A 52,302-nucleotide genomic window follows, 5' to 3' on the forward strand; every position below is an offset into this window, starting at 1 on the left:
CCTCTCCACCGACTGGGCCTGGCCCAGGGACCGGCCTCCCTCGGCCTCTCCTCCAGCTGGGCCGAAGCCCATGGTGAGCTTCAGATCCAGCGCACCCCTGTGCACTGTTGGGCCAGCAGTTTCGGCCCGTGATGTTTTTTCCCTGCCAGGACGATTTTACCTATTTTTCCAGGAATTAATGTTTTACAGAAAACCCCCTAGACTTCATGCATTTAATATCTCTCAAACTGTGCATCGGATTAAAATAATTTATATATGTAAAATGCTCAGAAAGTTGTGTAGATTAATAATATGCCACTTTCATCTATGTTAAAAATGTTTAACATGCTGTTTGTGTTTATTTTGCATAATGCCATGCTAAAATGATTTATTTCATAACTAAATAACCGTAGCTCAGTTTTAATTAAACTTTATATGTAAATGGGGTGGAAAAATGCCTAGATTAACATGGTGCACTTTATTTTGCTGTTTAACAACATTAAAATTGTGTTTAGGGAAGAACAGTACCGAATCTAAAATATGCATATGGGGATTTTCCAGAATTGTTGTTTGTTACTTCCGGCCTCATTTAAACTTGCCTAGATAGGTAATTTTCATATGCTTCACCCCTTGCCATGTTTAACAACATTTAATATTGATGTGTACATAACCGAGAGAGAACTAAATAAGTCATGTGGTGTTTTGTCAATATGCAACTCGTTGCATATTGAGCTCCACTTAATTTGTAGTATTGTTTGTTGCACTTTGCCATGCCATGCCTCTTTAAACCGGACATGCATCATACTTGTGCATCATGCCATGTTTATGCTTGTGCATTTACCATGTTGTTTATTTCTTTCCGGTGTTGCTTCTTAGTTCCGGTAACGTTGCGATTGTGAGGATTCGTTCGACTACTCCCGTTTGTCTTCTTCATGGACTCGTTCTTCTTCCTAGCGGGATTTCAGGCAAGATGACCGCTACCCTGGATCTCACTACTATCATTGCTATGCTAGTTGCTTCGTTCTATCGCTATGCTGCGTTACCTATCTTTTGCTCATCAAGCCATCCCAAATTGCCATGAACCTCTAACCTTTGACACCTTTCCTATGCAAACCGTTGCTTGGCTATGTTACCGCTTTGCTCAGCCCTCTTATAGTGTTGCTAGTTGCAGGTGAAGTTGAAGATTGCTCCATGGTGGACAGGATTTTGTTTGGGATATCACAATATCTCTTATATTATTAATGCATCTATATACTTGGTAAAGGGTGGAAGACTCGGCCTTATGCCTGGTGTTTTGTTCCACTCTTGCCGCCCTAGTTTCCGTCATACCAGTGTTATGTTCCTGGATTTTGCGTTCCTTACGCGGTCGGGTGATTTATGGGACCCCCTCGACAGTTCACTTTGAATAAAACTCCTCCAGCAAGGCCCAACATTGGTTTTACCATTTGCCTCACCACCATCTATATTTCCCTTGGGAGTAATTAACCCAAGGGTCATCTTTATTTTAGCCCCCCCCCCCGGGCCAGTGCTTCTCTAAGTGTTGGTCCGAACCGGGCAGACTGCGGGGCCACCTCGGGGCAACTCGAGGGCTGGTTTTACTCGTAGGCTGACCTATCTGGTGTTGCCCTGAGAACGAGATATGCGCAGCTCCTATCGGGATTGTCGGCGCATCGGGCGGCTTTGCTGGTCTTGTTTTACCATTGTCGAAATGTCTTGTAAACCGGGATTCCGAGTCTGATCCGGTCTTCCTGGGAGAAGGTCTATTCCTTCGTTGATCGCGAGAGCTTGTCATGGGCTAAGTTGGGACACCCCTGCAGGGTATAATCTTTTGAAAGTCGTGCCTGCGGTTATAGGCAGATGGGAATTTGTTAATGTCCGGTTGTATATAACTTGACACCAGATCCGAATTAAAACGCATCAACCGCGTGTGTAGCCGTGATGGTCTCTTCTCGGCGGAGTCCGGGAAGTGAACACGGTCTTTGGGTTATGTTTGACGTAAGTAGGAGTTCAGGATCACTTCTTAATCATTATTAGTTGACGAGCGTTCTGCTTGCTCTCTTCTCGCTCTTATTTGCGTATGTTAGCCACCATATATGCTTAGTCGCTGCTGTAGCCTCACCACTTTACCCCTTCCTTTCCCTTTAAGCTTTGCTAGTCTTGATACCCATGGTAATGGGATTGCTGAGTCCTCGTGGCTCATAGATTACTACAACAGCAGTTGCAGGTACAGGTTTCGTGATGATCATGACGCGAGAGCGATGTTTACTTGTTTGGAGTTCTTCTTCTGCTTCTTCGATCAGGGGATAGGTTCCAGGTCGGTAGCCTGGGCTAGCAGGGTGGATGTCGTTTGAGTTTCTGTTTGTGTTTCATCCGTAGTCGGATGATGCTCTTATGTATTGTGATGTTGTATTCTTGTGGCATTGTATGCCTTATGTATGTATCCCCATCTATTATGTAATATTGATGTAATGATATCCACCTTGCAAAAGCGTTTCAATATGCAGGTCTATCCTTGGTGGGACCTTCGAGTTCCTTTTGGATAGGGTCGCATATTGGGCGTGACAGCCGTGCTCCCTGAAGCTTCTCAGCAAGCCCTCCAAGGCCCTCGGGTAGGGAGATGGAAGGCCATAAAGCCTGAACGATGCCACTCATCGCCTGCCGAACACGTTCGAGCAGTTGCACCAGCTCGGGAAGTTGGTCACCCATTGAACCAGGCATTTCCTCTGCAGGGCGACCTGTGAGCACACCTAAAGACACATTTCTGTCAATCGACTTCCTCGCCGAATTCTTCTTTTCAAAGGAATTTGCTCAAGCACTTACTATAAATGCCGCGACGAAGCCGCTGGTTCTCCTTCACGGAGCCAGACAGCTGGGCCCGAACACCTTTCAGCTCTTCTCCTAGCTGGGTGTGGGCATCTTGGAGCTTGTTTCTCTCCTGCTGCACCTTCATAAGCACCCTCTCGCCGGCCTTTAGCTGACGCCGTAGTTGTTGCTTGTCCGGATCTAGTCCGGCGCCCTCTGCAATATTATTGTCAGATTTACGCAGAGGCCGCGCTTTGTTAACTACTTATCTTTTCAAAGTACGTATTACCAGCGGGGGTCTCTGTGGCTCCCGCTGTGGTGGCTAGTGCGGCCTCAAGTTGGGCCTTGCACTCTTGGAGCTCCTGGGACAGGTGGGTATTCTTCTCCGTAAGATCCTGCATAATAAATGATCCTTAAATCAGTTATTTTAACTATTTTAAGTCTCGGGGGCAACTAGCATATATAACTATTAAAATTACTTACCCGTATGTCCTTCACATACTGCTCTGTGGCTCTGGTTAAACCATCTTGAGTAGCACGGAGGTGCGCGTTTCCCGCATCAAAGGCATTCAATGCCTCCGGGGAGAAACACGCGTCACGAAGAACTATCCGGCGACGCCTGTGATTCATGGCGCTCTCCACCTCAGACCGGGTGGCGGACAGCCTGTTGGCATCCTCGGTCGGAGGAGCATCCGACTCTTGCCTTGTGTTCGCCTCCACTTCCGGACCACGGGATGGAGCATGGCTGGCGGAGGCTTGATTGGCAACCTCTCCGGACACTGTCCGGCGAGCGCTCTTTCTCCTGGAAAAAGTTATGAGCATTAATATACCTCCTAGGGATCCTTCCCTTAAAAACAATGGTGCGCCGTACCATTGCGGCGACGTTTCGATTCGCGTCGCACTTCTTTTCCTCCTGCTGGGCCGAACTGACCCTTGCTGGTCAGCCGCCGCAGGTTCGGCTTCCCGCCTTAAAGGCACCTCCTGCGATGCACCATCAGTATAGGATGGTCAGAATTGAGCACGGATCAAATGATGGTGTCAAGACCTCGGTCGTAGTCACCTGGGAGGCCGGAAACGAACCGGGGTAGTCAGCCGTAATGGTGACTAGGGCATTGTCCATGCTAAGTTGGTGGAACACCCGGTCAATCAGATCCACCATTATGTCTGGATCCTCTTCGGAGGTCGGATCAAGGGATCGTTCCGGATCCTCGGGCTGTGGAGTTAGGCTTCGTATGCCCTCCACGTCCCGGCGCAGCTCCTGCATCAAAATCACAAAGTAAATACTTGACTTTGGAAGTATGGATCGGGTAGATAAACGTCCGCTTACCCAGCTCCGAGGGTTATTCATGGAGAAGCCATTCAATGGATTCGTGCGGAGAAAGTCCTCCTCCCCCCCCTTGTACAAGCCGGACAGGATCTTTGCCAGATCGGCTGCCGAGCTCGGCCCTCTGCGGCCATGATGGGTGGCGTCGTCTTCCTCGTTGAAATCCCACATAGGGTGGCCCCTATATTGGAGTGGCTGCACCCCTCGCATAATGCACGTGGCCATGATTCCAATCATGGTCAATCCGGAGTGGGCCAGTAACCTAATCCGGCCCATCAGATAATGGATGCTCCCATCATCCTCCCGTTGAGGGCTCCGCGGGCGCCAACTAAGGCGTTTCTTCAAGGGAGCATTGCTGAACTCTGGGAGGCCGATCCGAACTGGATCCGCCAGAGGGGCGTCCTCCATGTAGAACCATTCCGAAGGCCAGTCTTCGGACGCCTTCTTTGGGGTGCCGGATAGATATCCGGTCCCAGCGATGCGCCATATTTCGGCTCCGCCCACTTGATATATCGACCCCTCATAAGAACGGGGTACGAGGCAAAACAATCTCTTCCACAGCGCAAAATGGGGCTCGATGCCCAGGAACAGCTCGCAAAGAGCTACAAAGCTCGCGATGTGCAAAATGGAGGCAGGTGTGAGGTGGTGAAGCTGGAGTCCGTAGAACTCCAGGAGCCCCCGGAGAAACGGATGTATGGGAAATCTGAGTCCCCTTATTAGATAAGGGACGAAGCATACCCTCTCTCCTTTGGAAGGGTTGGGGACGCTCTCTGCCTGCTTTCCACCCTTGAAGGTGGTCAGTCCGGCTCGAACCGGAACCATGAAAGCTGGGGGAAGATATCCCTCGGTTTGGAGCGCCACTAGCTCGCTGTGTGGAACTGAGCATCTCCCCCAATCTCCTGGCTTAGGGCTGGGAGCGCGAGAGGAGGAGCCGCGTCGACTATCCATGATGGAATGGATTTTTGTCAGAGGCGCTTCGATGAGAACTTGCGAATGGAGGATGGTGTGAGCTGGATCTAGATCCTCGCCTCTCTTATAGGCGGCTCGTTCGCATGGCTAGGGGGTAAAATGTAAGAATACCCTAGCTTTTTGCATTTCATACGACACGTGGAAGAAGGACATTATTGGGCGTAGAAGCCAAGGAGCGCAACATTTATAAGGAAGCCGGACACTATTCGACAGGAACATGAAGTTTGAAGGAGAACCCGCCTTGCAACGCGGAAGACAATATACACGCCGGACTCGTCATCTCTGAAGCCCGGTTCGGGGGCTACTGAGGGAGTCCTGGACTAGGGGGTGTCCGGATAGCCACACTATCATGGTCGGCCGGACTCCAAGATTATGAAGATACAAGATTGAAGACTTCGTCCCGTGTCTGGATGGGACTTTCCTTGGCGTGGAAGGCAAGCTTGGCGATACGGATATGTAGATTTCCTACCATTGTAACCGACTCTGTGTAACCCTAGCCCTCTCCGGTGTCTATATAAACCGGATGGCTTTAGTCCATAGGACGAACAACAATCATACCATAGGCTAGCTTCTAGGGTTTAGCCTCCTTGATCTCGTGGTAGATCCACTCTTGTAACACACATCATCAATTTTAATCAAGCAGGACGTAGGGTTTTACCTCCATCAAGAGGGCCCGAACCTGGGTAAAACATCGTGTCCCTTGTCTCCTGTTACCATCCGCCTAGACGCACAGTTCGGGACCCCCTACCCGAGATTCGCCGGTTTTGACACCGACAGACTCCTTGGCACGTCTTGTCAAAGCAGAGATCGTGTCCCCTTATTCCAGGATTCTCATCAATACGGGCATGGGTAACCCATCCGCGCCATTAACCGCGGTTCTTGGGAGATAAGCGAGTTTTATTAGGCCGGTGGGGGCTCGTAGTTTAGGCCGCCCATATAAGGGGATAAGAATCCACCCTTTCCATTTACGCCTTCTTCCTCCTTTGCTTATTCATCCCTGCGCACTCGAGCTCCAGTGCCCAAGTCCGCACTTCCCACCTCAACCTTCTCCAATCATGTCCGGAGCGGGAGGTAGATGGATGGCCTCCTCCGTTACGGAGGGGCAAATCAAAAAGTTGAGGAAGGCCGGATACTTGTCTGACGACATCGCGCACCGGCTTCCATATGTGGGGCAACTCATCCCCAGCCCCAGGTCCCATGAGAGGGTTGTTTTTCTTCCCCATTTCCTATGCGGACTGGGTTTTCCTTTTCACCCATTCGTCTATGGACTGGACTTCCACGATCTGGCCCCGAACTTCATCCTCAACATCTCGGCATTTATCGTCGTGTGCGAGGCCTTCCTCTGCATCCAGCCCCACTTCGGCTTATGGCTAAAGACTTTTAATATCAAGCCGAAAGTAGTGGGCGGCCGCCAAGCGGAGTGCGGAGTCGCCATGGTGGGTCGGATGGTCAACATCCTATGGCTCGAGGGCTCCTTTGTGGAGAAAATAAAAGGGTGGCAATCAGGGTGGTTCTACATCACCGAGCCGCGCGACCCCAAATGGGAGGCGGCCCCTGAATTCCGATCTGGCTTTCCCATAAGGCTCACCTCCTGGAAAGAGACGTGCCTAACACGGGGAGATTCGGAAGAGCTGACCGGACTCCAAACCTGCGTCAAAAAGCTGGTGAACAAAAATCTCAAGCTCGTCAACGTAGTCCAGGTCATGCTTATCCACCGGGTCCTCCCGTGCCAACAACGGGCCTTCAAATTGTGGGAGTTTGACCCGGCACAGCACCAAACCTTGAGCGGGCTCTTCGACACCACGTACGAAGATGCCTGGAAGGTGCTGTTCAAGGGCGCCGAGGCCCCGGCATCCGCTAACGAAGATCACGGATTCAGCTCGTGGCGCCAGGCCAACGAGGTACGCTATTCTACCCTTTACGGGACTCTTGTCTTTCATAGTCGGACTCTATGCGAGATCTAAACTCCCCTACCTTTGACAGGACTGGTTGAAGAAGTCCGGGCAGGTTATCTGTCCGGCTCCCCTACCAGAAGACCCAGTGGACGCCCGATTGACGGGGCTGCTGGTTCCGGCACCTCACGTGGTGCCGGAGAAGAAGGCCAAGAAGAAGGCCACGGAGACTCGAAAGAGCTCCCGGCGCCTGGTGGTGTCGGATTCATCGCCCGACAACCCCGAAGCACCCTCCGCCTCTGAAGACGAGGAGGAGGAAGAAGAAGAAGCCTCTCCCCCTCCAACTGGGGAGGCCGGAGGGTCCAAGAAGGGGAAGACCCTTCTGCCGTACTACGCCTCCGATGCCGAAGACGGCGGGGAAGAATGGCCATCCAGGGTCAAGCCCCTGGCAAAATCGTAAGTGTCCGGTTACCTGGATGACTTATGGTGTTCCTCTATTATTTGGTAACTTCTGACGCCGAATTTAATCATGCAGTCCGCCCAGAGCTCAGCTCGGCGATTCGTCGAGCGGCTCCCTGAATTCGTCGGATGTGAACAGCGCTTCACTTCCGACGGCCTCCTCCCCTCTCCATACGGACGCTGCCGAGGTGGAGTCTCGAAAGGGACTGAACCAGGAGGAGGTGGTACTAGAGGCGCCTCAAGGCGACCTCCCAGACTCCATGCCCAAAGGGGGTAAAGCCCCTGAGGGATCTAAGTCCGGCTCTGGGCCGAACACTGCTCCGGAACCATCAACGGTTCCAGAGTCCGACAGGCAGCGCCTTTGCAAGAAGGGCAAGCCTACTACGCCGGTGGTCTCTGTCCATCCGGAGGCGCCGGACAATTTGCTGGAGGTGCTTAACGGCGCCTCCATCGACGAGGAGCACCGTACTATTATGAGTGCGGTGATTTAGAAGGTTCAGGCTGCCAAGAGCGGGCTGACCGAAGCTTGTACGAGCCTTCTAACAGGCTTTGAGGTACGTGTTCAAAAACATATAAAATATTACCGCATAGACAGTAGCCCCTGATGCTCAGTTCGGTGTTCGGAAAGAAAAGCCGAGCTAAGGATCTAAAAAGATATACGCAGGAGTCTAACAAAAATATGTCAATATGGGAATGCGCTGCTGACCTCTGCCGCACTGACTGCGGAGGTCAATGTATTGAAGGAGAGCCTCGAGCGGTCCGAGAGCGAGCTCGGCCGTGCCAAAAAGCAGCTCGAGGACAAGGAGGGTATGTAGTACTGCATGTAAGTGTATATAGAAATACTTGGTTGCAAATAACGACAGGACCAACGTAAATGTTGCAGGGGCCACGACCGAGGTGGCAACCCTGAAGGAGGCGGTCTACAAGGCCGAAAACAGTGCAGCCTTGGAGTGCACTTAGCGAGAGAAGCTGGTGGCGCGGGTGGCGGAGGTGCGGCAAGAGCTCCAGGCTCTCGTGGAAAAACACGAGAGTTTGGAGCGTGACTCGAAGACTCGAGAGTCCGAGCTCGCCTTGGCTCTTGAGAGTGCCAAGACCGCTAAGGCCGAATCCCAGAAGGCCCTCCAGGAGATCGAGGCGATGAAGAAGATAGCGGTGGGTAAGGAATTCTTTATGCGAAGTAAGAATATAAAAGTAAATTATCTGTTACTTACCCGAATCCGGAGCTCTCCAGGAGCGTTCGCCGATCTGCCCCGTAGTGTGTCTGATGCTTCCATGTTCTACCGAGCCGAGGAGGGGAGCTCGACGGAAAAGGTGTTCTGGTCTCAGTATGCTGAGGCCGAACATCCGGTGCCCCTGAGCGACCAGCTGAAGCAGCTGGTCGAGCTCCACAAGGTGGCCGATTAGGCCATGAAGGGCCTCATAGTTCAGTTGTGGCCTAGGGAAGCCATGCCTGGGAGCTACTTCGGTCTGGTACGGCGGCTGGTGGACGCGTGTCCGTGGATTGAGATCATCAAGCGCTCCATCTATATTGAAGGTGCCCGTCGGGCCCTCGCCCGTGCTAAAGTGCACTGGGGCAAGCTGGATGCGGAGAAGCTTTTGACGAACGCGCCACCGCCGGGCAAGGAGCATCGCACGCCGGAGATGTATTATAAGGGCGTCCTGAGGGGTGCCCGCCTTATAGCGGGTGAATGCTCCAAATATGTAATTTTTTAGTAGACTCGCATCTGTTATCCTGTACGCTGAAAACTTTGTTCATATGCGTTAAGCAACACTTGTTAATTTAAAATATTACCTTCTGTGCGGCCGTTTATCAAATCTAAGAGATGCAAGTCGTCGGCTTCTACCCCCATGCCACGAGTGCTGGGGTGCTCGGGATAAACCTGAGCGCTCTTGTTCCCATTCTTGGGTCCATCTAGGGAGGCGCTCAGCACAACGAACAAGGCCGTCGGACTTATAATGCTTTATCACTCTCACTTAGCCATAGAATTCTATAATTTTAAATTTCAGCGAAGCCCCTAGTATTCGGAAGACCGAGTTCGGGGCGCTATCCACGCCTAGGCCGGATAAGTCCGGCTCCTCGCTCTAACTGGCGTAAGTCTTTAAGGACTCGAAAAACCTCGCGAACAGCGGCCGGTCTCTCACACTATCATGACGGTCAGTTTTAGCTTTCTCTACTGAGGTGTTAACCCAGCTCAACTGGGACACAATCGCAGTAGTTCTCCCAGCGGTACCTTAGCCAACATTGCGGAACATAAGGTACCAAAACATGGGAGCCAGGCAAACCGGACTATTGACCCAAGACATGATTCGGAGCCGATGCATATAGTGCTATAAGTTCGGGGTGCCGCACTCGTGAGAGTGTTCGTCTTCTCACACCATGTTATGAGGTGCTTAAGCCCCTGGTGTATTGGCCGTACCAAAGTGTACGGTTGCATAATGTCGATGACTGAACATATTTGTATAAAAAATAGATGAGTACAATAATAGATAAGAGTTATGTATTGTGTCACATCCCCAGTTCAGGCCTTGCTTGTCTTTGCTTTATCATCCATGCATCATGTCTAAATTTATTTGAAACTTGAAATGGGGGGTGTTGAACCCTAGCACCAAATGAATTCAACTAGGGTAAAAATTAAATCTTTTCAATGAACCCAAAATGCCTTCATAAATGTCCATCATTTTTGAATTGGTCTAGAACCTCTGCCAAAAATGATGCACATATTTTTAGGCCATTCTGGATTTTTGAATTAACCCATATTGTATTTGAATTGGGGTATTTAAATACTATAAATATTTTTTAAATGCTCCAACAATCTTGGAATTAGTTGAGGGCCTCTGGAATAATTCATTTAGTGCCCATAACTATTTCCAGAATTTTTAATAGTGGTTTGGTTTGAAAACCAAATTAAAACAAATTTGCATAAATAGAAAACAATAAATAAAAGCAGAGAGCAGAAACTTACCTGAGCTTACCTGGCAGCCCACCCGCAGCCCAACACTGTGCAGCCCAGCAGCGGCCCAGCCCACCAGGCGCCCCTCCCCTGTCGCCTTCCTCCTCGTGCCAGTAGGCAGAGGAGGGACACCGCGACGCCGCCGAGCTCGCCACGCCACCTCCCTCCTTGCCTCCCTCACCGAGGCGCCTCGAAGCCCTCCTCGGCATCGCTCTGGACCCCTGACCCCCCTCACTCTCCCGTGCACCTCTCCCCTCTCTCCCTCGCCATTCCCCATCTCACCGAGCGTAGCTGTCGCCGCCGACTAGAACCACCGCGGCCACAGGACCTCCCTCGCCTCGTCGACGTGTCCATGGCCTCCGCCTCGACCTACTCTTCCTCCTCACCATGCTAAGCGACGCCGGGAGCCCAGCAGTGGCGCCGACACCGTCGTCTTCAACCTTCGGCTCCGAGATTGCCGGAGATGCTTTGACGCCGTCCATGCCTCCCCGAGCTCAACGACCGCACCAGAAGACTCGCCGTGAGCCCCGCCATCTTCCTCCCCTCTCCCGCGTTCATTTGCATGCTCTAGCCATGCTAGCCACCGGACCCGAGAGCTCACCGCCGCTGCGCTCGTCGTCACCGGCGAATAGGCTAGCCACCGTCGCGTACGAGCGTTGCTACGTGCTTTCCCAAAAACCCAACACCACCATCCTCTAGTCCTCCCGCGCACCGCAGCATCGTTGCCGAGCTTGTTCGAGCTCCGGCCGCCGCACTTGCCATCGCCGCCGTCGCTACGGTCCACTCCAGCGCGAGCTGATGGCTCCGCTGGATGCGGACGAGCACCAGCTTCTCGCCAAGCCAAACCGCCGCTCGTTTCGTCGCCCGTGCTGCGTTCCCGAACCGCGCCGCCGTCTCGGGCCTTGTCGGCGTCATGTCGCCGGTGGGTTTGACCCCCGCTGACCGTTGACCGGTGGTCCCAGTTTGACCCTTAGGTCCATGACAGGTGGGGCCCGCCCTGCTAACTAACCCAGGATTAGCGCTAACTAAATTTAGTTAGTTTAACTAACTACTGACAGACGGGACCCACTGGCCAGTTTGACCCGGACCGTGCCTCGTTGACCTGCTGAGTCATGATGATGTCAGGCTGATGCAGTAAGTCATTTTCTGGATTTAAGTTAATTCAGGAAATTCCAGAAAATAGTATAAACTTCTAAAATTCATAGAAATTCAACCGTAACTCCAAATTAAATAATTTATATATGAAAAATGATCAGAAAAATCCAATCTATCCATCTGCACTAGTTTCATGCATGTTTAAACAACTTAACCTTGCTGTTTAGTGCAAAACATGATAAGGCACCATTTGAATTCATAGTTTGAATTTGGGGTTGAATCTTTGGCTCAATATGACCCAAATCCATCTGGTTGTAGTTGCATTAGGCCAACACACTCATATTGCCATGTCATGAGCATGCATCATATTGTGCATTGCATTGATTGTATTTCTTCTCTGTTGCAGGTATCTGTCCCCTCTCGGTAGACGATGTTCCGACGTTGTGATCGTTGACACTGATGAAGACTCAATGCTATCTTCAGAAGTGCCAGGCAAGCAAAACCCCCTTGTCCATTCCGATACAATCCCACTCTCTCGCTCCTGCTCTCTTTTACTGCATTAGGACAACAACAACTCATCTGTTACTTGCTACGGTAGCTGAACCCCTTTATCCTCTGCATGACCTGTTATTGCCACAGTAAATAGATGAAACCCACTAGCATGAGTAGGAATTGTTTGAGCCCTGTTGTGCCTACTCATTCATGCTTGTTTGTCATGCCTGCTACTGCTTAGAGTTGAGTCAGGTCTGATTCATCGGGGATGAATCAGAGATGTATGAACATGTCCTACTGTGTGTGAGCTAAGTGTGTGAATACGATTTGGTAAAGGTAGCGGTGAGAGGCCATGTAGGAGTACATGGTGGGTTGTCTCATTGCAGCCGTCCTTAGGAACTGAGTTCTATGTTCGTGATCCATGAAACAGATACTACCACCCATTGGGCCCAAAACCAATGGACCCTCTCTGCTTCTTAATCACCCTTGTCCTCTGTCCAGGAGTTGCAAGTAGTTTCTGGTGTTTGTAGTTTGCTGGAGGCCGTGGGCAGCGCTGACCGGAGGGGTGGGCTGTGATGCGGTAGGCACGTGGCCGGGTATACCGGGCGCCCGTTTGCTGTCACGGAACCCTGTACACATCGTTTGGGGCTGTGAGCGAAACCCCGGCCGGATCTCCTCATGGATGGAACCCGAATAGGCGATAAACCTGGACTAGAGACTTGAGTGTTTAGGTAGGCCGTGGCTGACACCCACGTTGGGCTTCCGCTTGAAGGTTGCCAAGTACATGTCGTGTAAACGACGGTAAGTGGTGAGAGCGTGTGTGAAGAAGTACACCCCTGCAGGGTTAACATCATCTATTCGAATAGCCGTGTCCGCGGTAAAGGACTTCTGGGTTGCCTGTACAGTTCATAGACAAGTGAAAGTGGATACTCTAAATACACAAGTTAAGCGTGAGTGCTATGGATGGCGTTCTTGTAGGGAGACGGGAGTGGATCCATAGTGGTGTATGGGTTGGTGAATATGTGGACTCGTGTGCGCCACCTCAAAAGAGTTACTTGCAGTCCTAGTTCGGGTTAGCCACCGAGTCAAAGCTGGCTTGCTGCAGTTAAACCCCACCACCCCTTTGTTGATACTGATGCATGTGTAGATAGATCTGATGTAAGTCTTGCTGGGTACATTTGTACTCACGTTTCTTAATTTATGTTTTTGCAGAGAGACTTCAGTCTCGCTAGTAGTACCGCATGGACTTCGACGTTTAGCTTGTTACCTCAGCTACGATCTTGTGCCCTCGGCAGGATCTGGTAGATAGACAGGCTTCTCAGCCTTTTTCATTTGTAGATGTCTGTACTTAGACATGTTAAGCTTGCGCTTGTGCTTGATTTGTTTGCCCTGAATGTTGGGTCATGAGACCCATGATTGTAATATCTTGCTCCTCGGAGCCTATTGAATAAAATACTTGAGTTGTAGAGTCATGTTGTGATTCCATGTTGTATTTGCACATATCGAGCATATTGTGTGTATGTTATTGAAATGCTTGGTATGTGTGGGATCTGACTATCTAGTTGTTTATCCTTGGTAGCCTCTCTTACCGGGAAATGTCTCCTAGTGCTTCCACTAAGCCATGGTAGCTTGCTACTGCTCCGGAACACTTAGGCTGGCCGACATGTGTCCTTCTTCGTTCCTGTGTCTGTCCCTTCGGGGAAATGCCACGCGATGTCTACCGGAGTCCTGTTAGCCTGCTACAGCCCGGTTTACCGGAGTCCTGCTAGCCCAGTTGCTACAGCCCGGATTCACTCGCTGATGACCGACATGTTCGTTGCTGCGCCATGTATGCATGTCCTTGTAAGTTAGTGCCACTTTGGGTTCACGACTAGCCATGTCAGCCCGGGTTCTTTGTCATATGGATGCTAGCGGCACTATCATATATGTGAGCCAAAAGGTGCAAACGGTCCCGAGCCAGGTAAGGTGGCACCCGTGGGAATACCGTGCGTGAGGCCGCAAAGTGATATGATGTGTTACATGCTAGATCGGTGTGACTTAGGATCGGGGACCTGACAGCTTTGGTATCAGAGCCTGACTGCCTGTAGGATTACCAAGCCAAACTGGTCGAAGTTGAGTCTAGAAATTCTTTAGTTATATAAGGGAATTGATTGTGGGATGGAACGTAAGGCTCTTTTTACTCCTTATACCTTATGCCTTATGATCCGAGTCATCATATCTTTCCGACGGGGTTATGGAACTAGGCTATCTCTTCTTTCTATTAGGATCACGTGTTCCTAATCCGTAGACTTATAGAATTGATGGATTTAAGCCCAGTTCAGTTTCTACTACTTCTGAGTGTTGACTATTGATCTTGAAACCTTGATATTGTGCTTCTAAGTGGCTATGCCACCATTTTTGTAGCATGTCTCCAATCTTTCGAGCATTTACAGCCGTTATGCTGTCCGAGTCATCCCAGGTTTCTAAATAGTCTGATGCATTTGCAAATCCCTTCCTCCTGTTTCCGATGTGCCTTTGGTCAGATTAATCACACAAATCAGTGAGTTGAGGTACTTTATTGCCTTGACATATATGTTGGAGCTAGTATTATGACCCTAGGTGTCTCAGGGGATCATTTAGTAGTCTAGCCATCTTTTGTGTTCCTAGTGTGATGATTCTGGCCATCATTCTCGAAAGCATCCCGTGATGCTACTTAGTAGTAGGTATTCTATTCCTGGGTTTTGAACCCGAGATTCACCGTACTTACTTCATGTTGACAGTGTTTGCTCGTTCCTTTAGGTTATTAGTAACCTTGCGATAGTCCTCGAGGTCTGTGGTATTTCCTTCTTCCAAATACCATGAACCATTCAGGCAGAAGTTATTTGAACCAAAAGATCACAATCAGATTACTCTTGAGGAGTTCTCTATTCATAAATCGTGACTCTGCCAGTCCTACCTCTCTGCATGGGTTATCCGGAAGAAACATGTTGAACTTGGTTCGACATACTAATCTGTGCATCCACAACTCAGAAATTCGTATGTTCTTCTGGGTTGTCCCTCTTTAGTTGTATTCTGACCCCCGTCTATCATTTGATAGTCAAGAGTATGCGTGCATTCGTTCATCGATGCTTATTACTCTTGTGGTCCATCAAGCCATTCTATTCTGGAATGACTAGGAGAAACAAACTCCAGTACCTTGTCCATTTCTAGGATTGGGTCAAAGCAGTCGTACTCCGCAGATCAAATTGCTAATCTTGCTTTTGCTCTGTTCTACCTTGGAGTATTACCATCTTTATATCAAGAATGTCATGGGAATTGCACACCATCCTATGAACTCTTGACACAGTGATACTTCTCTCCATCATTATTCATTTCTCGGTTCCCGTGTTGTTGCAACCGGAATGTCGACAAGTGAATCGTGATGTGTGAACTCAATACTCCTAGCAACCTTGTTGCTTGGTAGTTAAAGGACAATAATTTCATTCTTAGCGTGTTGGTTCTTGAATCATCATTCTAAGACTGTTCGTGCTACCTAGTCCTTATTTCTGGTGTACTCTTCGATCAATGAGTTAGGGTTTCAATCCCTTGCTTAATTGATCCCATCATCTTGCCTCGGAAACAAGATTGTTCTCGAGCTTAATAACATATTGGTGGTTCGTAATTTTCCAAATATCTTCTCGGAAGTATTACCAGGTTGTCACCTGACCGCTATGTTGGGTTCGTGATCAAGTTGGTTTTTCATAAACCACCCCCATCTCCAAATATCTGTGTTGGATACCCCTGAGCTAGTTGGTTGAGCTAGACAACAACTTGGAGAGTTGGAAGATGAAAGCTTGTCCCTCTTAGTTCATTTCCGTAGGGATATCCTTGCATTTGTGTGTTTGTTGAAGAAAGATGATATCTTCATCGATTGATCCTCGTGATCAGTTGTCGGTGCTATGTCTTATCCAATCCTTAATTTGATTATGGGCTATCGTCAAATCAAATCAGAACCAACGATGTTCTTAATGTTGTCTTACTCGTGGTTGATCCCTCGAGCATACACCATTATATCTTTTGGGTCTGACCAATGCTATCACTTGTTCACATAATTATGGAATTCCATCTTCATGGAAACCTGAATGAATTGTTGTTGAGCCCATCAGCAACATTGTTATCTTCTCCATGATTTATGTTGAACATCCATCTAGTATTGGAAACTTTATAAGCATTATCTTCATGTTCCGTTCATGAAGAATATGCTTGGACGGAAGAAGTGAGTCCCTCTAATTCATGTGCACTTGATGCAAGTTGCCGCCATGAATTTGAGAAGGCTTGTTTTACCTCCTCTAGAATCATCCCAAGTCAGTCATGCATGTGCGGAGTATTCTATGGTCTGATAGATTGATCATCTTCGTTCCATATGAACTCCGTATCACACTAAGCCACTGATTGACTTGTTCAAGGAAAAGAAGTCTAGCGCGCGTAAAGACTTCGAAATCCTTGATGATGGTTCCCCACCTAAACTCGGTAGTGTTTTATTATAAGACTACTACATGGTCATGCTTGTCTCGGACAACGTGTTCATATGTTTGTAGTAGAACCAGCTCATGTTTTGGAGCTTACTACCGTAGTCCATTTCCCGAGAATCTTGCAACGCCGTCTCGTCGATTTGTGTTGCAAACTTTCATTTTTCTTTCGAGACTTGATAAGTCTGGAATATTTTGACACCAACCAGATCTGAATCTCAGGCAGATGTGATGGTTGGAACATTTCCCAAGAACTATAATATTGGTCTCGCGATAACCGGTAAAGTGGTTGTCGTCGCCAACACACCCCGCCAGAAGACCTATTATTGTAGTATCTTGATTGAAGAAGTTGGCCACCTCCCCATAAGGACTTCGTAGGATTTACTCCCTAGCTATGCCTTATGATTTTTGTGTTTCCGAAGTATGACCCTTACTTGATGTTCTAGATACCAGACCATTTCAAGGAATGGGATACGCTAGTACATCAAGGAGAACCTTAGAAGTGGTGTGCTAAATGTCTCTCGGTCGATCATCCAGATTTCGTCCCCTTGGCCTCGCTAAGGTGAAATCTGAGAAAGTGTTATCCTCCTTTGCATCTGCATCGTCCATCGCTATTCATCATGGTAGTATGTTGTTTTGTCAGCACCCTTGACATGGATGTTGGTAAAACCTTGATGATTATGGAAATGCTCAAGTTCTTGAGAGCACGCACAAGCGCTAGGTGTTACCATCGGCACTAACTGGGATTGCTCTCAGTTCCCTCGGTTATGCTATAACTTTTCAAACAGTGGACTCACTCTCTACTGTTGAGCTTCTCCCCGGTTACTAAAAACACCCCTTGTGTTGTTTTCAACAAGGTAATCCACATCATCCATTCTAGTCCGAGTATGTCATTCGACCGAACCCCTCTAAACGATCGCTCGAGAATTGCCCTAAGTTGGTATAAAGAGTCTCAATGATCTTTGAATCAAAGGTAATTCTTTTTGCCACTTAAGTGGTGATCCTATGAGTCACCTCCTCTAAGATGTCTCATTATGGTATCATGGCAACTTAACTCCTCGCTGCGCTGACAACCGTTCACCACCTTCTTAAGTGTGGAATTGTAGTCTACCTGGTAAACCTCCGTCATCTGTTCCACTCCATTCCTCTAGAGGTGTGCTTCGTCTCTCAGTTCGAGAGATGTTGCTATGTCCCATTCCGTGAGTTAATCCTTAGTTGTTTGACCTTCGAGAAGAACGATTCTTTTAGAGTTTTTCCTTTCCTCTCGTTGTTATGTTAGTTGGAGTTCTCAGAGCAAGACTTCGAGACAATGATGGTGAATGAATCAATGTTCATTTGAAGTGCAACCTGGATCGTGAAGATTGTGTTAGTTTGCGCTTCCCTTTCATCTTGCCCTACGCTTGAATCTCGGGACGAGATTCTTGTTTAGTGGGGGTGAGTTGTCACATCCCCAGTTCAGGCCTTGCTTGTCTTTGCTTTATCATCCATGCATCATGTCTAAATTTATTTGAAACTTGAAATGGGGGGTGTTGAACCCTAGCACCAAATGAATTCAACTAGGGTAAAAATTAAATCTTTTCAATGAACCCAAAATGCCTTCATAAACGTCCATCATTTTTGAATTGGTCTAGAACCTCTGCCAAAAATGATGCACATATTTTTAGGCCATTCTGGATTTTTGAATTAACCCATATTGTATTTGAATTGGGGCATTTAAATACTATAAATATTTTTTAAATGCTCCAACAATCTTGGAATTAGTTGAGGGCCTCTGGAATAATTCATTTAGTGCCCATAACTATTTCCAAAATTTTTAATAGTGGTTTGGTTTGAAAACCAAATTAAAACAAATTTGCATAAATAGAAAACAATAAATAAAAGCAAAGAGCAGAAACTTACCTGAGCTTACCTGGCAGCCCACCCGCAGCCCAACACTGTGCAGCCCAGCAGCGGCCCAGCCCACCAGGCGCCCCTCCCCTGTCGCCTTCCTCCTCGTGCCAGTAGGTAGAGGAGGGACACCGCGACGCCGCCGAGCTCGCCACGCCACCTCCCTCCTTGCCTGCCTCACCGAGGCGCCTTGAAGCCCTCCTCGGCATCGCTCTGGACCCCTGACCCCCCTCACTCTCCCGTGCACCTCTCCCCTCTCTCCCTGCCTCTCTCCCTCGCCATTCCCCATCTCACCGAGCGCAGCCGTCACCTCCGACTAGAACCACCACGGCCACAGGCCCTCCCTCGCCTCGCCGACGTGTCCATGGCCTCCGCCTCAACCTACTCTTCCTCCTCACCGCGCCAAGCGACACCGGGAGCCCTGCAGTGGCACCGACACCGTCGTCTTCAACCTTCGGCTCCGAGATTGCCGGAGATGCTTTGACGCCGTCCGTGCCTCCCCGAGCTCAACGACCGCACCAGAAGACTCACCGTGAGCCCCGCCATCTTCCCCCCCTCTCCCGCGTTCATTTGCATGCTCTAGCCGTGCTAGCCACCGGACCTGAGAGCTCACTGCCGCTGCGCTCGTCGTCACCGGCGAATAGGCTAGCCACCGTCGCGTACGAGCACTGCTACGTGCTCAGCACGTTCCCAAAAACCCAACACCACCATCCTCTAGTCCTCCGCGCACCGCAGCGTCGTTGCCGAGCTTGTCCGAGCTCCGGCCGTCGCACTTGCCATCGCCGCCGTCGCTACGGTCCACTCCAGCGCGAGCTGATGGCTCCGCTGGATGCGGACGAGCACCAGCTTCTCGCCAAGCCAAACCGCCGCTTGTTTCGTCGCCCGTGCTGCGTTCCCGAACCGCGCCGCCGTCTCGGGCCTTGCCGGCGTCATGTCGCCGGTGGGTTTGACCCCCGCTGACCGTTGACCGGTGGGCCCAGTTTGACCCTTGGGTCCATGACAGGTGGGGCCCGCCCTGCTAACTAACCCAGGATTAGCGCTAACTAAATTTAGTTAGTTTAACTAACTACTGACAGACGGGACCCACTGGCCAGTTTGACCCGGACCGTGCCTCGTTGACCTGTTGAGTCATGATGATGTCAGGCTGACGTAGTAAGTCATTTTCTGGATTTAAGTTAATTAAGGAAATTCCAGAAAATAGTATAAACTTCTAAAATTCATAGAAATTCAACCGTAACTCCAAATTGAATAATTTATATATGAAAAATGATCAAAAAAATCCAATCTATCCATCTGCACTAGTTTCATGCATGTTTAAACAACTTAACCTTGCTGTTTAGTGCAAAACATGATAAGGCACCATTTGAATTCATAGTTTGAATTTGGGGTTAAACCTTTGGCTCAATATGACCCAAATCCATCTGGTTGTAGTTGCATTAGGCCAACACACTCATATAGCCATGTCATGAGCATGCATCATATTGTGCATTGCATTGATTGTATTTCTTCTCTGTTGCCGGTATCTGTCCCCTCTCGGTAGACGATGTTCCGACATTGTGATCGTTGACACTGATGAAGACTCAATGCTATCTTCAAAAGTGCCAGGCAAGCAAAACCCCCTTGTCCATTCCAATACAATCCCACTCTCTGGCTCCTTCTCTCTTTTACTGCATTAGGACAACAACGACTCATCTGTTACTTGCTACGGTAGTTGAACCCCTTTATCCTCTGCATGACCTCTCATTGCCACAGTAAATAGATGAAACCCACTAGCATGAGTAGGAATTGTTTGAGCCCTGTTGTGCCTACTCATTCATGCTTGTTTGTCATGCCTGCTACTGCTTAGAGTTGAGTCAGGTCTGATTCATCGAGGATGAATCAGAGATGTATGAACATGTCCTACTATGTGTGAGCTAAGTGTGTGAATACGATTTGGTAAAGGTAGCGGTGAGTGGCCATGTAGGAGTACATGGTGGGTTGTCTCATTGCAGCCGTCCTCAGGAACTGAGTTCTGTGTTTGTGATCCATGAAACAGATACTACCACGCATTGGGCCCGAAACCAATGGACCCTCTCGGCTTCTTAATAACCCTTGTCCTCTGTCCAGGAGTTGCAAGTAGTTTCTGGTGTTTGTAGTTTGCTGGAGGCCGTGGGCAGCGCTGACCGGAGGGGTGGGCTGTGATGCGGTAGGCACATGGCCGGGTATACCGGGCGCCCGTTTGGTGTCACGGAACCCTGTACACATCGTTTGGGGCTGTGAGCGAAACCCCGGTCGGATCTCCTCATGGATGGAACCCGAATAGGCGATAAACCTGGACTAGAGACTTGAGTGTTTAGGTAGGCCGTGGCCGACACCCACGTTGGGCTTCCGCTTGAAGGTTGCCGAGTACATGTCGTGTAAACGACGGTAAGTGGTGAGAGCGTGTGTGAAGAAGTACACCCCTGCAGGGTTAACATCATCTATTCGAATAGCCGTGTCCGCGGTAAAGGACTTCTGGGTTGCCTGTACAGTTCATAGACAAGTGAAAGTGGATACTCTAAAATACGCAAGATAAGCGTGAGTGCTATGGATGGCGTTCTCGTAGGGAGACGGGAGTGGATCCATAGTGGTGTATTGGTTGGTGAATATGTGGACTCGTGTGCGCCACCTCAAAAGAGTTACTTGCAGTCGTAGTTCGGGTTAGCCACCGAGTCAAAGCTGGCTTGCTGCAGTTAAACCCCACCACCCCTTTGTTGATACTGATGCATGTGTAGATAGATCTGATGTATGTCTTGCTGGGTACATTTGTACTCACGTTGCTTAATTTATGTTTTTGCAGAGAGACTTCAGTCTCGCTAGTAGTACCGCGTGGACTTCGACGTTTAGCTTGTTACCTCAGCTACGATCTTGTGCCCTCGGCAGGATCTGGTAGATAGACAGGCTTCTCAGCCTTTTTCATTTGTAGATGTCTGTACTCAGACATGTTAAGCTTCCGCTTGTGCTTGATTTGTTTGCTCTGAATGTTGGGTCATGAGACCCATGATTGTAATATCTTGCTCCTTGGAGCCTATTGAATAAAATACTTGAGTTGTAGAGTCATGTTGTGATGCCATGTTGTATTTGCACATATCGAGCATATTGTGTGTATGTTATTGAAATGCTTGGTATGTGTGGGATCTGACTATCTAGTTGTTTATCCTTGGTAGCCTCTCTTACCGGGAAATGTCTCCTAGTGCTTCCACTGAGCCATGGTAGCTTGCTACTGCTCCGGAACACTTAGGCTGGCCGGCATGTGTCCTTCTTCGTTCCTGTGTCTGTCCCTTCGGGGAAATGCCACGCGATGTCTACCGGAGTCCTGTTAGCCCGCTACAGCCCGGTTTACCGGAGTCCTGTTAGCCCAGTTGCTACAGCCCGAATTCACTCGTTGATGACCAACACGTTCGTTGCTGGGTCATGTATGCCTGTCCCTGTAAGTTAGTGCCACTTTGGGTTCACGACTAGCCATGTCAGCCCGGGTTCTTTGTCATATGGATGCTAGCGGCACTATCATATATGTGAGCCGAAAGGTGCAAATAGTCCCGGGCCAGGTAAGGTGGCACCCGTGGGAATACCGTGCGTGAGGCCGCAAAGTGATATGATGTGTTACATGCTAGATCGGTGTGACTTAGGATCGAGGACCTGACATATTGTTTATTAAAAAAGGGCTGTTATGTAAGCAGAATGATACAAATAGTGCGGTAAGCAAGAGATGGGATTATTTGACATGTCCCCCTCCAGGGGAAAGCTGCGGGACTTTAAGTAAAACAGGTATTAAGCTTGTTATAGAGACCACCTGGACATTTGACGCGGCTTGTTTTCTACCTGGCTGTTGCATCGTGTGTTTGGCGGGTGTATTGCCGGACAAGCCTTCCGAATAGTTGGGTCCTGAAAGTTTATAAAAGAGAAACGACGGAATAGGGAGCCCCTTAGTGCGGTTGAGCCGCATTCTGGGCGTGCCGTAGTTGTGCCCCTCCCCTTATGCCCATGGTATTTCTAAAGCGTAATTATGTACGTGTGGTATCGATAGCACCATCTGGCGAGGGTTGGGGTTGGGGCCGCACTGCTATGCTTGCTCTGAATGTGCCAGCCGGCTTTTTTGTAGGTTACTTCGGGCTCGCTTGATGTTATCCGAACGTTTAACACCTGGATTGGAGAATTGCCTTGAGAGGCTACTCTGTACTTCCGCCGCCAGGGCCGCCGTGTGCTCCTCGGTTCGGAGAGAGCGTTTGGTGTTTCCATTTACCGTGATGACTCCACGAGGTCCTGTCATCTTGAGCTTGAGATATGCGTAGTGCGGCACCGCATTGAATTTTGCAAATGCGGTTCGTCCGAGCAGGGCGTGATAATGGGACTATGTCGAAGATTAACTCTTTGCTTCGGAAATTATCCGGAGATCCAAAGATCACTTCGAGTGTAACCGAGCCTGTACAGCAGGCTTCTACACCTGGTATGACGCCTTTAAAGGTCGTCTTTGTGGGTTTAATTCTTGAGGGATCGATACCCATTTTTCGCACTGTATCCTGATAAAGCAGGTTCAGGCTGTTACCGCCGTCCATGAGGACTCGGGTGAGGTGAAATCCGTCGATAATTGGGTCTAGGACCAATGCGGCGAATCCGCCATGACGGATGCTAGTGGGGTGGTCCCTTCGATCAAAAGTGATCTGGCAGGAGGACCATGGGTTGAACTTTGGGGCGACTGGCTCTAACGCATAGACGTCCTTGAGAGTACGCTTCCGCTCCCTTTTGGGGATGTGGGTTGCGTATATCATGTTCACCGTCCGCACTTGCGGGGGGAATCCCTTCTGTCCTCTGTTGTTCGGCGGCTGGGGCTCCTCCTTGTCATCTCTACGCAGCCCCTTGTCTCTGGTTTCGACACTTAACTTGCCTGCCTTCTTGAACACCCAACAATCCCTGTTGGTGTGGTTGGCTGGTTGTTCGGGGGTGTCATGTATCTAGCACGAGCGATCAAGTATCCGGTCTAAACTGGATGGGCCCGGAGGGTTTCTTTTGAATGTCTTCTTCCGCTGACCGGGTTTAGAGCCTCTGAATCCGGCATTGACTGCCGTATCCTTAGTATTGTCGCCGTTAATGCGGCGCTTGTGCTTGTTGCCACGTGACCTGCCATTGTTGTCCTTGGTATCCGAATTGCCAGGGCTCTTGGTTATGTTATTGCTACAAGCTAGCCAGCTGTCTTCTCCCGCACAAAAGCGGGTCATGAGTGTCGTGAGGGCTGCCATAGATTTCGGCTTTTCCTGTCCCAGGTGCCGGGCAAGCCATTCGTCTCGGATGTTGTGCCTGAAGGCTGCAAGGGCCTTGGCGTCCGGAAAATCGACTATTTGATTTTTCTTGGTTAGGAACCGTGTCCAGAATTGTCTGGCCGATTCTTCTGGCTGTTGGATTATATGGCTTAGGTCATCGGCGTCTGGTGGTCGCACATAAGTGCCCTGGAAGTTGTCAAGGAATGCAGATTCCAGGTCCTCCCAGCAACTAATTGACTCTGCTGGCAGGCTATTAAGTCAATGTCGAGCTGGTCCTTTAAGCTTGAGCGGGAGGTATTTGATGGCGTCTAGATCATCACCATGGACCATGTGGATATGAAGGAGATAATCCTCGATCCATACCGCGGGATCAGTTGTGCCATCGTATGATTCGATGTTTACGGGTTTAAAACCCTCGGGGATTTGATGATCCATTACTTCGTCTGTGAAGCATAGTGGGTGTGCGGCGCCCCTGTACTGGGCTATATCGCGATGCAGCTTGAATGAGCTTGGTCTGTTGTATTCGGCCTGGCCGTATTTATCATATCCGGTGTGACGGTTGTCGTCACGTGATGTGGGGCAACCGCGCGATCCAAAGATCAATCTTGTTTGTCTTGCCTTATCCTCCAATATGTCTTGCAGGTCTGTTGCGTTTCCCCGTGCTCTGGTATTCTTAGAGCAGCGCCGGGGTGCGGCTTGGATTGAGGGCCGAAGGGCCTCTCTGTCGCGGCCACGGGGTGGCCGATCGGGCGCATCGTACGCTGGTGATGTAGGTTTAGTTGCTTCCTCCTCTAGTTGGGGTAGCAGCCTGCGCTTTGGGTAACTCTTGGAGGGGCGTTTGAGTTTATACTCTTCGACCGCCAGGACTTCAGTCCATCTGTCGGCTAGCAGGTCTTGGTCAGCTCTAAGCTGCTGCTGTTTTTTCTTGAGGCTCCTTGCCGTGGCCATAAGCCTGCGTTTGAAACGCTCTTGTTCGACGGGATCCTCTGGCACGACAGAATTCGTCGTCGTCGAGGCTTGCCTCATCTTCGGAGGAAGGCATATAATTGTCGTCCTCGACCTCTCTGTTGGCCGCTCTCTCATGAGGGCTGGCTCCTTCGTCCTCCTGTGTTGAATCCTGCTGGAGGGGGATGTCTTCGGCACTGTCCGGGGTGTTGACGTCTTCGGAGCCGGATTCGCCATTCTTGCTTTGGCGGGATTTAGAGCGGCGCCGCTGACATCGGCGCTTGGGTTGCTTCTTGGAGGGGTCGTCCTCTGCTTTTTCTTCGCCATCCCCTGCCTTGGGGGTGTCCACCATGTATATGTCATATGACGAGGTGGCCTTCCAGTGCCCTATAGGTGCTGGTTCTTGGTCGTCTCCTTCATCGGCGTCCATACCATCGATGTCTTCGGAGTCGAAGTCGAGCATGTCGGTTAGATCGTCGACAGTGGCTACAAAGTGGTTGGTGGGTGGGTTTCGAATTTCTTCGTCGTCCGCATCCCAACCCTGCTGACCATAGTCCGGCCAGGGCTCTAATGACAGAGAGAGAGACTTTAGGGAGTTCAGGATATTGCCAAAGGGCGAGTGCTGAAAGATGTCCGCGGCGGTGAACTCCATGATCGAGGCCCAATCGGGTTCGATCGGAAGGGGTGCAGGAGATTCGGAGTCCGGAACGGAGTCCGGCACCTTGGAGTCACGGGCCTTGCAAAGGACTAGGTTGGTATTCGGCTCTATCACCGTAGAGATTGCGGCTTCCGGGGCGGCGTCCAACCGTCCATCCCCGACTAGCGCAGTCGGCTCCGAGCTAATGATCGGAGCGGACACCTGAGCGGCACTCGGGGTGCTGTCCGGCGGCAGAGTTAGATCATGCCCATCGGGACAGTGCGGCACGCTCGGCCGTGGCTCGAATCCGTCGAACATCAAGTCCCCGCGGATGTCGGCCGTGTAATTTAAGCTTCCAAACCTGACCTGAGGGCCAGGGGCGTAGCTTTCGATCTGCTCCAGGTGGCCAAACGAGTTGGCCCGCAGTGCGAAGCCGCCGAATACGAAGATTTGTCCAGGGAGAAAAGTCTCACCCTGGACCGTGTCGTGGTTGACGATCGAAAAAGCCATCGGGCCTAAAGGTGACAACACAGAGGAACTCTGAATGAAAGCACCAATGTCAGTGTCAAAACCGGCGGATCTCGGGTAGGCGGTCCCGAACTGTGCGTCTAGGCGGATGGTAACAGGAGACAAGGGACACGATGTTTTTACCCAGGTTCGAGCCCTCTTGGTGGAGGTAAAACCCTACTCCTGCTTGATTAACATTGATGATATGGGTAGTACAAGAGTTGATCTACCACGAGATCAGAGAGGCTAAACCCTAGAAGCTAGCCTATGGTCTGATTGTGAAAGTGCAACTATCCCTAGGTGGTTTTGGTAATTCATAACAACATATAGCTCATTGAGCTAATGCTATTCCAAGACTATTATTTCAGGAAAGCTCAATGAATGACATGGCATGGATGATGAAAGTGGATCCCTCAAAATACTAAGGACAAAGGATTGGCTCAAGCTCAAAAGCTCAAGACTCTTCATTTTACATTTTAGTGATCTAAGATCACATTGAGTCTATAGGAAAAGCCAATACTATCAAGAAGGGATGAGGTGTTGCTTAATGAGCCTCTTGCTTCATGTGCTTAGTGATATGCTCCAAAACCCTCAACTACTTTCCCACATCCACAAATGACCTAAACCTAAAGCCAAAATCGGTCACACCGATTCTTTCTATCTGGCGCCACCGATTCCAAAAGTCATAGCCACTGCCACAAACCCTAAGCAAATCGGTCTTACCGATAGGGATCTCGGTCTCACCGAGATGGGGTTGCAATCTCTCTGTTTCCCTTCGTAACGTTTTGGTCTAACCGAAGTGAGCGATCGGTCCCACCGAGATTGCAATGTAAACTCTCTGTTTCCTTTTTGTAACATTTCGGTCTCACCGAAAAGAGCAAATCGGTCCCACCGAGTTTACCAGACCAACTCTCTGGAAAGCTTATTACCAAATCGGTCTCACCGAGTTTGTGTAATCGGTCTCACCGAGATTACGTTATGCCTAACCCTAACCGAATCGGCCTCACCGAGATGCATGTCAGTCCCACCGAAAATCACTAACGGTCACTAGGTTTACTAAATCGGTCCGACCGAGTTTAACGATTCGGTCCCACCGAGTTTGGTAAATTGTGTGTAACAGTTAGATTTTGTGTGGAGGCTATATATACCCCTCCACCTCCTCTTCATTCGTGGAGAGAGCCATCAGAACAAACCTAGACTTCCAACTTACCATTTCTGAGAGAGAACCACCTACTCATGTGTTGAGGCCAAAATATTCAATTCCTACCATATGAATCTTGATCTCTAGCCTTCCCCAAGTTGCTTTCCACTCAAACCCTCTTTCCACCAGATCCAAATCCTATGAGAGAGAGTTGAGTGTTGGGGAGACTATCATTTTAAGCACAAGAGCAAGGAGTTCATCATCAACGCACCATTTGTTACTTCTTGGAGAGTGGTGTCTCCTAGATTGGCTAGGTGTCACTTGGGAGCCTCCGATAAGATTGTGGAGTTGAACCAAGGAGTTTGTAAGGGCAAGGAGATCGCCTACTTCATGAAGATCTACCGCTAGTGAGGCAAGTTCTTCGTGGGCGACGGCCATGGTGGGATAGACAAGGTTGCTTATTCGTGGACCGTTCGTGGGTGGAGCCCTCCGTGGACTCGCGCAGCCATTACCCTTCGTGGGTTGAAGTCTCCATCAACGTGGATGTACGATAGCACCACCTATCAGAACCACGCCAAAAACATCCGTGTCTCCAATTGCGTTTGAATCCTCCAAACCCTTCCCTTTACTTTCTTGCAAGTTGCATGCTTTAATTTCTGCTGCCTATACACTCTTTGCATGCTTTCTTGAATTGTGTGATGATTGCTTGACTTGTCCTAAAATAGCTAAAATCTGCCAAACTCTAAAATTGGGAGAAGGTTAAGTTTTTATTGGTTAAGTAGTCTAATCACCCCCCTCTATACATACTTCAAGGTCCTACAAGTGGTATCAGAGCATTGGTCTCCATTTGCTTTGATTTCCATAGCTTTTGGTGGTCATAGCCTTGGTTTCACAACCTAGGAGAGTATGGCGTCTAGCGAGGGAAATTATCACCGTAGAGGTCCTTACTTTGATGGTACTAATTTTGCTAGTTGGAAGCATAAGATGAAAATGCATATTCCTGGACATAACCCCGCCGTTTGGGCAATTATTTGTATTGGCTTGCAAGGTGAATTCTTTCATGGGAGAGAACTGAATTATGAAGCGAATGCGGAAGAATTGAAGATGCTGCAATACAACGCTCAAGCCTGTGATATCATCTTCAATGGATTGTGCCCCGAAGAATTCAATAAAATCAGCCGTCTTGAGAATGCAAAGGAAATTTGGGATACTTTGATTGATATGCACGAAGGTACCGAATCCATCAAGGAATCCAAGTTGGATGTGCTCCAAAGTCAGGTTGACAAGTTCAAAATGAAGGATGGTGAAGGTGTCGCTGAAATGTACTCTAGGCTTGCTCTTATCACAAATGAGATTGCCGGCTTAGGGAGTGAAGAGATGACCGACAAATTCATCATTAAGAAAATCCTAAGAGCATTGGATGGAAAGTATGATACCGTGTGCACATTGATCCAAATGATGCCAAACTACAAAGATCTCAAGCCAACGGAAGTCATTGGAAGGATTGTTGCTCATGAGATGTCACTCAAGGGTAAGGAGGAACTTCACAACAAGTCAAGTGGTGCTTACAAAGCCTCAAGTGAAGCCCCCACATCATCAAGTGAGAAACAAACCTTCAATGAAGATTTGAGCTTAATGGTGAAGAACTTCAACAAATTCTACAAGAGTAGAAGCAAAGAAAGAAGCTCCAAGTCAAGATCTTATCATGAGAAGAGATCTTCTAGTCGAGAGCGCAATTGCTACAATTGTGGGAAGCCTTGACACTACTCTAATGAGTGTATGGCACCCTACAGAAGAAGAGAAGATTCTCCAAAAAGAAGAAGCAAAAGAGAAGAATCACCACCAAGAGAGAGGAGTAGTAGAGATGATCGTTATGAACGAAGACCCTCACGGAGAAGCAAGGATTCGGAAAGGAAGGACAAGTCATCAAGGAGCTACACAAAACGAAGACATCAAGCTCATGTTGGTGAATGGGTTTCCAGCTCCAACTCCGACAATCACTCCGAGAGAAGCTATCACTCCGACTCCGAATATACTCAAGATGAAGGTGTTGCCGGTCTAGCACTTGTGTCAACCAACTCCTACGACATATTTGACTCACCAAATGAAGGTGTTGGAAGATTCTTCATGGCCAAAGGTCCAAAGGTAACACATCCCGAGTATGTTGATTTTAATAGTGATGAAGATGACTTGCTTGTGGATGATGATTTACTTGTTGACAACTCTAGTGATGAATACTATGATGAAACGTCAATTAATCATGCTAATCAAACAAATGACAATGATAAGGAGAAAATTGAGCTTCTAACTAAAGAACTAAACACTCTTAAGTTGGCTCATGAAACTATCTTCGAAGATCATCGAGAACTTTTAAGGGATCATGAGAAGTTACGCTTTGAAAAGCTCAATCTTGAGCAAGAGCATGAGTTCTTAAAGGCAATCAATGATGATCTACGCAAGAAAAGTTCTTCTTACATTGCCAAGAGTTTACTCTTATCTACTTACATGCCTCAATTCAAGTCTAATAACAAGTACAAGAAAGATACTTCCTCTAGTAGTAACAATAATAATGTCAAATCGAATGTTGTTGCTTCTAGTAGTTCTCTTAATTCCACTAATGATTCTCTTAGCCAAGTTACACTTGAGCAAGAAAATAGTTTATTGAAGGGAATTATAGATAAAGGTGTTTACAAGAGCCTTGCCGGGAGTAAGCAATTCGAGGAAATTGTACGCAAGCAAGGAAGGCACCGGAAGAATCAAGGTGTTGGTTTTGAACGAAAGTTCAACGCCAATGGAGTTGAGTGGGAAGAAGATCAATACCCCAAGACAAAGTTTGTTCCTCAACAAGAGAAGTATGACCCTACTTCCTTCAAGGGGACACAAGCTCAAGATGATCTTCCACCACAAGACCACAAGAACAAAGGCAAGGACAAGCTTCAAGAAGAGATTGATGCATTTGAAGAAGCACCTAAAGCCTCGTTCAGTTGGGTCCCCAAGACTACGTCAAGTTCTACTTCATCAAGTACAACTACAACTCCAAGGATTCCCATCAAGATGATGTGGATCCCGAAGAAGAAGAACTAGAGAGTTCTTGAGGGTGACTCCGCCAACATTCTTCACTCATATCATTTTGGCAAGAACAAGTGCAATCAACTTTCACATCTTGCACTAGTTCAAGGAGTCACAAACCCTCATGTTGGTAAGGCAAGGGACAAGGTAACCTAATGTTTTCATGGACATCATCTTGTGTGTGCATCACTCTATGTCTATGGATATTCTTGTTTGTTCCTTGTGGGACTAACCCATGTAGGCAAGTTGAAAGTGCAACTCACTCCAATGGATTGCTCCAGATGATCTACATCAACATTGAGCATCTACATCTTCAACACCTACATGAAGTCATCATCGACAAAACCCAAGGTTAGTTCATCCCTCTAAGGGGGGATCTCACATCTAGGGGGAGCTTAACTCTAAGAATTGAGTCAAAGCAACTCTAATGGTGTGAACACATTAATGCATTATGTAAAAGTGGTAACCCCACTTGAGCTTAAACGATGAGTATGGCCTATGATCAAATGTTCTCATTTTTGACTCCTAAGTCAATATACTCATATATAGATGACCTAGTCATCGCCAATTGCTTGATAGATGCTAAAATTGGTTGTGCATGCTTTGCCACATATTTCAATTGCCATCTTATTGTGTGAGCATGTTGGTGCATATTTTACTCATTCAAGGACATCCACTTGTTGTTTTGTTTGTTTGGATTCTTTTCTTTGTGCCAAGTGGATGGACAAGAATGCCTAAGAACCTTCTTTAGCTATCTATGCTTTTTTCGTCTCAAACTCTATTCATGCTACATCACAAAATTTGATCAAGTCAGATTCGAACCACTCTGTGTGAGGAGCACTCGGAGTCCCCGATTCGTCATAGACTTAAACTTCCAAAACCTCTTAGTAATTCTCGGTCTGACCGATCCTTCCATTTCGGTCCTACCGAGATCATCAAGTTGATCTGAGTTTTCAATCTTGGTGCAACCGATTTGAACCTTTCGGTCTCACTGATTTGCTGTAATTGAACACAGTTATGCATCTCGGTGCCACCGAGTTGTTCCACTCGGTCACACCGACAGGGTCGAGCTATATATATAGCCATGGGAATTTTTTTGGAAATTTCTCCGAAACCCTTCGCCCGCACAACAGCTCGCTCTGCCATCGTGGTCTCCAGATCGTCTCCTTGTCGCCAGCAGCCTCCTGTCGCTGGTCTCCGCCGCCGTCAACGGATTTCATCCCCGCCGTTGCCGCCGTAGCAAGTCCACCGCCAAGTTAGGGTATGGACTTAATCTTTGTGCTATCCATGTCTGATTCCTGGCACATTGTTTTCATATTGATTCTTGTCATGATTGAAACTCTTCTATCCAGCCAAAGTAGTTCATAGATTAGATGTGATTCAAATTTTTAGGGTTAGGTTTCCGCCGAAACCATCTCGGACCCACCGAGTTGAAAAACTCGGTCTCACCGATTTGGCTTATGCCATTGCACTAGTGACTCTCGGTCTGACCGAGAATTACTAATCGGTGCAACCGATTTGAGGATTCTGTGAAACCCTAGCAGTCTCAGTACCACCAAACTGAAACTCGGTCCAACCGAGATCATCAGTTTAGGTTCCAAAACTGCTTCGATATCACCGAGTTTGAAAATCGGTGGATCCGAAATGCTTTCTGTGGAAAACTAAGACTGAACTTTTGAGTCATTCTTTTGCAAAAACCCTCTGTATTTTGTGATGCTCATATTTTCTATCTCATCTATAACTCTTCACAGGGTCAGCAGTCAGCTTTTGCAGTATGTCTGATCAAAGTGACATCCAGAACAGGTCAGAAGAGCAGATGGACTTGAGTGAGGGCACTAGTCCCTCAACTTCAGATGAAGGGAGCAGAAGTACTCCTAGCAATTTGCCTAAGGCTGCAACTAGGCAAAGGAGGAAAAGAACTTCAGATTCAGAGGATGAAGATTACAAAGCTGAGGAAGATGAGGCTACTTCCAAGAAAGTGGTGCTCAAGAAGGAATATGGCTCAGCAAAGGATATAAAGCCAGACATGAAGATTAAAAGGCCTGCAAGAAGGCAACCTATGCACAAGGCCAGAGCTTCAACTCAACTGCCTGAAAATCCTGATCCCAAAGAGCCAACTGATGTAAGCAAGAAGAGGAAGGAAAGGGTGAAGAAGACCATGGCCAGAGTTGTTGGGCAACCTTCCATGATGGAAGAGGAAGAGCTTGTTGCACCAGCTCCAAAGGCAGCTAAGCTTATGGGAGATGCAATCAGATCAGGGGCTGCAACATCCAAGCCCAAGGAATCACCCAAAGCTGCCTCCAAGGCCAAGCAAGTTCCAAAGAGGAATACTAGGATTATTCCAGCTGCTGAGAAGAACAAGGCCCCAGTGCCCAATGTTGTTGAAGATTCAGAAGAAGAAGGACAGGTTCTAAGAAAGCTCAAGCCCAAGATACCAGACCACAATGATGCCCATCCCGTGGCTGAGGACATGAGAATCAGGAAGGATTCAGGGCTGAGGCTGTGGAGAATGGAAGATCCATATGCTTCAAGAAGAAGAACTGATGTTGACTACAGGTTCCACACAAAGGAACAACCGGACTTCTATGAAACAATTCTGTTGGACAAGAAGCCCATAGTCTGTGATATGAGGTGGGTTGACTGGAAATTCATCAAGGAAAATGAATAGCACTATCCTGGAGTGCAAGACAACTTTGTTGCTTGTGGAGTTGCAGATTTTGTTGGACAGAAGTTCACCAACTGGAATGATGAGCTTATCATGCAGTTCTACTCCACAACACACTTTTACCCAAATGGAAGAATAGTTTGGATGTCTGAAGGTACAAGGTACCGGTCCACTATTGAAGAATGGGCAAGTCTAATCAATGCCCCCAAGGAGAATGAGGATGACCTAGACATTTATGCAAAGAAGAAGTTGGGTCACAATTCAATGGCTCACATGTACAAGGAAATTCCAGACAAGGCATTAGAGACTCACAAGTTTGGATCAGTTCACTTTCTGCTGTCAGGGTTGCCAACCATAAATTGGATTCTGAAGCACACTTTGTTTCCCAAGTCTGGTGACCATAACATGATCATAGGGCATGCCATCAACATGTTGCATGTGTTTGATGTACCACAGAAGTTCAAAGTCATGAGCCTGATCATTGAAACAATCAAGAGGACTGCAGTAGATCAGAAGAGGAGCTGTGGATATGCACCTCAGATTCAAGAATTGATAAACTCAAAGATGGGCACAGGAAAATATCAGTTGGATAAGGAACACTTTCCACTTTATCCAGACTTTGAGGACAATGAGGTTGTCATGAATAAAGATGATCCACCATCAGTTCAAGCTCAGGAGAAGAAGGAGAAGGCAAAGAGGGAGAAGGCTGCCAAGATGCCAACTCAAGAGGAGGCATCTGAATATTTCTTGAAAACCAAACAGGAGCAGCTTGGTTACTTGATAGCATCATCTCTAAGGATTGAGAAGGGGTTGGCCACCCTAACTCAAAACCAGGAGAGCCTGGAAAGAATCATGGAACAAAAATTCTATGATCTACTCTCTCCGTTCAGAATTACTTGTCTCGGAAATGGATGTATCTAGATGTATTTTAGTTCTAGATACATCCATTTCCGAGACAAGTAATTCCGAACGGAGGGAGTAGATGTCAAGGTAACTAAGATTCAGTCAGTTGTGGAGCAGCTGCAGGATGACATGCAGGAGAGGAAGGGCAAGACTACCACCAATGTGTTTGCCAGAGTGCCCAGAGCCCAGAGGTCAGTTGCAGTGCCAATGACAGACATTAGAGCAACAACTTCAGCACCAGCCACTGCCCCTACAGTTCCAGTGCAACCACCTCCAGCACCAACTCGTCCAGCTCCATCCACATCAACTGTAGCCTTCATCCAAGGAGCCATCTCTACACCACCACCAGAAGATCAAGCCTGAGAGTCGATCTAGCACTATGCATTTTCTATGAACTTTTTGGTAACTTGTTGCCAAAGGGGGAGAAAAATGTATAGATCATAGGCTTCGAGAGAGAGAGAGAGTGTTGCTTTTGTTCTCTCTTGCTTTATTTGGTGGTTTTTCAATCTTTGTTTGCTTTTGGTTGAGATACTATGCTTGTGAGACATTGATGATCATGTGTTTGATCATAAGCTACACTTATGCATGCTTGATATTATCCTATCTATCTTATGTGATCACTCACTATGCTTGGTGATGAGTGCATGTATTCATTGTTTATTATTTTGAGCGCTCCACCAAGATGTATGTGACATGGAAGAGTAACCCATGAGCCTAATTCATTGTGCATTTGCAGTCCAAAGCAAATCTAAAACTATGCACAAATTTAGGGGGAGCTCTTGCTTATCACATACTTCTCAAAGCGACGATGTTATTTAAATTTTATTATCATTTGTCGAAGCTTTGATCTATATGTTGTCATAAATTACCAAAAAGGGGGAGATTGAAAGTGCAACTATCCCTAGGTGGTTTTGGTAATTCATAACAACATATAGCTCATTGAGCTAATGCTATACCAAGACTATTATTTCAGGAAAGCTCAATGAATGGCATGGCATGGATGATGAAAGTGGATCCCTCAAAATACTAAGGACAAAGGATTGGCTCAAGATCAAAAGCTCAAGACTCTTCATTTTACATTTTAGTGATCCAAGATCACATTGAGTCTATAGGAAAAGCCAATACTATCAAGAAGGGATGAGGTGTTGCTTAATGAGCCTCTTGCTTCATGTGCTTAGTGATATGCTCCAAAACCCTCAACTACTTTCCCACATCCACAAATGACCTAAACCTAAAGCCAAAATCGGTCACACCGATTCTTTCTATTCGGCGCCACCGATTCCAAAAGTCATAGCCACTGCCACAAACCCTAAGCAAATCGGTCTTACCGATAGGGATCTCGGTCTCACCGAGATGGGGTTGCAATCTCTCTGATTCCCTTCGTAACGTTTCGGTCTAACCGAAGTGAGTGATCGGTCCCACCGAGATTGTAATGTAAACTCTCTGTTTCCTTTTTGTAACATTTCGGTCTCACCGAAAAGAGCAAATCGGTCCCACCGAGTTTAGCTGACCAACTCTCTGGAAAGCTTATTACCAAATCGGTCTCACTGAGTTTGTGTAATCGGTCTCACCGAGATTACGTTATGCCCTAACCCTAACCGAATCGGCCGCACTGGGATGCATGTCAGTCCCACCAAAAATCACTGACGGTCACTAGGTTTACTAAACCGGTCTGACCGAGTTTAACGTTTCGGTCCCACCGAGTTTGGTAAATTGTGTGTAACAGTTAGATTTTGTGTGGAGGCTATATATACCCCTCCACCTCCTCTTCATTCGTGGAGAGAGCCATCAGAACAAACCTACACTTCCAGCTTACCATTTCTGAGAGAGAACCACCTACTCATGTGTTGAGGCCAAGATATTCCATTCCTACCATATGAATCTTGATCTCTAGGCTTCCCCAAGTTGCTTTCCACTCAAACCCTCTTTCCACCAGATCCAAATCCTATGAGAGAGAGTTGAGTGTTGGGGAGACTATCATTTGAAGCACAAGAGCAAGGAGTTCATCATCAATGCACCATTTGTTACTTCGTGGAGAGTGGTGTCTCCTAGATTGGCTAGGTGTCACTTGGGAGCCTCCGACAAGATTGTGGAGTTGAACCAAGGAGTTTGTAAGGGCAAGGAGATCGCCTACTTCGTGAAGATCTACCGCTAGTGAGGCAAGTCCTTCGTGGGCGACTGCCATGGTGGGATAGACAAGGTTGCTTCTTCGTGGACCCTTCGTGGGTGGAGCCCTCCATGGACTCGCGCAGCCATTACCCTTCGTGGGTTGAAGTCTCCATCAACGTGGATGTACGATAGCACCACCTATCAGAACCACGCCAAAAACATCTGTGTCTCCAATTGCGTTTTAATCCTCCAAACCCTTTCCTTTACTTTCTTGCAAGTTGCATGCTTTAATTTCCGCTGCCTGTACACTCTTTGCATGCTTGCTTGAATTGTGTGATGATTGCTTGACTTGTCCTAAAATAGCTAAAATCTGCCAAACTCTAAAATTGGGAAAAGGTTAAGTTTTTATTGGTCAAGTAGTCTAATCACCCCCCTCTAGACATACTTCAAGGTCCTACAGATTGTTGTTCGTCCTATGGACTAAAACTATCCGGTTTATATAGACACCGGAGAGGTCTAGGGTTACACCAAGTCGGTTACAATGGGAGGAGATCTTCATATCGTATCGCCAAGCTTGCCTTCCACGCCAAGGAAAGTCCCATCCGGACATGGGACGGAGTCTTCAATCTTGTATCTTCATAGTCCGGGAGTCGCGCCAAAGGTCATAGTCCGGCCATCCGGACACCCCCTAATCCAAGACTCCCTCAGTGAGGACGCCGCTGCTCCCAGGCATCTTCATGAGGTTATAGGCCGGGTGAGTCGCTGCCATGAACTGAGCCAAGGCAGGGTAGCCGATGATGGCGTTGTACGGGAGGCCGATGGGGGCGATGTCGAAGTCGACTATAGCTCCATGCGGAAGTTGTCGTGGGTGCCAAAGGTCACCGGGAGGCAGATATGCACCAGGGAGCCGGTGGAACCGCCTCCAATGCCTGAGAAGGGCTTGCTGGGTTGCAGCCGCTCCAGCGGCACGTGGAGGAGGCTGAAGGCCTCCACTGAGAGCATGTTGAGGCCGGCACCGCCATCGATGAGGGTCCTGGTGATGGCCACCTGACATATGGTGGGGGTGCATAGCATCGGAAGCGCGCCCGAGCAGGCGGTGTTGGAGGGGTGATCATCCTAGCTGAAGATCAAGTCGGCCTTGGGTGCCACCCAGCCCGGGGGGCTTCGCGACGCTTGAAGGTGGTGCCGATTTGGCGGACGAACGGGTTGACGTGGCGGCTCGAGGGCGGGGCTTGCGAGCCGCCCAGGAGAGCTGCAACGACCGGGGACGCTGGCGCAGCATAATGGGCGAGGAAGAGGCTGCGCAGCTCCTCCCAGGAGGCCACCGAAGCCGCTGGCAGGTGGAGCAGCCACATGTGTGGGACGCCGGTGAGGGCCATGGGCAGCCAGTTAGCCATGACCATGTTGTCACCCCCGGCCTTGAGGACGGCCTCCTCATACGCCAGCAGGAAAGCTAGCGGATCTTCCGTGCCATCGTAGCGCGGCGGTATGTCTGGCTTGAACTTGTTTGGCCACTGCACCTGCCGCAAGGCGGGGGCCAAGGCTCGGAGCCCCTTGGCCCCAGTGCCGGCGTCTGTAGCCGGAGCGGGCGGCATGTCGTCCCCCATGAGGGTGAAGCGCGGTGCTGACGAAGGGCGGGTCGACGGAATGGCGAGCTCCGGCGGACCCCTACCTGGGGTGCGCGCGAAGATCTTTCCCCTACCAATCCACGCCCGAACGCCTCGCTGAGAATCTAAGCTAAACGATGAACAACACGAGGGACGCAAGATTTATACTAGTTCGGGCCACCGTTGTAGTGTAATACCCTACTCCAGTGTGTGGTGTGGTGGATTGCCTCAGGGGCTGATGATGAACAGTGCAAGGGAAGAACAGCCTCGCGAGAGGTGTTCTTGGGCTGGTGTGATGAACTACTTTGGGAGAGTTCGATCGCCTCTCGATCTGATGGGAACTCTATGAGATGCCCTCTACTGCGGTGGCTAGCTCTATATATAGAGGCCCTGGTCCTCTTCCCAAATATTGAGTGGGAAGGGCGCCAACAATGGCCTTTTGAAGGGGGAACATCTAGTACAAGTTATCCTGACAAAAGTTGGTCTTCGGCTTCCAAAGGCACTGGCGATGACGCCGTCTTGGGCTCCACGGTGACCTCCGTCTCGCCGCTCCGCTGGTCTTGGTCTCGTTGCACCGAAATGGTAACCTTTGCCTGATGCCTCGGTACTCCATGCCTGTGCTTGCCCCATTTGCACCAAAGAGCAAACAAGGACACTGCATAGGCCGGCGCCCGCCTGGTCTCGATCGTCATGGCTTGCATCACGAGAACCTCGCGAGGTACCCCTGCCTTGATCTCTCCGCCTCCTCGCGAGCCTGCCTGGTGAGGCCACTCCTGAGGAAACCTTGCTTCGTCTGCCCCGCGAGGCTTGGCCCCTAGCGAGGGTCTTGAGCTTGAGTTGGTGAAGATGGGCCGTACTGGGCCACCACTTGAGCCACGCCGCAGGCTACAGGCAGGCAAGTCTGGGGACCCCCATTCCCAGAACGCCGATAGATGGTAATGGTAAATCTCGCCGCAATAAAAACAAACTCGGAACAACAATGACGACACAGATGATACATCAGTCAATGTAGGATTCAGTGGTTCCAAATCCGGTTAGTGGAAGAAACCTTTTAAAGCCAATAGGGACGGTCCATCCAGTTTCGATAAAATCCTTGAGAGGCCCTGTCAGATTCATGGCACACCCGACAAGCCTGCTAACCACACCAACAGGAACTGGTGGGTTTTCAAACAGGCCGGTAAGTTAAATACCGATCACAAGGGAAAGGGACCTCCAAGTGAAGACGATGATGAGCCCCGTCAGGCGAACATCGGGGGTTAGAAGCAGTTCCCCCCCTGAGGTGAAAATAGTGAACATGATCCATGTCACTCACATCCCCAAAAGGGTGCGCAAGCATGCACTAAGGGACATCTACGCTGTAGAGCCTGTCGCCCCAAAGTTTAACCCATGGTCAGCCTGTCCGATCACTTTTGATCGCAGGGATCACCCAACCAGTATCCGTCACGGGGGTTCGGCCGCCCTGGTACTTGATCCAATTATTGATGGATACCATCTCACTAGTGTCCTTATGGACGGGGGGCAGCAGTCTCAACTTGATCTATCAAGACACTGTCTGTGAGATGGGCATGGACCCATCAAGAATCAAGCCCAGTAACACTACCTTTAAAGGTGTGATACCGGGCGTGGAGGCCCGTTGCACGGGCTCACAGACACCGGAGGCAGTATTCGGCTCCCCAGACAACTTTCATAGCGAAGAGTTAATCTTCGACATTGTCCCTTTCCAAAGTGGCTATCACGCACTGCTCGGATGAAGTGCTTTCGCCCGCTTTGATGCAGTCCTGCACTATGCTTACTTGAGGCTTAAGATGCCTGGACTCCGCGGCATTATTACAGTCAATGGAAATGTGGAGCGCTCCCTCCGCACCGAAGAACACACCATGACTCTTGCAGCCAAGGTTATAGCAGCCTTATCAAGCCGAACAATACTTCGGACATTAAAGCCAACAACATCTATAAACGATTCAGGCCCGCGCATCATTGCGATAACTCGACGGATCCGGACATTGATTAGCAGTCCAGCCTCCGCTGACTGCCCCATAAGGTTGCGGCTTATGTAGCGCGTGTACATAAGTACACACTCAAAATACCTTGGGAAGCGCCGGAGGCACACTGCGGAACAAGTCCATAGTACGGATTGACCCTATTTGGAATACATACATCCTTTTCACTACAGGTTCATCACATCCCTATTTGCTGTATGGTTGTATTAGGGCCCTTTCAAGGCTGGCGTTTCACAACCATCATATACTCCTATCAAAGGACTTATTACTAAGGAGAAATGGCGCAGACGTGTGATAGGGTATCATTGGAGTCTCCGAACCATTACCTTTAGGACCTGTGTTAGACTTTCCCTTATGTAAATCTCCGTTTTTAGGCATGTAACATGACCTTAATATTAATGGCATTGTCTGTCGAAACACGCCTCAACGTATTGATAAGGATATAAAGGAAACAGACGATCACCACATTTGTGTTGGATTCTTATATTATCTTGTCATCCGTATTCCCTCCTTGCTTTCGACTGACATACGTGCTTGGGCACTGCCTTCATACTAGGGGTTGTATTCGGCCCCGCAAACCCATAAGTCCAAACACCTAGAGGGAACTCTTTGGCGTCCTAGATATTGCATTATATGCATCAGCTTCGAATCATGTCTTTGGTCTATAGTTGGGTTGCCCGGCTCCTGTGTTTGCCACCTTACGTTTCGCAAGTTCGGCTAAGGTAGTAAAGGGAGAACTACTACGATTGTATTTCTGGTTCGTCTGGTTAAGTACCTCAGTAGAGAAAGCCGAAAACTGACTGTCATGATATGTGAGGGCGGGTCAGCGATCCAGCGACTTAGTGTTATACTACAAATCATTCACGATTTATGCCGTGTTATACGAGGGGATGGGCTTCGACCAGCTGCGTTGCAAAGGCGCCACACTCTAGATTGTCGTTCACGCAACAAGGGGCTAGTACCTAGCCCACCTATGGACTCTTATGGTTAAGTGAAAGTACTAAAGCCTCATAGTCTGATTGCCTACTTCACATCGCAAGGCGCCTCCTGCATCAGACCAAGACATTGGATAAAGTGTGGTCATACGTTCCTAAACACCCCTGTAATATTTACATGGGGGAAGAAGCCAACGACTGGTAAACTTTCAGACTTATAAAATAAATGGCTAAACAGGAGGATAAACTAGTCATACGCAAGCATAAATATTTTACATCATAAGTCCCTTACATGGTTCTTACAAAATCGGACTCTACTACTCAAATATGACATCTTTTGAACACTGGCCCTCTACAATGTGGGCTCCCTCGAGGACCTCGCCGAAGTACTTCTCCGGCCGCCGATGATCCTTGCCTTCAGGCGGCCCTACGGTGGCAATCTCGGTGGCCTTCATCTTTGCCAGTCGTACCTTGACTCGGGTGAAGGCCATCCGGGCACCTTCTATTTAGGCTGACTACTTGATGGCGTCAATCCGAGGACGCGCCTTGACCAGCCGCTCCACAAGTCCGAAGTAGCTGCTGGGTATGGGCTCAGCTGGCCCAAGATGGACTATTACATCCTTCATGGCTAGTCCCGCCACCCTGTGCAGCTCCGCCAGCTCTTTCAGCTGATCTCTGAGGGGCCCCGGATACTTTTGCGGAAGGTACTGTGACCAGAATAGCTTCTCCGTTGAGCTCCCCTCTTTGGCACGGAAGAACTCAGTGGCGTCCGCAATACTCCTCGGCAGATCCGCAAATGCGCCTGGAGAACTCCAAACTCGGGTCAACAAAATGTATCTCTTTCTTGTAAATTTACTTTGCATGAGAAAGGCCTTACCAACTACTATTTGTCTCACCTCCTGGATCTCCTGGCGAGCGCCCTGGTCTTCAACCCGGGCTTCTTTCACACTCTCAAGCACTTTGGTGGGCTCGGAGGCTTGTTCCGAACTCTTTTGCTCCAAGGACTCACACTTGGCAATGGCGTCCTTGAGCTCCTGTTCGACCTCGCCCACCCGAGCCTCGTGTTGTTCACTGGCGGTTTTCTCCACCTCCAACTCCTTGGCCGCTTTGTCAGCGGCCTCCTTGCTCACCTCCGCCTCCTTCTGGGCTCGGGTGAGGGCGCTCTTGAGGGACTCGACCTCGGCTATGGCAATTGTGAGTATAGTCATAACACTCAGTCAATTTAAACAAATTAGCACACATATCACTTCAGGTATGTAACAGTGCCGCATACCTTGGGTTTCATTAAACGGCTTATTGACGTGGTCGAGTCCTCATCGGCTAGCCGAAGCTTCTGATTGAGCTTGAAAACCTGTGCGGCTTGGGCAGTATCCGCCAACATAAATTCCTGTCCAACAAGATAGTACGATATATTATCAACTTGTTTTTGATCCTCTGTCCGGATTGTTCTAATCCGGACACAGTCTCAGGGGCTACTGTCTATGCATGGGTTCAGCCTTGCACATAAAAAAACTTATAAGAGAATTACATCGCATACCTCAAAGCCCGTCAATAGGCTGTTGAAGGCTTTGGTCAGTCAGCTCTTCGCGGACCGGACCTTCTCCATAACCGCACCCATCAGGGTGCGGTGCTCCTCCATGATGGAAGCACGTTGTAGTGCTTCCTCAAGAGTATGAGCGGCCTCCGGATTAACAGAGGCCGCTAATGGAGCTGCTTCTCCTCCTCCCTCTGTTGAAGGAGGGTGTTGGTCCGAACCCGGAGCCGTATTGGTCTCTGGGATGGTGTTCAGCGAGGGCCCGAACTATTGAGGCCCCCCACCCTCGGTGGTCATGGGGTCGCCATGCCCCACTGTGCAGCATCTGAGGTGTTACCCTTGGGCGTCTTCTGGATGGCCTTGCCCGCCCCTCCTCGTCCGGGAGAGGTCCTTTGGGACGACACCTCAGTGTCCTCCATGGCAGGGGTAGAAGTTTCATGATGGTCCGTCTCTCTCCGCCTCTTCAAGCGGTAGAGAATTCCCTGATGAGGTCGAGGGAATCAGGATATCGCGCAGAGGGCTGAAAGGCAAATAAAGATATGATTTATATAACAGAGGCAGATTAAGCGAAAACTGAACATGTAAGCTTTCGATACTTACGTTTCGGCCAGGGGCTTCTCATTTTGGGTCCTCTTTGGACTACTTCGGACTCTGAGTCCGAACTAACCAAGATGGTCATCTTCCCCCTCTTTAGCGTCGCTCCCTCTGGATTCTCAGAGGCTGTCCTCTTCTTCCTCCTCGTCTTGCATGGGGAGTCACTCTCCACTTGTTCCTCCTCCTCCTCTTCGTCCTCGTCTTCCTCATGAGAGGAGATGGCCTCGATCTCTCCAGACACTGCATCCGAAGGACCTTTGCGGTAGGGTCCGTCCTTGGGCCCCTTGCCCTTCTTCTTGGTATTCTTCTCCGGCGGCTGATAAGGCGCCGGGACCAGCATCTCCTCTAGCTAAGGAGTCACTGGGTCTTTGAGCAACGGAGCCGGACTCTTAATCCGCTCTAACTTCTTGGTCTAGCCCTGTAGTGAGGTGGGCTGATAAGTTTCGTATTGATCAAATATATATACCAGATATATCTTTGGAAAATTAATACTGACCGGAGTGGCCGGATTCTTGGCGTCAAGACCGACGTCTTCGGTCTCCATAGGCCATCTCTTCTGCGCCTTGAAGAGCAGCTTCCACATTCCCTCGTGTGTCGTGTCAAGGAAATACTGTAGAGTCCGCGGCTCCTCCGGATTGAACTGCCACATGGGGGAAGTCCGACGCTGGCAGGGAAGGATGCGGCGGAAGAGCATAATCTGCACTACGTTGGTTAAACCAACGTTTTTTTCCAGCACCTTGGAGACACATGTCTGTAGCATTTGCACCTCCGTCTGAGACCCCCAGTCGAGGCCCTTTGTGGTCCAGGAGATAAGCCTCATGGGGGTTCGGATCTGAACTCTAGAATCGCCGCCCAGTTGGTGCGGCGCGGCTCAATGATATAAAACCACTCTTGTGGCCAGATCTTGACGGTCTCAACGAAGGCCCCCTTGGGCCACGTGGCATTGGGCAGCTTGCTTATCATGGCCCCGCTACAGTCCGCGTGTTGCCTGTCGACAACCTTCGGCTTCACGTTGAAGACTTTCAGCCACATGCCTAAGTGTGTGTGGAGGATAGCCTCACACACGACGTTAAACGCCGAGATGTGGAGGAAAGAGTTCGGGGCTAGATCATGGAAATCTAACCTGTAGTAGAACATAAGTCCATAGACGAAGGGGTGGAGTGGAAAACCTAACCCTCTACAGAAATGGGGGAGGAAGACGACCCTTTTGCCGGGCTTGGGAGATTGGAAGGCTGAGGAGACTGGAAGGCGTGGGGAAGAAAGGAGAGATCCATTGCCCTCTTAAAGGCGGTAAAAATGCCAACCGTCCCCCCCACTTGCGCCTTGAAGCTTGCCTATTACCAATGAAAGCGTGCTCCGTAAACGGTTGGATTACCCAAATTTTATTGGTGGGCAATCCCGTATTAAGTGGGCACGATCCTTGTTTTGACAGGACGGGCCAATGGGGCTTGGCCTCGAAGCACGGAACACAGGATGTGAAAACGGTTCAAAATGCCGAAGGGTCAAGTCTGATGCTTCGCCGGAAAAAAAATTGTCAGTAACGACACTATTTTACTTATATATATATATATATATATATATATATATATATATATATATATATATATATATAGGGTGGGTCTATTATGATAACACCCCTTTAAGACTTATTCTGCACACCAGTTTCTTATTCTGCTAACACCCTACCCCGCCCACTGGAAACCCACCACCCGCCGATCGAACAAAGCGACCCACCTCCCGCACGAACACAACCCAGTCCACCTTCTTCCGTGCACCCCTCCCCCGGGCGCCCACGGAAACCAGCGCCGGCTCCACCCACCTTCCCCGCCGCCATAAAAACTGGCCAGCGTCGCCGCGCCACACTGGCCCCTCTCCACCCCGATGTGGATGCCTCCCCACCAGCTCCCTCCCCATCAACTCCCTGCTAGCCACCTCCCCGTGCCCCACTTCCCTCCCCGCACCGCCCCACCTCCCTCCCCACCTTCTCCAGCGCGGCGCGCCCCTACCCTTCTCACCTTCTCCGGCAGCGCCGCCCACAACCACCTCCGACAGCGTCCCACAAGAACCACCTCTCTACGCCGGTCGTCGCCCTCCTCTTTCTCAAGCGCCATCCAGCCGGTCATGGCGGGATCCGGCCGCCCACGGTCGCCGACGCGGCCTTAGCCACCAGATCCGGCTGCCCTCGGCCGCCGGTGTGGCCTTAGCCTCCCTCGGCCGAATCCATCGGCTGCCGAATCCAGCGCCGGCAAGCGGATGGGCCGCCACCCCTGCAACACCGTAGAGAGATCCGGTGGGTTGCCTCCGCGCCCACTTCTCCTCCGCCTCCCTCTCGAGAAAACTCCTCTTCCCACGGATCCATCAGCCACCGAATCCCGCGCCAACTGGCTGCTGCGGCCCCACGCCACCAGATCCTGTCAAGGGGTTGCTCCGTCGGGCTTCTACCGACGAGATGGCGGCAGGAGGTCACCTCCTCCGTGCAGTGCACACCGATGCACATGCAGTTCATCAACAGAGCGCGCAAACCCCCCACACCGGTGAGAGTAAACCCCGTCCCATCCTATGCCCTCCCACCATCTCTGCCCATTATTGGCATGCAGTTCGGTGATGTTTGTACTTGTAGAGCAATTCACCAGGGGGATGGCGGCATCTACGAAAAAGCCGTGGATGGCTGCAACGCTTAGGGCCTCCAAATGCAAAAACTGAATTATTTTGTTTTGAGGGCATGCAGTGTAGAACACATATGTTTTTAGGTGTTCATTTTGTTTTCAGTTTTTGTAGTCGAATATATGCGTCTCTGTAGTACGATGGATGTACAGTTTGGTTGCAAATTCATGTGTGTTTTCTCCTCCATGGCAGTTTCCATGAACACGCTGTTGTCTGCCATTCCAGGTTCACTGCCATAGCAGTTTGGTGTGTGTGCCAAACAAGTCTTGCAATTCCATTACACTCTCCTCTGGTAGGAGCCTGCCCAGCCTCTGCTTCATCCACTTGGTGAGCAATTCCAACAACCCAAAACTTATCTTATAAGCTCAAACTCTGCTTTTGTATATGTATTGTCGAGTTTGTGCGTTTAACTGAATTTCATCCTGTGCTCCAGTAGTTAAAACTGAATTGCCACAAAGCCAAGGAGGAGAGTGGTGTGGGATCCATTCTTTCCGCTCTGGCGAGGCCTCCAACGAGCGCCTCGCCACCAGAACAAACTCTCTCAATGGCGAGGTCGCTAGGCAAATGTTCAGTATTGTGTGCGTAGTTCTGCTTGTTTGAAGAGCCAACGGTTTGTGTACTATAAAGCAGTTTGTACGTGTGGTTCAGTTTAAGTGATGTGAGCATCTAGTTCATTATTACTATCTTGCGGTTTAGATGCACTTTTTTTTTGTTTTAGGTTGTGTTCTGTGATTGCATGGTTGTGTTTATATGTTTACTTCTTTTTAGATGTTGTTCACTTGGTAAAAAAGAAAGCAAAAACATCTCAAAAGAAGCTCACTTCTTGTTAGATGTCGCTCACTCTTCTTATTATTAGATGTAGTACACACCATTTATGTAGCAGCTCATTACCCCTTTGTATGAAGCGCAATTTGTTTCGTGTGTCTCAAAATTCAGTTGACTACATCGACACCTGAAGTGCTATTGGTCCTCGGATGGGGTTCACTTTTGAGAGTGATGCTGTTCACTTGCTCCCAATATGAAAGTGCGATTTTTTTAGTGAAACCACAAGATAGCAATGAGGTTCACTTTGACATATGTCGCGGTTCATTTCCCCTCGTCTCTGCGGTCCACTCTCGTTAATAAAAATTGTTGAAAAAAAGACAACAAAAACACACAAAAAACTCGTGCGAGAAAGTTTACATCCACAAAAGAATTCATGAAGTTCACTTGCCCGTCTGATGCAGTGCAGTTTTCATTCAAAAGCAGTGCGGTCGTCTGTAAGATGTTGTTCATCCCGTAAGTGCAAAAAAATTGTTACGAAAGCGAAAAAAAGTAATGCGGTTCACTTCTTGATAGTGTTGTGGTTCATTTACACCCGATGTGAAGTGCACTCTACTTTTTCGTCCTTGAAAAAAATTACGTTTGAATAAAAGAAACAATACAGTTCTCTTACCCGTGTGATGTAGTGCGGTTTTTCGTCCGTTGCAGTGCGGTTTTCAGTCGGATGAAGACACCACGTCGATTTGGGTGTCACGAAAAATAGAGTGTCCACATTTCAGTAAATTCGAAATTCCTCTTAAACCGCAAAGAATTAGAGAGAGTGTTCTACATGAAAGAGTTGCATATCGTCGATATCTTTCCAACGGCGTATTGTTTGAATAATTCTGACCAGCGGTTTGCAAAATTTTTGCCAAAAACGGCCGCTGCCACTCGTCGTCCGCCGCACGATTTACAAAATTAACTTAAAACCGTAAGGAATTTCAAAAATATTTCAACATATGAAAGTTGTGCCTCGTTCGTAGCTTTCCAACGGCGTATCACACGCCTTGTTTCAACAAACGGTTCAAAAACTGGAGCGGAAATAGTACCAAAAATTTGAAAATTTTTGAAAAACAGAATTCCGCAATTTAGTAAATTTGAAACTCCTCTTAAACCGTATGGAATTAGAGAAACATTTATATATGAAAAATATGTGCCTTGATGATATCTATCCAACGGTGTATCATTTGCTTCATTCCGACAAGCGGTTTAGAAAAAAAATGAGAAAAAACCCTCACTGCCACTCGCCATCCGACGCACCATTTTCAAAACTGCTCTTAAACTGTGTGGAATCTCGAAAACTGTTCAACATGTCGAAGTTGCGCCTAATCCATAGCTTTTCAATGGTATATTATACGTCTCGTTCCGATAAACAATCAAAAAATTAGAGCGAAAACAGTACCAGAAAAACACTGTGTGCTGTTTTTTCCGACGCGAAGTTCACTAGTCTATATTGAAGTGCTCGTCGTCAAGAAGATGCAGTGCACTTGCATTGAGCGTGCAGTGCGAAAGTGGTGTGCAGAATAGTTATTCTGCTAATATTAGCAGAATAGACCGTCTATATATATATATATATATATATATATATATATATATATATATATATATATATATATCCTGCCTTCGCGTCTAAGGGTTTTGTTAATTATGCAAGGCAGAATGCACTTCTTTTACAAAGGAAAGTTGATGTGTATTGTTCAGGGGACCCGCCTCGCAATGCCGAAGATAATCTGTGCGCCGAACACGTCATCGTTGGAGACTGGTTCAGGGGCTACTGAGGGAGTCCTGGACTAAGGGGTCCTTGGGCGTCTAGTCTATTGGATAAGGGCCGGACTGTTGGGCCGTCAAGATACAAGGCAGAAGACCACCTCTCGTGTCCGGTAGGGACCCCGTATGCGTGGATGGCAAGTTTAGGTGTCCGGATATGCTGTTTCCTTTCTGTTAAACCGACTTTGTACAACCCTAAGCCCCTCCGGTATCTATATAAACCAGAGGGTTAGATCGAAGGCAGGATCATAACATTGATAGGCTAGCCAAGCTAGGGTTTAGCCATTACAATCTCGAGGTAGATCAACTCTTGTAATCCCCGTTCTCATCGAATATAATCAAGCAGGAGTAGGGTTTTCCCTCCATTAAGAGGGCCCAAACCTGGGTAAACACTGTGTCCTTTTGATCATAGTTACCATCGATCCTCAGACATATAGCTTGGGCCCCCTACCAGAGATCTGCCAGTTTTGACACCGACACACACCACCACCGTGTTGCTTTCCTCCATGTCTTGCGCTATCGGCATGGCCTTGCCAAATAGCCTCGCGATGATCCGGATGTTCTGTTCACACATCAGAGAATCAAACATGGCCTGCAGCTCGTGTACCATCCCATCATCCACCACCAGATCTTCCGGGACCATCCCGAGGGCATGTAGCAACACACTTTCTGCTGGGTTGTCCTTGGTGCGGTTAGCAGTGATCGTCTTCTTCGTTTCCCGTGTTGTGCGCTTGGGGGCGAAGGGTGTCGCTTTTGGCCTTAGCTTAGCCGCTTGCACTTCCATGAGTAATGGGGGTGCCAGCTTCTTGATGATGTTGGAACAGAAATCCTTGAGCTTATTGTATGGCACGGCCTCCTGCGCGGTCATACCCACCATCTCTTCCGTGCCATTGTGCACTACCAAGCCCCCAACTCCGTTTCTTCAGACACAAAAGTCTTGTTTACGTGCTCTACTTCTAGGGTTTGGTTTGCTGGAAGCGTTGACGTGGATCGCACTGACAGTACTCGGTCATGTTTGTTGGTTGTTAGAGCTGGCAACACTAGCGCGTAATCGAATGGCGATGCTAACACCTTCTAGTAACAAAGGAAAGACTGAACCCGTGGATGGTATCTTTGACCGTTTCATTTGTCATGATGACTTTTGTGATGAGGTGATTCGGCGGAAGCGTTGGTCGCACATGAGGGGGCTCGGTTGGCTCTGTCGTGCCTCAGGCTGTGCCACGAGGAAACGAACCTCGATGACATGGTGTGTAGGACATTTTATCCGGCCACCTTCTTGGAGAAGGTTTGTTCGTACGCCATCAAAGTAGAGGAGTGTTGTAGGTACGAGGTGATCCTGGACATTTCGTGAACTGTTGGCATTATTGGATGATTGTCGTGTAGCCTTGGTAGGTAGCGTCTTGGATGAAAGGTAGTGTTGAATGTGCCAGCCGTGGACACTTCCGTAACTGTTGGCATGTTGTACCTGGACACTTATTCTTTTGTGTTCTTCGGTTGTCTAAATGAAAGTAAAGCTCGATCCTATTTTATGATCGAAAGTTGGATATTTGTGTTTTTATAATCCAATTGTTGCTTCACCGCGAGGGGTGCTGACCTTGCTTTTCCCTGTCATTCATTTTCCCTATGATTTGGTTGCCTCCATGTTGCTTTTGCACCTCCTGTGAAACACTCCCATGCTCGTTCTATTTTTTTAGAGAGTACGCAAATTGCGTATCATAGCTTTATAGAAGAAGAGAATTGCAAGTACAAGATGACTAACACTGAGCAATGAGCGTAGCACAAACTCCACACCCAGGCTAGTCTAAAGACAGCCACCAACGACAACACGACTACAAAGCAGAAGAGTCTGTACAAAACCGAAAACCTTGCCGCGTCTCGACCGACGTTGGTCACCTGCAAAGAACAGCAACTGCCGCCAAGCTTCTCTTGTCAACACACCATCCCCCCCTTTATGCCTAAAGGAGTAGGCAAGAGGATGGCAGGACTTGCTCCGACTTGAGGAAGCCATCGTATTGGGTTCACCAGAGACATCCGTACATAGCACCATAGAGATCGATCATGTGCAACGATGCACACCGTAGGAGCGCAACATATGACCCGTCTCTAGACACGACGATGCTCCCAACAGAGGGACGATGTCGAAGACACCGCCATCATGCTGATCCTACTCCAAATCAAGGCTTTCGCCCAGAGATGGCTGCCACACAAGCGAGTGAGGGAAAAGGCGACACACTCGACGACGCTTCCAAGGTGGGGAATGACACCCATGGGTGCCATCGCCGCTGGCCCGGCAAGAACCAGACAGGATTTTCATCCGTATTGCCGCACCTCTCCACACCTCCAAGGTTTGGGAAGCACCATCCATGAAGACTCACACCGTCACCCACCGCAGCACCTTGTTGTCGAAGCCGTGCATCCGTGGTCCACCAACACCACGCACTGCAGAGGGAACGCAAACCAGGAACATCCAACATCGAGGAGCAGCAACCTCCCACCATCTCAGGCAAGCACCAGGGCCACCGCAGTAGCCAACCCCTGCTCCAAGGGCCAGCCATGCAACAAAATCTCCCCTCATAGGTACAGATCAAATCATCTGGATCTAGAACTGGGCCGCTCCAAATCTGCTCCATCCCGCACTGTCGGATTCGGGCTGCGCAGAACCTGGATAGATTCGAACTATGGGGTGCGTGCGAAGAACTCAACCTCCCCAGTCTGCCTACTCGCCGATCCCACAGCCTTTCTCAATGAACTAAAAGGAAATGGGACAATGCAATTTACCCAGGTTTGGGCCACCTTGCGGTGTAAAACCCCTACTCCTGCTTTGTGTTGGATTGGCCTCGAGGTGGGATGAGGATGAACTAGTACAGTGGAAGAACAACCTCAGGAGGTGTGTTCTTGAGCTAGTGATGGAGAGGGTGATTTGAATGATCCCTCCCCATCTACGGTGGTGGCTAGGTCCTATTTATAGTGGCCTTGGTCCTCTTCCCCCAAAATGGAGGCGTGAAGGGCTCCCACAACGGCCAAATTTTAAGTGACACAACTAATACATCTTATCCTGACAAAAGTAGTCTTCGCCTGCAAAGTTTCTGGTCGTGACGCCGTGGTGGGCTCGGCGATGACCTCCGTCCTGCTGTCCTGGCGGTCTTGGTCTTGTTGCATGGAAATGGAAACCTTTGGCTGATTCCTCGGGACTCCGCGCTTGCGCTTTCCTCCTTAGCACCAAAGAGGAAAACGATGTACTACACTCGCTGGCGCCCGCCTGTCCTTGGTCGTCATGGCTTGTGTCATCCGAACCTCCCAAGGTGGAGGCTTGCATAGAGATATCCGCACCTCAGGAGCCAACCTGAGGAGGCCGCTCCTTCTGGGGGTCTTGATGTCGCCCGCCTCGCGAGGCTTGGCCCCTCGCGAGGGTCTTGTGTTGGTGGTGCTGAAGATGGGCCGTACCTGGCCGTTGAGGGAGCCACGTCGTGGGCTGCAGGCAGGCAAGTCTGGGTACCCCTGTTCCTAGAACACCGATAGTAGCCCCCGGGCCCAAGGCACGCTTGAACTTGGCTTCGAGGCGAAGCCAAAGGGCAATGGCGGAGAACTGCAGGCCCTAACCGCCTATGGCCTCGGTCGACGTATGGTGCTTGATGGGGCGTGGGCGCCCCCACTTTCCCACACAACCTCAATAACTGCCAAGCTTGGCGGCCGCTTGTTGCTAGCGCAACTTTGCCATCATTGCCCGTCGTGCTTGCCCTTGGCTCTTCCTCTTTCCTAAGAACTTGCAGCTATTCTCCCAGATTTGACGCCGGCACCAATCCTCCCTTGCTGCCATGGCCCCTCGGTCCAAGAAGAAGGGAAAGGCCTGCACTCTGGCCAAATCCTGGCTAGTCTTGGAGCCCGCTCTTGATAGGTCGACGGTGATCAACCAGGATGGGTTGGCCAAGGGCCGGCCGGCCCTTGCCACCAATTCCAACTAGTGGAAGGCGACGACGGCCTGGCCCGCCTCTTGGGCTATGATCGACATGGAAGCCACCGAGATCCCCATCCATCTTCATGCCCTCTTGGCTGGCCTGATCCCCCCTTTCTCTGATTTCTTCAATGCCATAATTTCGCATTACCAGATCCAGGCGCTGCACATGGACCCCCATCCATCATCCTCCTTGTTGTTTTCGCCTTCCTATGTGAGGCGATGGTGGACATTTCCCCATCCGTTGCCTTATTGTGCCATTTCTTCGGCTACACATGGTCGACACCCACCAGCGCTTGGGATGTGTGGCATTCCAGGCTATGGCGGCGACTGCTGGCTCAGGCATCGAATTCACGCTCTGCCCAGATGTGAGGGGATTCCGAAAGCAGTGGGTGTATGTGGACGCCGGCATGCTCAGCCCCTGCTCCTGCTCCCACGAGTGCCCGTTGAGCCCAGCTCCGGCTGGGGTCACGTGAAGCTCGTCGACCGTCAGCTTGCCTGCGTCTGGTCTAGGCTGGCCAAGTTGAAGAAGGTCGGGGTGACAGCGCCGATGGTGGTGAAGGAGTTTGTCCGGCGGTGCATCACCCCGCTCTAGTGCCACTCTCGCTCAATGTGGACCTTCACTGGCCCCAAGGACCCCATAAGGCTCCAGGCGCCTTCGCTCCCTTCCAGACGCTGCGTGCGGTGCTCGGGCTCTTGATGGGCGACCCAGCGCCGGCCCGCTTCCAAAGGACGGATGCCTCTTGTGGCTCTGCTCGAACAAAGAGTACTTTGTGAAGAAGATGCCCCTCTTTGACGAGTGGGGGCTACGCCCAAGGGGCCTTGAAGGGCCTCGCGAGAACCCCATCTTCGTGGCACC

General features: G+C 49.3%; 1 long non-coding RNA gene across 2 annotated transcripts; it reads left to right on the plus strand.

Moving 5' to 3' along the window:
- The first annotated feature begins 44,036 nt into the window (after positions 1-44,036).
- LOC119277541 lies at positions 44,037-45,854 on the plus strand. Of its 2 annotated transcripts, none has more exons than XR_005137201.1 (3): positions 44,037-44,793; positions 45,116-45,250; positions 45,357-45,854. It is a non-coding gene; the product is annotated as an uncharacterized LOC119277541 (long non-coding RNA). The 2 variants fall into 2 exon arrangements; XR_005137200.1 differs by having other exon boundaries at positions 44,050-44,793; positions 45,149-45,250.
- The last annotated feature ends 6,448 nt before the right edge of the window (positions 45,855-52,302 follow it).

This window comes from Triticum dicoccoides, chromosome 3B (assembly GCF_002162155.2).
Source record: "Triticum dicoccoides isolate Atlit2015 ecotype Zavitan chromosome 3B, WEW_v2.0, whole genome shotgun sequence".
In the NCBI taxonomy this organism is placed as follows: domain Eukaryota; kingdom Viridiplantae; phylum Streptophyta; class Magnoliopsida; order Poales; family Poaceae; genus Triticum; species Triticum dicoccoides.